This window comes from Lathyrus oleraceus, chromosome 2 (assembly GCF_024323335.1).
Source record: "Lathyrus oleraceus cultivar Zhongwan6 chromosome 2, CAAS_Psat_ZW6_1.0, whole genome shotgun sequence".
NCBI classification, from domain to species: Eukaryota; Viridiplantae; Streptophyta; class Magnoliopsida; order Fabales; family Fabaceae; genus Lathyrus; species Lathyrus oleraceus.
In genome coordinates, this window is record NC_066580.1 from 332,991,138 (window position 1) to 333,063,226 (window position 72,089).

Below are 72,089 nucleotides of genomic sequence, written 5' to 3' on the forward strand. Positions count from 1 at the left end.
TTCGGGGTTCAAGAAAAGCAAAAGAAAAAGAAGAGAACAATAATCCCGTGTGGATGTGTGGTGTTCAGACCATGGTTGTCCCTGCGTTACCATTTATTTTAGTATCCAGGTTGACGTTTTTGAGTTTGTTTCTTCGCCGATGCTGACAGGCGTTGTTAATTATTATCCCATCAGAGTGCAAATTGTTCGTCTGCTCTTGGTATTCAATCACTCTTCATCCTGATCATCCGAAAGCCGAGGCTATTTCGTATCGACAGGTTCACAGTGGATTGAATAGGGGCAGCTGTAACATCTCAAAATTTGCCCTCTTCTCTTGGGACTAGCATTAACATATTTGCATATCATTTTAGGGCATTAGGCATTGCATATTGCATATCATGTGGTTACATTGTGCAAGCCATCTTCCCAAGTCTTGATCAGAAGATGAGGAGGTTCAAAGGTGCAAGCCTAGGGTTTACTGACTGATCATTGGCCATCTGAGGATTGGGCTGTGAATTAGGGTTTTGTGATTCTCAAGGGTATTGGTCTTCATATTGTTTGAATTGATACATCATCATCATCATGGTTGGATGTCATCAGGAGATTGAAGAACATTCCTTGAGATTAGGGTTTTGACCACTGGTCAACCCTAATCAGCTGTATTGGGCCAATCAGGGCTGGATCAGGAGATGAGGTTTATGATGGATATGAGGTTCATTTTGTGATTATTTTGTGCTTATTGAGGATAGGGTTTCACCCTTGAGCCATTTCAGTTGGAGATTGGGGCTTAATTTGATCTATGCATTGCCAGATTCATCTGTCAGATGAAAAGTCAACTGTGGTCAACTGTACATGATCTGATGGATTTGGAGGTGGAAATGAGTTGAAGACACTTCATTCATGTTGGAACAAGTGTTGAATGACATCTCAAAGCTTAAAAATGAAGAAAATCAAGTCAGGACAAAAACTGCCAAAAATAGAAAGTGACTTGTAGCTGAAGTTTCCAAAAATGGAAAGTTTTTGACCTCAAAAACAGATGTCCAAGGAAGCTTCAAATGAAAAATTGTTCAACATGAAAGTTGTAGGTCTTGTTCTCACCTTTCCAAAAAGTCCAAGAACTTGAAATTCCCATGTATGGTTGGAAAGTTATGGCTCAGTGAATTTCAGAAAAGACCCGTAATCAGGAGGCCATAACTACCCCATACTTTGTCCAAATTGCAAGTTCTTTATATGCACAAACTCCATTTGACATGTACTTTGAGGGTGCATCATTGGATTTGTCCAAAAATGGCCAAGGCAAAAAGTCACTTTTCAACTGGACAGCTGAATTGGATCAGGGGCAAAATTGTCCAAATGTCAAAATAATTGGAATTTTTGAATGGGACTTTTTCCAACACCTCAGGAATGGCATTTTAAGTATGTTTGAATATTCATTTTATGGTTAATGCACATGGTTTGAGTTTTGGGTTGAAAAATGAAATGGTCAAAAATGGACAATTACTACACACATGTGATTTTGAGAAATACTCCACCAATTGGAATGAAACAAGTTTCTACGCATTACATATGTCATTTGGGGATTGCTTGAGCTGTCAAAACAGCTGGCACTAGCTGTCATTGTGTATTTACCATTTTGCCCCCACTTTGAAAATTACCATTTTTCACTAACTTTCCAAATTGTTAATTAAGTGGATTAAGCTTGGATTAAGTGCACATATATATTCATAATCATTGGTTAATCATAACAGAAAGTTGCATTTCCCAAAGTTGGATCTAGAAACTCTCCAAATTCTCAAAATTCTCTCAAGAACACAAAGCTTCAATTTCAAGTTTCTTCTTCATTCCTTCACCAAATCGTGTGGTTTTTGTTGCTTTGATCTCATATCATCATCAACATCCTCTGTTTTGATAAATTGAAGGGAGAAAAGTGGTGAAACGTGACTGTTGCTAATGCCTTCATCCATGGAGATTCAAGAATTGGCGCGATAGGAGAGAGATCAAACGCACCTGAGCTTGGCATCTAGTTTCTAGAAGCTTATTGCACACCTGTTGGAAGCTGAATCGCGCAAAGAACCATTGGAGCATCACTGCCATAACAGGTTCTCTCAAGTTTCGAATCTCATGCTTTGCTTATTTATTATGTGCTTTCTGTAGAGCATGGAATGTAGAGCACGGTGCTAGTTTCAGTTTTGTGAATGGATGATTGTAGCATGAGAAATCTAGAGTTAAAGTTTTGAATGTAAACCCTAAATGCTTCGATCCGGTCGATTTAGGAACTTTTAGGTTATGATAGTATGATATTTGTAATCCTCATGACCAGACGGTTCGAACGGATATGGCCATGTCCATTTTCGTTAACATTGAGTGTTCTTCGTTTTTTTCGTTTTCTGGAAAATTTGTGTGAAGGAGACGATGAGAAGAGGCGTTTGATCCGTTTTGTTGGTTTAAAAATTCAAAATGTTGTTTCCCGCTCCCGCCAGAAAGAATTACAAGTTTGCCATTGTGAATTTCATTTTATTTTAATTAATCATTAAGACATTAAAAAATTCATAAAAAATAGTAAAAAATTCCTAAAAATATGGAGATTTTTTCCTTGACTTTGTTGACTTGTGTAGGATTTTTTTGACCTATTGGTCAAAGTTGTGCTTGGCAAATATTTTATTTGGCATAGGCTTTTCTAATGTATGTCACATTTTGATACATTTTGGCAATTTGATCATGAAATACTCATATCATAAAATAAATGGCTGAAAATTTTTGTGGTGGTTCTTGACTCATTGAGGATTATTTATATGTAAATTTCATGAATTTTTGATACCTGGTCAGAGAGCAGCAAATTCTGGAACTTAGGTGTGACAATTTGTGTCACACCTCTTGATGTCAACTTGTTGAATTTAATTGGATAACCTATGCATGTTAGAATTGAATGAAATTTGGCATGGTGAATTGTTGATATGTTAGGATGTTGTATGAATTTTTGTAGAATTTTTCGCTGCCTTTTCTAATTGATCATGATTTTTCATTTCTGGTGATTGAAATTGCAAGCTCATGTGATACATGTTGGTAGATTGATTGGGAAATCCTCATATTGTATTGTATGGCCATGAAATTTGATATGCATGAACTAGACACGTTGTGTGACCTCCCTGTTTTGGTCTCATCCATTTCTTTTTTGTTTTCAATGAGATATGAATTTTTGAATTGGATGTATGCATTGATGGTGTGAATTGAAGCATGAAATTGTATCTGTTTTTGATGATTTTCATTAACATGGTTCCAGTTGCCCAATTGAGCTCAAATTTGACATGGTAGACCTTGATTATCCCCTGTTTAGGTGTATTTAATTTGAGAATTTTTGGATTTATTTTGATAGGGATTTGAATGCAATACTTCTGTTTGTATGCTTGGTGGTTCATTTGACCTCATATGGATTGTTTTGTGCATGAATTGAGCATGATGGATGATATAAACATGAGACCAATGATGTTTGATCTTGTTTGATGTTAATTTGATGTTGGATGGTGGATACCTTGCTATTTTAACTTTTTTCTTGCTTTTGGACCCTAGGCTTGGCCTAGTGGTCTAGTTGCTAATGTTTGCTTGGTTTTTCAGGATCAAAAGCATAATGTACATGGAGAATGATACAAGTTGATTTTAATTGATGTTATGGATGTTTGTACACTAACATAACATTGTTTTGTAGGTTGTGGAGCTTGGGGCTTGAGCCTTGAGCTTGCCTTGTGTTGTATTGTTTAAACTGTTTGATTGTTTGCTGTATAGTTTGTCTGATTGAGTACTGACTGAGTTTGATTATTTCCAGGTACTTTAGTTGCTCAGTTCCTTGTGAACTATTGCTTTGCTTTGCTTAAGCAACTTGCATTTGAGGTATAACCTTCTTACTTCATGTAGTCTGGAGACCCGGCTGTTACCGGGCCGGGCAAATTGTCTGAAGTCCTCCTTAAGAGGCAATGATTGTGTATGTTTATTTTTAAGCCCAAGCAGGGAAAGTCCTTCAAGTAAGGCAATTGGTGGAAGGTAGGGACAAGCAACCTGTCCCCCACTATTCAGTGAGTCTTCTCCTTGCTCCCATTACATGGTTGTAGCATTGAGATCAAAAACCCAAGATCTGTTGTGTCAGAGTCATCGAGTATAGAAGGGTTCCCCTATTCTGGACCCATGCTCATTTGTCAGCTCTCCCTGGTTAGGGATAAGAGCTGTGAGGTCTGATCCTCACTTCATCCCATCATCTGCTTCACCTTAGCCTCGTGATGGCAAGGTTAAGAGCAAACATAGCCTGTACAGACGATTGCTTAGGCAGTCAAACCTGATTGATTGAGCCCCTTGTTTGGCTATAGTGCGTGTTACGTGGATATCTGGTTGACATGATTGTGTGAGATGCCTGTTCTCATTTGATGTATGTTGATTGGTATGCTTGTATGCTTGTGTGTTAGCTTCTTTCCTGGTTAGGAATAGTTTGCTTATGCAAGTAGGTTAGAAACCTGAACTTAGGGCGACTTTGCATGACAACATTAGGCTCGAGTCTCAGCTCCCTAGTGTCGTGTTTTTCCCCTCTGTTTCTGGTTAGGAGAGTTTCTCCCTTTCAGGGGAACTACATCGCCCTGATCCTCGTTCCAGACGAGGTATGTAGGCAGGTGGTCGTGCGAGACCACTCCGGGCAACCTTTTTCTTTTTTGCGTGTGTTTACTTGTTATCTGACTGTGCTGTTTGGTGTTTTGGGTTCGGATGCCGACGTAAGCCCAGTGATTGGCTGTCGGGCTCCACGTTTGCCCTTTTGAGTGTGTTTTGGTTCGGATGCCGACGTAATTCCATCCAGTGGTTGTCGGGCTCCATGTTTTCCACCCTTGATCGTTTGTATGTTTTGTGTTGTTTGGCGTGCGTAAGCCGAACTACAGTGGCTCTGATTCTTGTTCCAGACAAGATATGTAGGCATAAGGTGCGATACCTTATCGAGCTCTTTTCTCTTAACCCCACCTGCGTTCCCCGTGTGTGTGTGTGATGTTTAGCAACCTATTCTTTATTTTAGAACGTGGATCCCTAGGAGTACCTAGGACGTGAGGGGTGCTAATACCTTCCCCTCGCGTAACCGAACTCAATGATACATCATCATCATCATGGTTGGATGTCATCTGAAGATTGAAGCTGATTCCTTGAGATTAGGGTTTTGACCACTGGTCAACCCTAATCAGCTGCATTGGGCCAGTCAGGGCTTAATCAGGAGATGAGGTTCATGATGGTTATGGGGTTCATTATTTGGTTATATTGAGTTTATTGAGGCTAGGGTTTCACTCTTGAGCTATTTCAGTTGAAGATTGGAGCTTAACTTGATCTATGCCTTGCCAGATTCATCTGTCAGATGAAAAAGTCAACTGTGGTCAACTGTACATGATCTGATGGATTTGGAGGTGGAAATGAGTTGGATACACTTCATTCATGTTGGAACAAGTGTTAAATGACATCTCAAAGCTTAAGAATGAAGAAAATCAAGTCAGGACAAAAACTGCCAAAAATAGAAAGTGACTTGTAACTGAAGTTTCCAAAAATGGAAAGTTTTGGACCTCAAAGCCACGTGTCCAAGGAAGCTTCAAATGAAAATTTGTTCAACATGAAAGTTGTAGATCTTGTTCTCACCTTTCCAAAAAGTCCAAGAAATTGAAAATCCCATGTATGGTTGGAAAGTTATGGCTCAGTGAAATTCAGAAATGACCTGTAATCAGGAGGCCATAATTGCCACATGCTTTGTCCAAATTGCAAGTTCTTTATATGCACAAATTCCATTTGACATGTACTTTCATGGTGCATAATTGGATTTTTCCAAAAGTGGTCAGGGCAAAAAGTCACTTTTCAACTGGACAGCTGAATTGGACCAGGGGCAAAATTGTCCAACTTTCAAAATAATTGGAATTTTGAGATGAGACTTTTTTCTACACCTCATAAATGGAATTTGGAGTGTGTTGGAATCATCATTTCTTGCATAGGCCTTGTAAATTGAGATTTGGCTTGAAAAGTGGAATGGTTAAAAATGGACAAATGCATCCACATGGTGAATTTGAGATTTACACAACCAATGAGCATGAGGAAAGTTTCTACAGCTCACATATGATAATTGGAAGGTGTATGTGCTGTCAAAACAGGTGGCATTGGCTGTTATGTGGAAATACCATTTTTACCCCTCACTTGAAATTACCATTTTTCACTTACAATGTTGATTTGGTTAATCACACACTTAAGCATGGTTTAAGGATCATATATAAACTTAATCATCTTCATAATCATAACAGAAAATTACATTTACCAAGATTGGATCTAAAACTCATCAAATTCTCTCAAAAACTCAAGAACTCATCAAGAGCAAATTGGATCGAAACTCTCTCATTTCTTCACCAAATCGTGTGATTTTTGTTGCTTCAATCCCTATTCCCCTTCCTCTAGATCTGTTTTGATAGTTTGGAAAGAAAGGAATACGAAATGGTGGCTGTCCAAAAGTGCCTCATCAATGGCGAAACTCGAATTCAAGCACTAGAAGCGATCCGGACTTGAAGCAAGCGCATCAAACATCTTCCTCATCATCCTTCTTTGACTGTTTGGAAGAAAAGCGAGCAAAGGATGTCGAATTCAGCACTGCCATAGCCGGTAACTCGAAAATTCGAATCTCATGTTTTGATCGATTGATATATGCTTTGTGTAGAGTGTTTCATATAGAGCATGGTGATACCTTTGATTTTGTGAATGGATGACTAGGTAGGAAGAAATCTGGATTTTAAGATATGAACATAAACCCTAACTTCTTCGATTCGTTTGATTTAGGAATTGTTAGGTTGCAATAGGTTGATATTTAGATTGTGCTCGATTAGACGGTTCGAACGGTTATAAGCTTGCTAATTTTCGTTGAGTTTTAGTGTTCATCGAATTTTAGAAATTCTGGAAAATCGTTGGGAAGAAGATGATGAAGCTTTGCGCAAAATACTGTTAGATCTTCATTTCTGTTTGAATTTTCAAGTTAGGTGTTTCCCGCTCCCGCCAATAATTAATTACCAAAATGCCATTATGTAATTTAATTAATTCTAATTAATTCTAAATAAATCATACACACTTTAAAAAATTCATAAAAAATAGTAGAAAAATCAGAAAATTGTGGAGATTTTTTCTATGACTTTGTTGTTGACTTTAGGATCCTTTTGACCTATTGGTCAAAGTTGTGCTTGGTAGAATTATCATTTGGCTTAGGCTTGTTTCACATGTATCCATTTTTGACACCTTGTACCATTTGATTCATGAAATTCTCATAATGTTAAATAAATTCTGGAAAAATTTTGTGATGATTGTGGACTCATTGATGTTCATTTATATGTAAATTTCATGCATTTTTGATACCTGGTCAATGAGAAGCAAATTCTGGAACTTAGGTGTGACAATTTGTGTCACACCTCATTATGTCAACTTGCTGGATTTTTTTGATTAGCTTATACTTGTTGAAATTGATTGAAATTTTGCATGATGCTTAGTTAACATGTTAGGAAGCTATGAGAATTTTTGTGGAATTTTACACTGCATTTTCAAATTGATTGCTATTTTTCATCTCTGGTGATCATTTATGCAAGCTCATGTGACATAGGTTGGTAGATTGAATGGGAAATGCTCATGTGGTACTGGATAATCATGAAATTTGACATGCTTGTAATAGACACATGATAGGACACCCCTGTTTTGGTCTCATCCATTTCTTTGTTGTTTTCATTAAGTTATGAATTTTTGAAGTGGAAGCATGTATTGATGTTGTGATTTGGAGCCTATAATTGTGTCTGTTTTTGTTGATTTTCATTGACATGGTTCCATTTGCCCAATTGAGCTCAAATTTGACATGGTAGACCTTGAGTATCCCCTGTTTAGGTGTATATAATTTGAGAATTTTTAGATTTGTTTTGATGTGGATTTGAATGCAATAGTTCTGTTTGCATGTTTGATGCTTCATTTGAACTAGTTTGCCTTATTTTGTGCATAACATGAGCATGATGAATGATATAAACATGAGACCAATGGTGTTTGCTCTTGTTTGACTTTAATTTGAGTTTGGTTGGTGAATACCTTGCTGTTTAGGAATTTTTTCTTGTTTTGGACCCTAGGCTTGGCCTAGTGGTCTAGTTGCTAATGTTTGCTTGATTTTTCAGGATCAAAGGCATAATGAACATGGAGAATGATCCAAATCAATTTTAATTGATGTTGTTGATATTTGTACACTAACATAACTTGGTTTTGTAGGTTGTGAAGCATAGGCTTGAGCTTTGGCTTGCTTTGTTTGTGCATAGCTTGTATAGTTTGTCTGATTGAACTTGCTGTTTGGTTTTGTCTGTCTGAGTACTAACTGTGTTTGATTGTTTCCAGGTACTTTAGTTGCTCAGTTCCTTGTGAACTTTTGCTTTGCTTTGCTTAAGCAACTTGCATAGAGGTATAACTTCCTAACTTCATGTAGTCTGGAGACCCGGCTGTTACCGGGCCGGGCAAATAAATGTCTGAAGTCCTCCTTAAGAGGCAATGATTGTGGTTGTTTATTTTTAAGCCCAAGCAGGTGAAAGTCCTTTAAATAAGGCAATTGGTGGAAGGTAGGGGTATGCAGCCTACCCCCCACTATTCAGTTGAGTCTTCTCCTTGCTCCCATTACATGGTTGTAGCATTGAGATCAAAAGCCCAAGATCTGTGCAGTGCACATTGAGTCAGAGTCTCCGAGTATAGAAGGGTCCCCCCATTCTGGACCCATGCTCATTTGTCAGACGCTCTCCCTGGTTAGGGATATGAGCTGTGAGGTCTGATCCTCACTTCACCTCTTCATCTGCTTCACCTTAGCCTCGTAATGGCAAGGTTAAGAGCAAATCAAAACCATGTACAGACGACTCGCTTCGGCGGTCAAACCCCTTTGATTGAGCCTCTTGTTTGGTTATAGCGTGTGCTCTGTGAATCTCTGATTGACATGCTTGTTTGAGATGCCTGTTCTCATTTGATATATGATGTATGCTTGTATGCTTTCTTCTTTCCTGGTTAGGATTAGATCGCACTGATGCAAGTAGGTAGAAACCTGAACTTAGGGTGACTTTGCATGACAACATTAGGCTCGAGTCTCAGCTCCCTAGTTGTGTGTCTTTCCCCGGTTTCTGGTTAGCAATTTAGTCCCTTTCAGGGGAACTACATCGCCCTGATCCTCGTGCCAGACGAGGTATGTAGGCAGGTGGTCGTGCGAGACCACTCCGGGCAACCTTTTTCTTTTTTGCGTGTGTTTGCATGTTATCTGACTGTGTATGTTTGGGTTCGGATGCCGACGTAAGCCCAGTGATTGGCAGTCGGGCTCCACGTTTGCCCTTCTGAGTGAGTTTTGGTTCGGATGCCGACGTAATTCCATCCAGTGGTTGTCGGGCTCCATGTTTGCCACCCTTGCTTGTTTGTTTTGTGTTGTTTGGCGTGCGTAAGCCGAACTACAGTGGCTCTGATTCTTGTTCCAGACAAGATATGTAGGCATAAGGTGCGATACCTTATCGAGCTCCGTTTCTCCTAACCCCACCTGCGTTCCTTGTGTGTGTGTGTGATGTTTAGCAACCTTTTCTTTATTCTAGGACGTGGATCCCTAGGAGTACCTAGGACGTGAGGGGTGCTAATACCTTCCCCTCGCGTAACCGACTCCCGAACCTTTTCTCTCTGGTCGCGAGACCATGTCTTTCCAGGTTTCTCTGAGCGTTTCCTTTCCCTATCTTGGGATAAATAACGTTTAGTGGCGGCTCTGTGTGTTTTTATTTTGAGTCCCGCCGGTTGATTTTTCGCAGGATGCGACACAAGCCTATGCCGCGTTGACTGCAGTGCATCATGGAACGCGCGCGCTGGTCCACTTGATTTGCCACCTCAATTAATGAGGGAGATCAAAGGGCTCACGTTTTTTTGATTTTTTGATTTTTGTTTTAATTCATTTGATTTTCATTAATTCATATTAATTTTAATATTGATCCAAAAAATATGAGAGTTTCACCAAAAAAATTTAAATAAATTCCTCTTTCATATTCTGAATTAAAATTATTTTTTGGATCATTATTAATATTTTTCATGATTTAATTGATTTTGTGATCATTTTTAATTGTTTAAAAATACTTTTAAGTCTTTAGAAATTCTAAAAAAAAATCTCCAAGGTCCTTTGACCTATGATAAATCTCATGGCCATTTCTTTGGTGTTTTGATGAGGTTTTAGGAATTTGACAAACCATATTTAATTTAAATGTATTATTTTAGTATTTTTAAATTGAATAAATGCCAAATAATTGTGTTGACCTCTTATGATGGTTTGTGTAAGTTTGACTTGTGTTGTTAGGCCTTGGTCAAGGTTGATTTGACTTTGCTAGGTTAATATCATTGGATTTAGGGGATTGATGGAATGTAAATTCCATCTCCCAAAATGAATGAATGATATTAATTTGGTAAAAGTCCTCCTTTGACCAATTTGTGTTTTGATCCATTCCCTTCCCTCTTCATCTAATTCCCCTTCTTTATGCATTCATTTCATTTGGCATATGATATCTCAAAGTCCTAAAGCTAGTTGATTGAAAAACCAACATGAGCATGGATAAGATTAGACCACCTCTTTTGCATATTCTTTTTGTGTGTGGTATGTTTCATGAGCATAGTCCATTATACCATGTCTCTAACATGCATTAACACCAAAATTCTATTGCCCGACTGTAACGGGGTATTCGTTACCATTAGAGATATTGACTAAATCTAAGGTAAACCATACAAGTCGAGTCGCCACCGCATTTCTATTTATCCAAAGGAATGGTTAGAAAGCGAACAAAAACCTAAAAGTTTTATCAAATCAAAAACTAGTAAAAATGTCAGAGATCTGGGTAAGGGGGTTGGTTATGCAATGGGAAGGTTTTAAGCACCCAAAACATCCTAGGTACTCCTAGGAAGCCCTTTTGATACTTGTTGTAAGGTTGGTATTTTGTGAAAATTTGTTTGTGCAAACATGATTGAAGAGATGAGAAGAGAATATACAAGTTTATTTACATTTTGTGTTTGGATGGATAAACCCATTGCCTACGTACCATCTTAAAAAGATTAGGATCAAAACCTCGTAGTTCGGGGTAAAAATCTCAAAATGAGTTGGTGAATTGATTGGTCCAAAAGCCTTAAGGTCTTTTGTTATCCAAGGGAGAAAAATCAACCTAAAACCACAAATCCACCATGTGAGGATAGCTTCAACATGCTAGTGAGGGGTTAACCCTATAATAAGCATGGAAGACTCATTGTCCATCACTAAGGATATAGGTGAGTGTTTTATCTACCTCAAGGATAACTCAAACCTAATAGCTAAAGGTTATGAAAATTTTTGATAAGAAAGTGGCCATTGAAACCACAAAAGTATTTGAATGAGTTATATTTACCAATGAAAAGTATGTACAAAATTTGGTCAAAGTTGACTTAAAGATTCAATTCAAAATAAGTGTTATGAAAAGAAAGTTTGAAAATCAAAAGCATAATGCTTAGGTTTCTAATGTTTGAAAAGAATGTTAAATGTTTGCACAAAAGTTTTGGCTTGGGTTAGAGTGGAAGGAAGAAGAAGAATGGCTAAAGTCCTAATCATACAAGAGATAAGGGATAAGAAACAAGACCGCAAATGAAGTTCCTCTCTTGAGATCATATTGATGATCCAAGTAGCTCCCGTCCTTTGGAATATGAAAGAAAAATAATAGTAAGCTCAAGCAACAATCAAACAAGTCTCTTAAGAGATCCTCAATGCATCTTGTATCCTTCACTTGGGATGAACATGGCAATGGTTCTTGAGCTCTCATAGAATTCCCTAGCACAAGAACACACACATCAAGAGTTCTATAAAGTAAATCAAGAATGGACAAGAGTGAGTTTAGAGGTTTGGTCCTTCTAATCCACCTTCACATTAAGATCCTTTTACTCCAATTTGCATAGGGAAAGTCCTAGAAAACTAAGTCCATTTGTCCATTTCTTTGGAATTTGGTCCACAACAATCAAAACAAAACACAAGCACAATAGTATATACACAATTATGTGCTCAAGTGAGCAAAAGGCAAATTGCATTAACATAAACATGTGCTCAAATGAGCAAAGGAAAAAGAAAATGAATAATATGTACACGAATAGTAAATTGCATAAAAGTAAAGAGCAAGAAGTAAATGTTAATGGTTAATGATTAGTGTTAGTGGTTAGTGTGCCATAAGGCAAATTTAGCGCTATGTTGAGCAATCGTAATTGGACTTATGTAGAAGTCACAACTATCTGAGGTCGGTCAATAATAATGTAGGCAACAACACAAGTTAGAAGTCTTGATTAGTGAACCAAGTTCCAACAACTTGCCATGACAAAAAGAAAATGAGAAATGATCTTGTATTGGTTTAAGTCCTGTGCATGATTTAGAAAGCAATCTATCCTCAATGCAAAGTCATTCACTTGATCATTTGATCAAGATGAATTAGATTTGAATCAAGGAAGATTAAACCTCCCTAATCAATGCTAACTTATCAACCTTTAACTCATTGATCAAAAAGAAAAGAAGAAGAAGAAGAAGAAGATGGATAATGGAAATGAAGAAAAATAAAGTGCATTAAATGAAAAGGAATGTACCAATCCATAAATGTTGACCAAAGATAGGGAAGATCAAGGTCAAACCATAAAAATCAGAAATGAGATAAAGATTGGAAGTCAAGAAATAAACAAAATATTTTTGGCATTTTTAATATTTGAAAATAAACTTGAATTAAAATATTAAAGAAAGGTCAAACTTCAAATTCACTTCAAATCAACTTTGAAAAGTCCAAGTGAATTATTCCAAGTTCAACAAGGTCAAACAAAGTTTGACAAAACATTTCAGCATTTTTAAAAGTCAGAAACTATTTTTAATCAATTAAAAAATGAATAAAAATAACCTAATTGAACTAAAATCTCAAATAAATCTCAAATCAATTAATAAATTGATGAGAATATTTTTCATAGACCCATCATCATTCAAAGAGGTTAGAAAAATATTTTTGTATTTTTTGAATATCAGAAACTATTTAAAATGAATTAAAAATGACCAGAAAAGAGAAAATTATTAAAAAATAGCAAATGATGAAATAAAAAATATTAAAAATCATTTTTAGAAACTAGAAATTAAAAGAGAAATAATGCAATTGGTCCCATATTTTTTGGACCAATAATAAAAGAGATGTGAATTTTTGAAATAAAAGGAAATAAAGAAATTAAAATCAGAAATTAGAAAATATGGAAAATCCACACGCGTTGGATCTAAGCTCATTAATTGAGCTGGATCATCAAACGGCTATGGCATGCACGCGTACCAAAGTCCTCAGTCAATGCAACCACATGGATATTAAATAAAAGTCATAACAATGGAGCGCTGGGATTAGATCTGGCAAACGCATCGTGTGGCTCACAATCAATCTGGAAATGAGATGGTGGCCAGCGCCACCGTCTTCTCCGGTGAGCTCCGGCGAAGGTCAAAAAACACAGAGGTTCAAATGCTTACTAAAATGGACGATCCAGGCACCATTCGAAAGGTGAAGTGATGTACATCACTCCTATATCACTCACTTCCAAGCTAGATTCCTATTAAGAGAGAAATTAGAGATGGAAGTTTGGTGATGTTCAACTGAACTTGCTCGATTTCAACAATTAAGCACTCAATAATGATGCCTCTATAGAAAGGACTTCAGACAATACAATATCAAGGCCAATGGATCAAAGTATAAGGAGATTCGAAGCAAAAAACAGTTGATCAAAACCTTTGGATTATGAAGATTTGAGTCCCTTTCCTTGGTTCCTTTTGCAAAACAGAACTTCAATAGATCAAATGATGAAGGTCTAGGAACTTTAGATCTGAATTTTTGAAGAAAAATGAACTTGGTTCCTTTGGTATGGTTAGGGATTCACTCTTGCAGCATTTCAGGCGCCTTCAGGTTGGAGAGTTATGAAGCATAACACATGTATTTATAGTTGGAAAGGGCTGAGTGCATGAGTTAACTCGTGTGCATGGCAAATGGATTTTTCATTGCATGGGCTTGTGTGATCATGTGGAAGGCCCAATGAAGACTGAAATGACCTGCTGAGTTCATGTGAAATGCAAATGGACGTGTATATTAAGTGTAATCAGCTCATGCATGGCAATTGAATTGAATTTCACAAAATACACTTAATTCTTCATGCCTTCGAAAATGGTGCTTCCAAACTCCAAATGCAACCTTATGAGTAATGGTTAGAAAGCTTGTTGCATAAGGAACAAATGATATGTTGATCAAAATTCCAATTGGGCCTTGGAAATTAGTGAAATTTGAGCTTAAAGTGTAGGGTGTAAAACATGCATAAGTGAAGTTTCCAAATTTGGCCAATGTTCAAGCCCTTCTGTCTCAATGATGTATGTTCCAAATGATAAAACCTTCAACATGAAAGTTGTAGATATTTTCAAGACAGTCAATTTGGACTTAAATTTTGCATCATTTAGATTTTTAGTGAAGAAGTTAGAGGCACTTGAAGTTGGACTTTTTTTCATTTCAATGCACTTGGCCCAAAGTGACCTATAATATTTTGCATTATCACATGTATTTATTTTGAGATTTTGAAATTTTGCTCAACATAAAATTTTAATTAGACACAATAAGCTTTACAATAAATTTTGTTCCACATCAAAATCATAAAAAATGAATGAGTTATGTTCTTGGGAAGTTGACCCAAAATTAGAGTTTCAGTCAAAATGACCTATAATGTCTTGGAATGGATCGTGATCTTCCAAGCTTCAAATCCAATTTTGATGAACATGAAAGTTGTTCATATTATTCTTAAGAACAGGTTTTCTCTTGGGATCATCTTTATTTGACCAACACATAAAAAGTTAGGTCTCAGTGTATTTCAACATAGTAAGATGAATTGACTGATCAACTTCTCAAGTCCACAACTCATATCTTGATGAATTGATGATTGAGGACACTCAAATAAGTTCAAATATGCATGGAATAATGAATTTAAGAACTTCCCTTGATGGTATTTGACCATGGGCTGAGGTTGCTTCATGAGCAAGGCATTGGTGATGATCAGATGAATTAGGGTTTCCTTGAGAAACAAACCTCAAATCCCTTGACTTGCTTTGATCAAAAATGATGAGTTGAGATGCTTGGGAGGCATATTTGATGGGTGAGAGCTTTGGGAACCATTACCATGCTTGCTTTCATCTCCTCCTGACCTTTTCATTTGCACAAAGGATCTCCTAGAAGCTTTTAGACTTTGTGATTGCTCAAGCTGCAAACAAGAAATGTTAGTGACATATTTTTGTGCTTTTGGTTAGTAAATAAAAATTAGAAAAGCAATGATATACAATTCAAGCATGCTTGGTGATCTCAAACCACTCACAAGAGGTCCCACCCAAAGGCAAGGGGAATCCAGATGCTTATGATTCTTGAGGCTTATGCAAATGCAATGTTATGAGGCCATGAGGGATCTTAGGGCCAAAATTAGGGTCTTACACCGACCTCAAATAGTTGTGACTTCTACATAAGTCCAATTACGATTGCTTAACGTAGCGCTAAATTTTTGACACAAAAAGGCATAGCATTCTAGTTAGTGAGATTGTAAGTCTCCCCTCTTTCATGGTATTGTGTGGAAACTTGGCCTTTTTTCCTTCCTTTGGAAGATGTCTTGGCTAAAGGATCCATGCTTGTGATAAGTGGGTTAAGTGTTCTCCAAAGAATGACTTAAAAAGAAAAAGCAAAACAATACTAACTTCTAATTCATTAACAACTAACATTTAATTTCAAGTCCTTTATTTTAATGCACTTTAATTTTTAAGCTCTATTCATTTGCCATTATTCATACCATTCTAATTGTTTATATTAATGCCTTTTCACTTTGTCCACTTGGACCATATTGTGTGATATATCTTGTTTGTGTATATTTTGTTTGTTTGTGTGGTCTTTGACCATCAATGTACATAACAAGAAATAAAAACCCTAAAAAACTACTGTGTGGAATGTTGACTTGATCTTGGACAATTGGACTTAGAATTTAGGCAACATTCCTATGCTAAAGGACTTGGCCAATGCCAACTTTTGTGAAACCAAGTGCTTGCAATCTGAAATCTTATTTGATACATCTTTGAAGATCCCTTTGAGTTCATCTGCAACATGATCATTGTGAAGCTGCTATTTTGAACCTGTGACTTGTGGAATTCATCTGTTACTTGGAAAATTTGAAGGAGATCATGGAGTGGCTAAGGCTTGGAAGGGGCTATCTTTATTTGATGCCTTGCTCTTCAAGTTAATATTGTATGCATTGATTGTTGCTTGATTCTAATATCCAAGGGGGACAGAACTAGACGGACCGACCCACCCTAGAATTCAAAACCCATCCATGCACTAAGACCTTGGTAAGGTAACTGAAAAGGAAGACGAACTAAAGGAAGATAAAAGCGAAGAGGCCGTAGAGAAAGAAGAACCATATGTGCCACCACCACCGTATAAACCTCTTATCCCATATCCTCAAAGACTTGTTAAATCTAAAAGCATAGGGAAATTTAAAAAATTTGTAGCGCTTCTAAAACAATTAAATATCACAATACTCTTTACAGAAGCCATCACTAAAATGCCCTCATATGCTAAGTTTCTTAAAGAGATCTTATATAACCAGAAGAAGATCGAGGATAACGAAACCCTTACACTTACTGTAGAGTGTATCACCATAATACAAAATAATATGCCTCATAAGCTGAAAGGCCCAGGGAGTTTCTCCATACCCTGTGTAATCAGAAAGTCTGTCATAGACAAAGCTCTATGCGACTTAGGAGCCAATATTAGCTTAATTCCCTTGTCCATATGCGAAAGGCTTAAAATGGGAGAACTAAGACCTACTAGGATATCCGTACAATTTGCGGATCATTCTGTTAAATTCCCCGTAGGTATCTTAGAGAATGTTCTGGTGCGCATAAGTCAATTCTATATTCCTATTGATTTCATAATCTTGGATATAAAGGAGGATTCCAATATCCCTATCATATTAGGAAGACCATTCTTAGCCACTGCCGGAGCTATTGTAGATGTTAAGAAAGGCAAGCTAACCTTTGAAGTTGGTGAGGAAAAATTCGAATTTACTTTGACACAATTCTTAAAGGCACCAGCTATAGACGATACATGTTGCCTACTGGATGTCATCGACAAATGTGTAAGAGAAATAGAGAATGAACAAACTTCATACTCCGAAATACTGAAGATTCCAAGGCCTCCTACTTTTGAAGATGAAAATTGGAGTAAGGAATACCAAGATGACATCCTAAGAGAATGTCTAACACTAACGGCCGATCATATGCCTTGCCCAAAGAAACCAACCTTAGAACTTAAAACGCTACCCAAAAATCTAAGGCATGAACTCCTAGACACTGAACTCGAGCGACCTGTAATAGTTAATGCAGACTTAGGGCATATAGAAACCGAAAAGCTTCTACATGTTTTAATGAAATATCCAACTACTTTAGGCTACAATATCTCAGATCTAAAAGGAATAAGCCCTCCACATGCATGCATCACATTATGCTAGAGGAAGATAGTAAGACCTCTAGAGAACATCAAAGAAGGATAAATCCTATTATTCATACTGATTTCATAATCATGGATATAAAGGAGGATTCCAATATCCCTATCATATAAGGAAGACCATTCTTAGCCACTGCCGGAGCTATTATAGATGTTAAGAAAGGCAAGCTAACCTTTGAAGTTGGTGAGGAAAAATTCGAATTTATTTTGACACAATTCTTAAAGGCACCAGCTATACACGATACATGTTGCCTACTGGATGTCATCGACGAATGTGTAAGAGAAATGGAGAATGAAGAAACTTCATACTCCAAAATGCTGAAGATTCCAAGGCCTCCTACTTTTGAAGATGAAAATTGGAGTAAGGAATACCAAGACGACATCCTAAGCGAATGTCTAACCCTAACGCCCGATCATATGCCTTTCCCAAAGAAACCAACCTTAGAACTTAAAACGTTACCCAAAAATCTAAGGCATGAACTCCTAGACACTGAACTCGAGCGACTTGTAATAGTTAATGCAGACTTAGGGCAGATAGAAACCGAAAAGCTTCTACATGTTTTAATGAAATATCCAACTACTTTAGGCTACAATATCTCAGATCTAAAAGGAACAAGCCCTTCCATATGCATGCATCGCATTATGCTAGAGGAAGACAGTAAGACCTCTAGAGAACATCAAAGAAGGATAAATCCTATTATGAGTGATGTAGTAAAGAAAGAAGTGCAAAAGCTGCTAGAAGCAGGGATCATCTATCCAATATCAGATAGTCAATAGGTCACCCCAGTATATGTCATACGGAAGAAGGGAGCGTCACAGTTGTTAATAATGAAAAAGGCGAATCTATAGCACAAAGAGTGGTAACTGGAAGTAGAATGTGCATTGATTGTAGAAAATTAAACAAATCCACTCAAAAGGATCATTTTCCTTTACCGTTTATTGACCAAATGATCGAACGATTGGCTAAGCATTCTCACTTCTGCTATTTACACGGTTATTCCGGATTTTTTCAAATTCCTATTCATCCTGACGACCAAGAGAAAACAACTTTCACATGCCCCTATGGTACGTTCGCTTATCGATGAATATTGTTCGGACTATGTAACGCTCCTACGACATTCCAAAGATGCATGATGTCAATTTTCGCTGATTCTATAGACGACATCATGGAAGTCTTCATGGACGATTTCTCTATTTGTGGGTAGAGCTTTGAAGGATGTTTATCGAATCTTGAAATGGTACTTGAAATCGTACTCGGACACATAGTGTCCGATAAGGGGATTGAAGTTGACAAGGCTAAAATAGAAGTTATAGAAAACCTTCAACCTCCGAAAACCGTAAGAGAAATACGAAGTGTAACACCCTCTATTTTAAGTAATTAACTAGACTCATCTAGTTATTTAGTTATTTATTTTATTTAAATGGTTAATCATAATATCCTATTTAATTAATTAAATAATTAGAACCATATTTTTTTAAGTGATTGATTTAGTGGTTTATTGCACTCTCTATTTTAACTAAATTATCAGTTAATGAAATCAAATATTTTAATCACCTAAGATAGTTAATTTAACAAGGATTGTAATTCTCTATTTTATTTAAATAAGTAAAATCTTATGTTTTATACATTTATTTAAATTAGTCAATCTAGTGTGACTATAATAAATAATAAATAATTTATTAGTTTAAGGAAAAATAAATAATCTAACATTTAAAAATATATGTGTTATTGTTAGTAGCATTTCATAAATTAAGTTTGAATTAATATATTCAATAAGTCTAAAATAAAAGAATATGTGTCTTATTATTTTCTAATTTAAGTTTTAAGGAATTAAGTAGTGCATGTGCTATTATATGAATTATGATAATTATGAGTGGGGAAAACAAAAGGATACATAACATGTGTATAGAAAAGTAATATGAAATATCATTTGAGTGAGAATGATCAATTCTAGATAAGTGTGTTATGAGCACTAGGAATTGAATAGTTAGAATAAACTAATATTGAATTAATTTAATAAAATGATACTATACACATTCCACTATCCTAAAACTTATAATTAATTGATTAGTTTTCTCTAGTGCTTCTTTTATTAGGAGTCACTCATATTCCTCTTATTTCCCAACTTCCACTCCTATAAATACTCACAAACTCATCTCATCTCACATGTGAAAAAAAAAATACACAAACAAAATCATCACTCTCTTTTTACTACCACTTGTCTTGGGTATTTCTACGGAAGTTCTTAATAAAAGGGATCACTAAGCACTTGATCGTTCAAAGTTAGAAAACGCACAAGATAAGGGCTTTTTCCCCCATACACTCATGCTACATAGGATAATATTGTAAAATGATAGTGAAATATTTATCTAATAAAAATAATTAAAATAAACAAAAAGAGGTATTATCATCTAACTATATATATTCATTTGATTCATGTATTAGTTGTATGTTGTTGATCTTATTTTAAATTTAATTGATTATGTTTTCAATATATTTTTATCTTGCATTTGATTAGCTACGTAATTTGTTTATGAGATATCATATGTTAATGGATACATGTATATTTTCATATATTGATAAACAATTAAAATTTAGTATGCATAGAAAATTTTCCAGTATGGTAATGTAAGAGCTATTCATTTTTCTCATGATCTAGTTAGATTTCTTCATTTGTCTTTAATAAAAATAGAACTCATTCCAAGACATCATAGCTTAATCCATGATAATATTAACCTTCTCAAAATAAAATAGAAAGGGAGAAATGATTGAACATAGAGGTACAATAGATGTAGTAAAACAATTTGTACCAAAAACAAATGTGTGAGAAAATATGGCTTAATTATTATTATTAATTTGGTTATAGAAATTTTACAATTTCTACTAAAACGAATCAATAAAAAAAAGAATTCGTATTATATGTCCCGTGATGATAGTTTTATTAATTATTTATCTATAAGAAAGATGTATATTAATTAAGTGCGAAGTTTCATTTCGATCTTGGTGGTATTGATTTGGATTGCTGCATGTTTATTTATTCTTTATTTTGTCCACCATATATTTTGGAAATAAATCATATGTAGTATATTATTAAGTTGATACCTATATAATAATGTTACCACAAAATTTATAGATATTATAAATATAACTATACTGTCACAAAATGTATAGATATTATGAATATAATTATATTGTCCTAAAACTTGTGAAGATTATATCTCTCAATTGATGACTAGTTTATAAAAATCAAAGGAAAATAAAAATAGATAATGATAAGGACTAGTTTTTTGTAGTCTCTGGTCACCTGTACTTTTGGAGAATGGCTTCTTATATTATTGAGACATACATCATATAGGATGTATAGAGGTATTATTGTGTTAAGCCTTTGTGGCAAGTTGACGCTTTCGGCCTTTGTGGCAGTAGCCTTTGTGGCAAGATTGACGCTTTCGGCCTTTGTGACAGTAGCCTTTGTGGCAAGTTTTACGCTTTTCGGTCTTTGTGGCAGGAGCATGTGTGGCAGTTTCCCATTGGAATAAGCTTTATTTATCCGGATCATTTGTGTGTGTCATGTAGTCACCAATGTCATATTGCATTTCATATGATATATAAAAAAAATCTTTTAGATGAAAGGACTAATAACTATATTTTGAATTGGTGAAGTTTTGTTATTATTTTGTGATATTTCCTTATGGTGAGTATGAATCAATATGGATAAGGAAATTGACCCTTTACAATTATGATTTTAGGTACCGAAGGAAAAAGGAATTATTGAATACGTTTCTTGAAGCCTGCACGGGGGCAAACATGGTTTTCCAAAATATTAGTATTTTATGTAATAAATTAAATGTGACGGTACACTATTTCTATCTCAAAAAACGTATTCAATAATTCCTTTTTCACTCAGTACCTAAAATCATAATGTAAAGGGTCAATTTCCTTATCAATATTGATTCATACTCACCATAAGCAAATATCACAAAATAATAACAAAACTTCACCAATTCAAAATATAGTTATTAGTCCTTTCATCTAAAATAATTTTTTATATATATATATCATATCAAATGCAATATGACCTTGGTGACTACATGACACACACAAATGATCCGGATAAATAAAGTCCATTCCAATGGGAAACTTCCACACAGGCTCCTGCCACAAAAGCCGAAAAGAGTCAAACTTGCCACAAAGCCTACTACCACAAAGGCCAAAAGCGTCAATCTTGCCACAAAGGCTACTGTCACAAAGGCCGAAAGCGTCAACTTGCCACAAAGCCTTAACATAATGACACCTCCATACATCCTATATGATGCATGTCTCAATAATATAAGAAGTCATTCTCCAAAAGTACAGGTGACCATAGACTACCAAAAACTAGTCCTTATCATTATCTATTTTTATTTTTCTTTGATTTTTATAAACTAGTCATCAATAGAGAGATATAATCTTCACAAGTTTTAGGACAATATAATTATATTCATAATATCTATACATTTTGTGACAGTATAGTTATATTTATAATATCTATAAATTTTGTGATAACATTATTATATAGGTATCAACTTAATAATATACTACATATGATTTATTTCCAAAATATGTGGTGGAAAAAATAAAGAATAAATAAACATGCAGCAATCCAAATCAATACCACCAAGATCGAAATGAAACTTCGCACTTAAATAATATACTTCATTCTTATAGATAAATAATTAATAAAACTATCATCACAGGATATATAATACGAATTCTTTTTTTTATTGATTCGTTTTAGTAGAAACTGTAACAAATTTATAAGCAAATTAATAATAATAATTAAGCCATATTTTCTCACACATTTGTTTTTGGTACAAATTGTTTTACTACATCTACTGTACCTCTATGTTCAATGATTTCTCCCTTTCTATTTCATTTTGAGAAGTTTAATATTATCATTGATTAAGGTATGATGTCTTGGAATGAATTTCATTTTTATTAAAGACAAATGAAGAAATCTAACTAGATCATGAGAAAAATGAATAGCTCTTACATTACCATACTCGAAAATTTTATATGCATACTAAATTTTAATTGTTTATCAATATATGAAAATATACATGTATCCATTAACATATGGTATCTCATAAACAAGTTACATAGCTAATCAAATGCAAGATAAAAATATATTGAAAACATAATCAATTAAATTTAAAACAAGATCAACAACATACAACTAATACATGAATCAAATGAATATATATAGTTAGATAATAATACTTGTTTTTGTTTATTTTGATTTTTTTTATTAGATAAATGTTTCACTATCATTTTACAATATTGTCCTATGTAGCATAAGTGTATGAGGAAAAAGCCCTTACCTTGTGCGCTTTCTAACTTTGAACGATCAAGTGCTTAGTGATCCCTTTTATGAAAAACAATCGTAAAAATGCCCAAGATAAGTGGTAGCAAAAAGAGAGTGATGATTTTGTTTGTGTATTTTTTTCCTTTCACATGTGAGATGAGATGAGTTTGTGAGTATTTATAGGAGTGGAAGTTGAGAAATAAGAGGAATATCTGTGGCTCCTAATAAAAGAAGCACTAGAGAAAATTAATCAATTAATTATAAGTTTTACGATAGTGGAATGTGTATAGTATCATTTTATTAAATTAATTCAATATTACTTTATTCGAATTATTCAATTCCTAGTGCTCATAACACACTTATCTAGAATTGATCATTCTCACTCAAATGATATTTCACATTACTTATCTATACACATATCATGTATCCTTTTGTTTTCCCCACTAATAATTATCATAATTCATATAAAAGCATATGCACTACTTAATTCCTTAAAACTTAAATTAGAAAATAATAAGACACATATTCTTTTATTTTAGACTTATTGAATATATTAATTCAAACTTAATTTATGAAATGCTACTAACAATAACACATATATTTTTAAATGTTAGATTATTTATTTTTCCTTAAACTAATAAATTATTTATTATCTATTATAGTCACACTAGATTGACTAATTTAAATAAATGTATAAAACATAAGATTTTACTTATTTAAATAAAATAGAGAATTATAATCCTTACTAAATTAACTATCTTAAGTGATTAAAATATTTGATTTCATTAACTGATAATTTAGTTAAAATAGAGAGTGCAATAAACCACTAAATCAATCACTTAAAAAAATATGGTTCTAACTATTTAATTAATTAAATAGGATATTATGATTAACCATTTAAATAAAATAAACAACTAAATAACTAGATGAGTCTAGTTAATTACTTAAAATAGAGGGTGTTAGAATACTTACCCCCTTAAAATAGTTTCGTCCTCGAAACTAAACAGTCGCAAAAAGATCTGGATATAACCTCACCATTTGATCCTCTCGCTCCCAAGTAGCATCACCGGTCTTCTGCTTCCAGATTATCTTGACCAATGGAATTTCCTTGTCTCTCAACAGTCTAGTTGAACTGTCACCAATAAATATTGGAGTGACCTCAAACAATAAATTATCCTTCAACTGAATGTCATCTTGTGTGATAACATGTGAAGAATCCGCCATATACTTTCTCAATTGGGACACATGAAATACACTGTGAAGGTTGGCCAAATTTGGAGGTAAAGCAATCTCGTATGCTACAGGGCCTACACGCTTAAGGATCTGGAAAGGTCTAATAAACTTAGGGCTAAGTTTATTTGACTTTAGTGCCCTATCTACACCAGTCGTAGGCGTTACCCTTAAAAACACATTATTGCCTTCCTGAAATTCCAAAGGTCTCCTCCGCTGGTCTGCATAACTCTTATGTCTGCTCTGGGATGTCTTCATTCTTTCTTGAATTAACCTGACTTTCTCAGTCGTTTGTTGGACTAATTCAGGTCCTACTAAAACGTTTTCACCATCCTTATACAAACATAATGGAGTCTGACATTTGCATCCATATAACGCATCACATGGTGTCATTCCAATGCTTGCATGATAAATGTTATTGTAAGTGAATTCAATAAGTGGTAACAAATTATCCCAGCTTCCCCGATCATCTAAGACACATGCCCTTAACATGTCTTCTAAGGTCTGAATAGTTCTCTCAGTCTGTCCATCTTTCTGAGGATGATAAGCAGAACTCAGTCTTAGTTTTGTACCCAAAGCCTCTTGTAATTATCTCCAAAAGTGGGAAGTAAACTTCGAATCTCTATCAGACACAATACTAGAAGGTACTCCGTGTAGTTTGACAATCTCTGCAATATATATCTCAGCGAGTTTGGCGACATTATAATTGGCTCGCACTGGTATAAAATGAGCTAATTTTATCAATATGTCAACAATTACCCATATAGAGTCAAACTTTCTTTGAGTCCTCGGTAACACCCCAACAAAGTCCATAGAAATGTCGTCCCACTTCCACTGTGGCACATCTAGAGATTGTAATAATCCAGCTGGCTTTTGGTGTTCTACTTTAGCTTTTTGGCATGTTAAACACGAAGCCACATACTCAGCCACATGTTTCTTCATTCCTGGCCACCAAAATCTCTGTTTCAAATCTTGATACATTTTAGTCACGCCGGGATGAATGCTCAGATTACTCTTGTGGGCTTCATCCAAAATAGTCTTTCTCAACTCTGTATTATTAGGAACACATACACGCTCATTGCATCGTAAGACATTGTCCGATCCTACTTTGAACTCTGGTGCCTTTCCAGTCTCAATCAACTTTCTCTTCTCCTAGATTTCTTCTTCAGCTCCTTGGAGGGAGTCATACCCCAAAATTTGCCCGTTAATCTTGCAAGACATTTTTCAAGGCACTCTAACTCATTTTTCAAGGCATTGATCTTAAAGGAACAAAGACCCAGCACACAGGTGGTCAAATCCAGAAAATGGCTTAAAATGGCTTGCTCGCTAGGCGAGCCAAATCATTCGCCTAGCGAACTCTTCGCTGCGCCACTCGCCTAGCGAAGCTTGCGAATACCAGAACTTTTGGGCTTCATTCTGAGCCCATCAGGTCACAAAAACTATTATAAATACCAAGACCTCATTCAGAAAAAAGGAGATCAGTCAGAGAAAAGGACAGAAGGAGACGGACAGAAACCCTAGCAAGGAAACCCTAATAGAAGCAACCGAGCAAACCCTGGAGGCTAACCAAGAGAATTCAGAGCAACCCTAAAGGAAACCCTGAAGGCAACTCATCTGCACAAAGGTTACCTCTGCCAAACTCAATCCGACACCAAGAGTGATCTGCCAATTCAACGTTGCAATTCAATTGCAAACAGGTTTGCACTACCATTACCGCTTTATGCTCTTAATTTACATGTGGCATTATGATTGAATTTATAAACACATCTTAGATTTTGCATATGGGTTTAAGTATATATGAACGTGCAAAATAATATCTTGAATGTTTAACCATGTAATTTCTGTAATGGATGCCATAGGGTTTGGAGTTCGCTGAAATCGTATTGTTCTTAAATTCAAACCCGCAGCCATTCGCTAGCACATCGCTAAGCGAACCTGTAGCGAGTGTTCGCTAAGCCCTCGCTAGGCGAGGCAGCAGCGAACGTGACAGTCGCTGACTTTTCTGTTCAGATCTTTGCTCGTCTGACATGTATTATCATAGCCATGCATTGTTTACCTGACCCTATTACTGTTGTGATTCCTTTTGTTTGGTGCAATTCTCGATTGCACCCAGATTTGGTGTTCTGACCTGTTGGCTGAATTTTGTAAGGGTTCACATACTCCCAGAAAAGGTAGCTTGCTAGGTATTCCACTTTATTTGTGGGATACCCTTTTGGAGATTCATCCTAATTACCTAATTGATTATGATATGGAGATTCATCCTAATTGCCTAATTGATTATAAAATATTGCCTTTGAATATGTGATCTTGGCCCTCTCTTTGTTGCCTTACGGTATTACGGTCATGTCCCGCGAATGTAGGGATACACTTAGCAGAGACCCTTCGATTAAATCATCATGTCCCTATAAGATAAATCATAGTCCCTCGGATGCTGCCTGCGAATATATGATTTTGTCCCTCGATGACCCGTCGCTGTAGCCTACGGTTAAATGATGGTCGTCCCTTCGAATGCTAAGGTATCCTTAAAAATGTTGCCTTCAATGGCCAATCGATGACCCTACAATGTCCCTTACATCCAAAGGACAAGACTACTTACTTCTTAATAGTAAGGACAGTTTTACCCTCATAAGGATAGGAAATACCTATAAAGACCTGGGTAGGTATAACTCTTAATTGTTGACTCACAAATTTTAAATACTTTTCACACCTCACACCTTTCAAAACATCTTTTAGAAAATCACCACTTGGTATACATTCGTACTAGAATCATTCCCGAGTTATATTTTTCTAAACCGCTTTCAAAATTAAACGAGATAAACACTTTGTATACATTCGTACAAGAATCATTACAAAGTTAAACTCTCTCTTCAAAACATTTTCTAAGCAGTTCACAAACACTTTTTTTCAGACAAGAAAAATAACATAAGTGATCAAGCAATTAAGAGCCCATGGATAACCATGGATACAAAGGGTGCTAACACCTTCCCTTTGTATAATGTACCTCCCGAACCCAAAATCTAATCAAGGTCTTTCCTGTTCTTTTCCGCCTTTCCTTATTGGATAAAAGAAAAGTCGGTGGCGACTCTTGCTAACCGCGACATTTGCTTTCCAAAGCAAAAACACAAAAGTCCAGTTCACCGTATGACAGAGGGCCACGATCTCATTCATCAATTCATTCTCAATAATGATCATTTCGCAATGCACTTTATTGGTTGAGGAATTCAAGTTCAAATCTAAATCTCAAAACTTCTCTAACAAATCCAATCCTTTCATTGCAATACTCGAGAGGTGAACCCGCTTTCTGCTCAAAGCATCATCCACTACATTTTCCTTTCCTGGGTGATATTGCAAAGTGAACTCATAATCCTTGATGAATTCCATCCACCTTCTCTGTCTGATGTTAAGCTCCTTCTGGTCAAACAAATATTTCAAACTCTTATGATCACTGATTACTTCAAAGCTACAACCGTATAGGTAATGTCTCCAGATCTTAAGTGCAAATACTATGGCCGCAAGCTCCAAATCATGTGTGGGATAATTCTTCTCGTGATTTTTTAGCTGTCTCGAAGCATAAGCCACAACTTGTTTATGTTGCATGAGAACACAACCCAATCCTTAGTAGGAAGCATCACAATAAACTTCATAAGGTTCTCCTGATTGTGGAAGTACTAAGACTGGTGACGTGGTCAGCTTCTCCTTCATTAGTTGGAAACTCTTCTCACACTGCTCTGTCCATGCAAAAATATGGTTCTTTCGAGTGAGTTGTGTCAGCGGTGCTACAATCTTTACGAATCCTTCGATGAATCTTCGGTAGTATCCTGCCAATCCAATAAAGCTTATAATTTCAGTGGTTGTTTTTGGTCGTTCCCAAGAAACTACAACTTCAACCTTGGATGGGTCGACTGCAATACCTTCTTTGGAGATTACATGGCCTAAGAACTTCACCTCCTCCAACCAGAACTCACACTTTTCCAAATTGGCGTACAATTGTTTCTCTTTCAATACTTGCAACACTAGGCCCAAATGGTTTTCATGTTCTTGCTTGCTCTTGGAGTATATAAGGATATCATCGATGAAAACCACGACAAATTTGTCTAATAATGGATGAAAGATACGATTCATATAATCCATGAAACTTGCTAGTGCATTGGTAACACCGAAGGGAATCACCAAATACTCATAATGTCTATATCGCGTTCTAGATGTTGTCTTGGGTATATCTTCTTCCTTCACCCAAATTTGATGATATCCCGACTTTAGATCAATTTTGGATAATATTATAACACCTCTGAGTTGGTCCATTAAGTCATCAATGCGTGGCAATGGATATTTATTTTTGATTGTGACTTTATTAAGCTGTCGATAGTCAACACACGATCTCGACTTTCCATCCTTCTTCTTTACCAATAGTACAGGAACTCCCCATGGTGAGACACTTGGTCGGATAAAATTCTTTGACAATAGGTCCTCCAATTGATTTTTCAGCTCTGACATCTCAGATGGAACCATTCTGTATGGGGCAATATGAATAGGTCCGGTTCCTGGAACCACATCAATAGAAAATTCAATGTCACGTACTGGAGGTAACCCTGGCACGTCTGATGGGAAAATTTCTGGGAAATCTCCTACCACCATAATCTCAGAAATTTCTACTTCTGGTCTCATGCTGATAGAATTTAAGAATACATACTTCTGGATTCCTCCCTTTAAAGAAATTTTCAATCGGTTGATATTGAGGAATCGGGAAACATCAGGGTTTGGAAAGGTTATAGACTTTCGAGCATACTCCAAAAGAACGTGATGACTAGATAACCACTCCACCCCAAGGATCACTCCCAGATGTTTGAGAGGAATGCAAATCAAGTCGACTTTAAATTTCATGCCCAAGATATTCAAGGGACATTGTAAACAAGCTTCATTCAAGATTACAGGTTCAGCAGACGGTATGGTGACTACCAACTCAAAAGGTAGTACAGTAACATGTAATTTTATAGAATTCACACAATCCACAAAGATGAAAGAATGCGTAACTCCAGAATCAAATAACACAACAAATCGTTTATTTGCAATTTCACACTCACCTTGGACTAATCATGAGGAGTTTGATGCTTCTTCTCCTCCAATGTGATAGACATGTCCCTGAGCATTAGGGCGGGGGATGTCATTATTGTTATTGGTGAATGGTATATGATCTCTTCTTGGTGCTCTACAATCCTTAGCAAAGTGTCCTGGTTGCTGACAGAGATAACAAAGTCTTGCTCTTTCTGGGCACTGAGTACTCACATGCTCCTCCTTATTGCAATGGTAGCATCGAATAGTACCTGAATTTTGCAGCTTCTGACCTCCCTTGAAATGTCCTCGAGGTTGGTCCCTACCATTCCTTTGGAGTCGGGTGTATGGTTGTTGCTGCTTTCCTCTATTATTGTGATATTGATGTCCCTGTTTGAAAAAGTCATAGTGAGAGAAAATTCTCAACAAATTTATAGAATAACTCTTTTTTTTCCATCTAGGGTCTTGACATTCCTCCTGCAACCCCTCTATGCAGACGTCCTTGTTCCATTCGTTCCACCTTCTTACATTTCTCCACTAGAGCTTGGAACTAACGAATCTCCAAGGAGTCCACAGACGCCTTAATTTCATATCTGAGTCCCAGTTCGAATCTCTCACACTTATAATTCTCATCCACATTGTCACGGAAATAGAGGAAATGTTTGGCTAGGGAGTCAAATTTGTCAGCATACTCAACTATAGTCATGCTGCCTTGGTAAAGCTTAAGGAATTGGGCCTCTTTCTCCGATCTAGCACTTGATGGGAAATACTTGTCCAAAAATTTTTGTTTGAAAGCATCCCAGTTCAATGCTTCATTATTACTCTCGATTAGCTGTTTCAAACCTCGCCACCAAGATTCAGCCTTTGCCCTAAGCAAAAAGGTTGTGTATTCCACCTTCTTAGCATCCACACAATGGAGTATTTGGAAGATCTTCTCCATCTCCTGTATCAATATATCAGCCTTATCTGGGTCATGTTCTCCATTGAATTTTGATGGATGTTGTCGTTTAAAACCAGTCAGTCCTCTCGCAGCAGCAACAACCTCCTCTCTCTGATCCCTTAGTGCCTTACGTTGAGCTTGGATTGCAGCTTGTTGAGCAGAAGTTGCTGCTTGTTAAACACTAGTTGCAGACTGTTGGGCCATAGCCGTGGCCATCACATGTATTGCCTGAATGGCGCTTACCATGTCAGGAATTGGCTGGGGATTTTGTTGACTGGTAGGAGCTCTTCGTGGAGGCATCGTAGCTTCCTACATTTGCACTTGCATTAGAAGGATTTTCAAGATCTCATTCCAATGCTTGGGTTAGAAATATCGGGGTGTCTAAGGTAATCTTCTAGGTGTAAAAGTCTATTTTACAACCTCTTCCAAAAATAAAGATTCACAACATTAATTTAACATATTAAAATTAAAATAAGTAATTCATGCATAACAATCTTCATAATCATGCGACATACAAGATCGTCTCACCCAAAACGTTTGTCCATGGATTATTACTCTGATACCAATTGTAACATCCCGAAATTTTATCCGAGATATTAGTAATATTTAGATTATTTAAAATTTTATGGATATATATATATTCTTTGAATATTTATAAAATAACTAGAGAAAATGAACTTAATTAAACTTAAGAAGTCGTTCGAATGTTCCTAGCGGAAAGATCCATGTTCGCATTTCTAAACGAGTTTAAAAATTCCAAGACTTATTGAAATAGAAATAGTGTACCGTCACATTTAATTTATTACATAAAATACTAATATTTCGGAAAACCCTGTTTGCCCCCGTGCACGCTTCAAGAAACGTATTCAATAATTCCTTTTTCCTTCAGTACCTAAAATCATAATTGTAAAGGATCAATATCCTTATCCATATTGATTCATACTCACCATAAGGAAATATCACAAAATAATAACAAAATTTCACCAATTCAAAATATAGTTATTAGTCCTTTCATCTAAAAGAATTTATATATATATATATATATATATATATATATATATATATATATATATATATATATATATATCATATGAAATGCAATATGACCTTGGTGACTACATGACACACACAAATCATCCGGATAAATAAAGCCCATTCCAATGGGAAACTGCCACACAGGCTCCTCCCACAAAGGCCGAAAAGCATCAAACTTGCCACAAAGGCTACTGCCACAAAGACCGAAAGCGTCAATCTTCCCACAAAGGCTATTGCCACAAAGGCCGAAAGCGTCAACTTGCCACAAAGGCTTAACACAATGACACCTCTATACATCTTATATGATGCATGTCTCAATAATATAAGAAGTCATTCTCCATTAGTACAGGTGACCAGAGACTACCAAAAACTAGTCCTTATCATTATCTATTTTTATTTTCCTTTGATTTTTATAAATTAGTCATCAATAGAGAGATATAATCTTCACAAGTTTTAGGACAATATAATTATATTCACAATATCTATAAATTTTCTCACAGTATAGTTATATTTATAATATTTATAAATTTTATGATAATATTCTTATATAGGTATCAACTTAATAATATACTACATATAATTTTTTTCCAAAATATGTGGTGGACAAAATATAGAATAAATAAACATTTAACAATCCAAATCAATACCACCAAGATCGAAATAAAACATCACACCTAAATAATATACTTCATTCTTATAGATAAATAATTAATAAAACTATCATCATAGGACATATAATACAAATTTTTTTTTGTTGATTCGTTTTAGTAGAAACTATAAAATTTCTATAAACAAATTACTAATAATAATTAAGCCATATTTTCTAACACATTGGTTTTTCGTACAAATTGTTTTACTACATCTACTGTACCTCTATGTTCAATCATTTCTCCCTGTCTATTTCATTTTGAGAAGGTTAATATTATCATGGATTAAGGTATGATGTCTTGGAATGAGTTCAATTTTTATTAAAGACAAATGAAGAAATCTAACTAGATCATGAGAAAAATGAATAGCTCTTACATTACCATACTGAAAATTTTTATATGCATACTAAATTTTAATTGTTTATCAATATATAAAAATATACATGTATCCATTAAGATATGATATCTCATAAACAAATTACATAGCTAATCAAATGCAAGATAATAATTGAAAACAAAATCAATTAAATTTAAAACAAGATCAACAACATACGACTAATACATGAATCAAATGAATATATATAGTTAGATAATAATACCTCTTTTTATTTATTTTGATTTTTTTTTATTAGAAATATGTTTAACTATCATTTTACAATATTGTCCTATGTAGCAGGAGTGTATGGGGAAAAAACCCTTACCTTGTGCGCTTTCTAACTTTGAACGATCAAGTGCTTAGTGCTCCCTTTTATTAAGAATTTCCGTAGAAATGCCTAAGATAAGTGGTAGTAAAAAGAGAGTGATAATTTTGATTGTGTATTTTTTCTTTTCACATGTGAGATGAGATGAGTTTGTGAGTATTTATAGAAGCGGAAGTTGGGAAATAAGAGAAATATGAGTGACTCCTAATAAAAGAAGCACTAGAGAAAACTAATCAATTAATTATAAGTTTTAGGATAGTGGAATGTGTATAGTATCATTTTATTAAATTAATTGAATATTACTTTATTCTAACTATTCAATTCCTAGTGCTCATAACACACTTATCTAGAATTGATCATTCTCACTCAAATGATATTTCACATTACTTTTCTATACACATGTTATGTATCATTTTGTTTGCCCCACTCATAATTATCATAATTCATATAATAGCATATGCACTACTTAATTCCTTAAAACTTAAATTAGAAAATAATAAGACACATATTCTTTTATTTTAGACTTATTGAATATATTAATTCAAACTTAATTTATGAAATGCTACTAACAATAACACATATATTTTTAAATGTTAGATTATTTATTTTTCCTTAAACTAATAAATTATTTATTATTTATTATAGTCACACTAGATTGACTAATTTAAATAAATGTATAAAACATAAGATTTTACTTATTTAAATAAAATAGAGAATTATAATCCTTGCTAAATTAACTATCTTAAGTGATTAAAATATTTGATTTCATTAACTGATAATTTAGTTAAAATAGAGAGTGCAATAAACCACTAAATCAATCACTTAAAAAAATATATGGTTCTAATTATTTAATTAATTAAATAGGATATTATGATTAACCATTTAAATAAAATAAATAACTAAATAACTAGATGAGCCTAGTTAATTACTTAAAATAGACTTGCGCCAAGATCTTGCAAGTCGGCCTATTTTGGCCCACTCTGTTGAAAGATGTCCACATCACGATCATAAATTGCGACCGATGCCAATGCACTGGCAACATCTCTAGACGCGACGAAATGCCACTTAAAGGCATTTTTGAAGTATAAGTCTTCGGCGTGTGGGGACTTGATTTCATAGGATCATTCCCATCTTCTTTTGGTAACAAGTACATACTCGTTACGGTCGATTACGTATCAAAATGGATCGAGACTATAGCCTCTCCAGCAAATGACACACAAGTGGAAATTAGAATCTTTAAGCATATAATCTTCCCTAGATTCGGTGTGCCGAGACTTGTCATCAGTGATGGTGGCCCCCATTTTATTTCAAAGATTTTTGAAACGCTATTACTGAAATATGGAGTCCGGCACTGTGTAGCAACACCCTATCACCCACAAACGAGTGGAAAAGTAGAAGTCTCGAATAGAGAAATCAAACAAATCTTAGAAAAAACGGTTGCCACCTCTAGGAAAGAATGGTCCTCAAAATTGCACGAAGCCCTATAGGCATATAGGACAGATTATAAGATCCCAATAGGAACCACACCATTTAAGCTAGTTTATGGAAAATCGTGTCATCTGCCGGTAGAATTAGAACATAAGACATATTGGGTCGTTAAGACCCTCAATCTCAATTATACTGCAGTAGGCGAGAAAAGAATATTAGATATCCATGAACTAGAAGAACTTAGATTATACGCATACGAGAATGCCCAGATCTATAAAGAAAGAACAAAAAAATGGAATGACAATCTTATATCAAGGAAAGAGTTTAAGGAAGGTGACAGAGTACTTTTGTGTAACTCCCGACTTAGACTCTTTCTAGGAAAACTTCGTTCTAGATGGTCCGGTCCTTTCGAAATTACCAACATCTTTCCAAATGGAGCGATAGAGATAAAGGGAAAAGCTAGCAAACCATTTACCGTAAACGGAGAGCATTTGAAACATTACCATAACATTGACAACAAAGATTTCTCCGCGAATCTAAAGCTTGCAGAGTTGCCCGCTCATTCATCGAATTAACCTTTAACCAATTTCTATCGAGCTTACGATAGTAAACAAAGCGCTTGGTGGGAGACAACCCACACTCTATTTTTAATTATTAATTCAATCATCTAAGTTTATGTTTATTATTATTTCTTATTTCTCAATTTTTTTATTTCTTATTTTTCATAAAGTAAATCGGTATTTTTCTTTTTTATTAACCATTACTAACTTAATGATATTATCTACTTAAATTTATCTAGCTACTGACCATCACAATGCAACAAGTAGATTACATGGACATCGTCTTCAGAGGCAGAGGTCAAAGGAGACGCTTTGAGGCCCTAGCTCAGAGATAAATGGCACTAACAATATACCCCGATGGGCGTACCATGACCAAGTTAGGTATTAGAGATAGTATTGTATTCCTAATAAACCAAATTGACTGGGATACTTTTGCTATCAAAAGAAAATTTAGTTCCTACCGTAGACTAACCTTAGAATTCCTAAGCTTCCTGGTTTACTTGCCAAACCATGGTATGGGGTTTAACAAAGGCCTCATCACCTCTAGGATGTTTGATATTGAGTATCGCTACACTCATAGAGAAATAGTTGAACTCCTAGGATGCCCTAATGATCCTGACACCTTTACCATCACCCAGGAAGACCGGCTTGCAGACATTGAACTAGATTACTTTTGGGGTAGCATTACAGGAAACAACCATCCCGAGCCGGATCTCATGCATTCTGAGAACATCCATAACCCTGTAATTCATTACTTTCATAAGATCCTAGCTCACACCCTATTTGGAAAGGAACAAAACATAACCTCTGTGTCCAAAGACGAGCTCTTTATAATGTATTGTGGATCACATGTCCATCCTGTTAATGCCGCTACATTTATGATAGCTAACTTAGACCGTATAGCGCAAGATAACCATGGACCAATCTTAGTAGGGGGATTAGTGACCATGATCGCAAATGCCATTGGACTGAGACAACCACTTATCATACTTAACCCTCTATGTGGAATACGACCAATGAATATTCAATTCTATTTCAACACTGGTATCATTAGAAACCTGGGCCCGGATATGTTTGAATTTCTGATTAACCACCAAGTAGTACACCTGTTTACCCTGCCAGACCATAGGACGAGTGTACATGATAGGAACAATTGGCTCTTTGATTTGGATGGACCACCAGATGTACCACCCTCTCCTCCAGAGACACCCCATATATATGACCATTATGATACCTATCTCTCTGATGCTGAATCATACGCCCCTGCTGTACCTGTTGCACCTCCTACTGATCATGATGTTGCCATCGATGTTGTCCAGACAGACATCGCCAACCTGAGAGGCGAACTGAACACTCTGCGCGTGGACTTCCACGACTTTATGGATATAGTGACAGAGAACATGTATCACATTTACCAGCACTTCTACTCGTTTGCTCCTCCTGCCAGCAGTCGCCGTAATGGCTAATGTTTATGAATATTACCGCTTTATTGACATTGATTTTTGATTTTATTTTCATGTTTGGATTTTATTATTGTTTTTACACATTGGGAATTTTTAATTATTTCATTTTTATCTATCAAACGAATTATATTATTCTTTCCTATCCACCTCATTCTTTTCTTTTTCAATTTTATGTTTTAATTTCATTTTACCATATCCTATTTAATACTTAAGCCTCACTTCTATGTGTAATACCCCAAAATTTACCCTTCATTTTTCCTGGAAGCATGGGATTATGTTTCACACTTCATTAGCATCATACTAGGTCATACTCATTGCATACTGCATTAGTGACATGGAGATCAAGTTTTGATCAATCACTCCTTAATAGAAGGAGCCCACACAAAGCAAGATTAAGAATTGGACTTCATTTTCTAAGTATACAAGTCTCAAGGGTCTCAGGGGGGTCCAAGTATCTTATTATGGTCCTCAGTTCATCAGTGAAGGATTCAAAGCTATCAGAGTGTTCATTTGGATTTAATCAGAAACTAGGGTTTCATGGCTACCTGCAACAGGAAATGTTTGGTTGGAAGTAGAGGAGCTCATCCATGTCATGATTAGAGAGGCAACTTGGCCTAGGAATATTCACAATTATCTCAGAAAGATCCATTGGCAATCAGTGCAATCAGTTCCTGATCATTTTGCCCTAAAATTAGGGTTTGGTATAAAAAATCAGTTTATTTCTGATTCCTTGGGTGAAACTCTTTTCCATGGCCCTCCATATGTCCACAAGGGTCTACATATAAAAAATCAGCTCTTTATTTGAGCTAGAAGTGCTTCAATTGATCCATGGAATCGGGAATCAGACAGTTTGGGAAAAGTCAACTGTGGGGCCAGAAAAGTCAACTCCTGACATTTTGAGAGTGAAATCTCAAAATCCATTCCTAGGGGTTCCTACATGTGAAAATTGATCAAGGTTGGATCATGGATTCATCATTTAATCAGGAATTGGAAAAGTTACTTAATTTGGAAATGGTTGACTTTCCATTTAGGGCAAGTTTTCATGATCGTTGCACTCACTTTAAGCCCATTTTGCATCAAGATAAAAGCTCCATTTGAAAATGTCTCCAACACGAAAGTTGTTCCTCTTGTTCCAAGATTTCTAGAGATATAACGTTTTCTCCATTTGGATTAGAATTGAGAAAGTTATGCTTAGTCAAAGTGAGACATTTTTTTAGGACACTTAGAAAAATTTCTAAGTCCAAAATCTTCAAAATTTGTCAAGACTTCTTGGCCAGTTTTCTTGCACTTCAAGGCATCATTTGAAAATACTTTCTTCACAACAATTGTACCTTGCCATGTCCTATTTAACATCCTTTTGTAATCATCTCATTTGGATCCATGGTTTGAGAGATACATTCATTTAAAGTGGGCACCATGACTTGATTTTCTAGGCAGATTTTGGGCCTGGCTGGCCCAATCAGATTTTCTAAGCATGCTGCACAAACCAGTCAAGTTTTTTACCTCTTTTGGCCATGCATTGGACATCCATTCACTTAAGTTTGGCCCAAAATAACAACATTTTACACCTCACTTCACACTTTTATTCGTATGGATAAATCACTTATTAAAAAGCCCATGAGAACACCTAATCCACCCTATTTAAGAAGCTGAAACCCTAACTCTAAAGGAGCATTGGAATTTCGTGGCAAGGAGGCAAAGCTTCATCAGATATCAGATTCCATTCCACTTCTATTTTTCATTAGGTAATCATCTCTTCCATGACCATGTTTTGATATATCTACGCTTGCTTACCATGTTCATCACCATTAATCCTTCCATTTTCATATTTCTTTTTCTTATTTAAAATATTTTCTTCGTCCATAAAATTACCCAAAAATATTTTTCACTTTTCTTAACATTTTACTTAGTTTTATATAATTTTTATTTTCGTATTTTTTTAATATTTTAATATTTTATTTTAATTATTTATTCTAAATGGTCCATTTTAACACACTTTTTTTTATTGATTTTATTTTTATGACTTAAAATTATTGTTAGCATTTGATTTTTGGGATGAAGGTTGACCACTGTCTCATGGTAAAACAGACCTTTTCTTGGAATTTTATTTCACATTTTCAATTTATTTTAGATTTATTTTTGACCTAGCTTGGTTGGTTGACTTTTTATTTGACTTCTATTTTATTTTAATTAATTCACGTACCAATTTTCATTATTTTTAAAATCTTTTTGGAGGATGATGATGTCCTAACCCCGCCTTATTTAGTTTAATTTTTCATAATTTTCTTGATTAATTTACTATTTATTCTTGATTTATTTCTAACCTAGTCTTATTAATTGACTTTTGGTTTGACCTATGTTTTATTTTAATTAATTCACGTTCCAATTTTCATTATTTTTAAAATCTTTTTGGGGGATGATGATGTCCTGACCCCACCTTATTTATTTTAATTTTTCATAATTTTCTTGATTAATTTGCTATTTATTTGTTATTTTTCAAGTTGACTTGAATTTTGAGTTGACTTCTTTATGATCGATGTTTGACTTAGGGATTGCTTATGGCAATTGAAGAGATCTTTTGATCCTCCCTCGTTCATCTCATATGCCATGTATTAGAGGCCTTTTACCTTGATTTTATTTGGTCCTTACCTCATTTCCTGATTAAATTATTCAGTGGACCCTTCGTGTGCATATTTTCATCTGTTTGATTCATCTGTTATCTTTTATACTTGTTTCTCTCATTCATGCTTTCTATTGCTTTATTATTTAACATGTTCATACTCCCATGCATTGTTTAAATGCTCCATTATTTGATTCTTTGGTTTGATTATATATTGTTTATTTATCCGATCTGATTGATAATTGTTGCCTACTTGTATGATGTATGAGGCATATATTCTTATTGTTTGTTTGCCATGAACAATCCCCATTCATAACAAATGTACCCTTCTCCCATAAAATGTATAATATTTATTTCTTTATTTCTTTATTCACCTGTTAATACAAGAATTAAAACGAACATCCGATAACCATTTCAAAATAAGATCAAAAGCTCGATCCAACGTCGAGTAATCATTTTCAAAACTTAACAGAACCAGCACGCATTCATCCATCCTCTTGTAAGTCGATTGCCTCAGGCACCGCCATCTACCTGTAAGTCGATTGCCTCCGGCATCGCCATCTACCCTTATCCGTAACTCCTCTCCGCGCTCCATTCGTCGACTCTTGTTCCGTTTAGGTAGCATCCATTAAGTAGAACCCTTTGTATGATAACATAGGTAGAATTCCCCTATTCTTTGCATGCTAACATTAGGTAGATGTTCCCCTTTGTAAATCCTAACACATAGGTCCATATTGCATGATAACTCTAGAGTAGAGCTTCCCCACTTTTAGACCTTTCGTGCGTCTCCGATCTTGTGGCATGTCAGTCCGTTCTATTGCAAAGAGGTAACTTCCTAAGACTCGATTCAACGAGCTGCGACACCTACTGCTAGGACGTTGAACACACTGCCCACCCTCCTTTGACACAGCTGGTGTCCTCTTTTGTAAGTCTGTGTTCAGATGACAATCCTTATCCCCTAGTTAGTCTAACTACGTTTTGCTCTGATTCTCATTCCATATGAGTACGTAGGCATAAGACGCGACGTCTTACCGAGCATACTTCTCTTTAACCCATAGGTAGCCGAGCTACGAAGACTTTTATTCTCATACTCAGATGAGATACGTAGGCAGTGGATACGACATCCTTGCGAATCATTTTCTTTTAACCTTCCTTTTGGTAAATAGTACTTTAGATATACCTACACCCTTTAGACTAGAACAACACTTATGAAAAGAGCTCCCTAGGAGTACCTAGGATGTTTTGGGTGCTTAAAACCTTCCCATTGCATAACCAACCCCCTTACCCATATCTCTGACATTTTTACTAGTTTTTGATTCGATAAAACTTTTAGGTTTTTGTTTGCTTTCTAACCATTCCTTTGGATAAATAGAAGTGCGGTGGCGACTCGACTTGTATGGTTTACCTTGGATTTAGTCAATATCTCTAATGGTAACGAATACCCCGCTACACTATGTATCTTGTTTTTCTTTCACCTAATTATATAATAACTATTAAATGTTGGTCAATTAAATTCACATGCAAAAGTCGTGGTCAGGAAAAAATGCAGGGTCAAAAAGGGAATACATGGGAACACACAACACTGCATGTAGCGCCTGTCACACACAGGTTGTGGCGCCCATTTGCACAATGTGGCACCCGCCACACCCTCATAGGGGCACCCGCCACACACACACAGTGGTGCCATCCACTCTATCAAGCCTCACGCTCACACTGCTGTTGTGTCATCAATCCCATAATTCCTTGTCCCTTGTATGCTAGACAATATATTAAACCTTCTTCAACCACTTTCAAATTCTTTGACCGAGGCATTGAACACCATTCATTGTAATTTATTACATTAATTATTTTCCAACCATCATCACCTCTATATAAACTAGCAACATAACCTCACAAAAAAACACCTCTCATAAACGTAGTTCTCCTCTTTCTTGCTACATTCTTACTACATTACACGAGTAGTGCAGATTTCAGTCATGGCACAAATGAGAGAATACGAAATATTGTTCAGAAACGGCGAACCAGGTGAATTGTAGGAAGAAATTTACACGACTCTAAGCGCAAGAGAAATAGAGCCAACAAGGTACGCTGATGAACCCTGCTTAATAGCCTTAGAAATTCTTGATAGTGTTAATCATATGCTAAATACTTTAAATTTAAATTATTTCCTATCTTTTAAATACCCGGTATATGCCCAATTAACACTAGAATTCCTTAGTTCGCTTATTTTTACTCCCGCCCCCAACATAAACTGTTCCAGTGGGACTGCTCAATTTCGCTTGTTTAATATAGAGTACGCTTTTACCTTTGCCCAACTAGCGGACCTGCTACAATTCCCCCATGGGGATGACGTAGTCAGTGAGGTCCCAAATACTGAAGGTTGGCAGCACGCCTTTCAACCATTCTTGAGGGCAATAACAGGTACGATAACCCACAGTTTTGAGGGAAACAGAGCCACTTTAATTCACAATCTGGCTATCTGTTATTTCCGCCAAATATTGGCATGCACCATTTTTGGCTGATCCAACTCTAACAAGGTGAACGAGAATAAATTCTTCTATTTGTTCGCCACTTTTGTGCCACAAAAGGTAAATACCGTCCCTTTCATGTTCTTTCACATGCAGGCCATAGTTAACGCGAGAAGAGGACCAATTGTTTTTAGAGGTTTAATAACCTCCATAGCCCGAGTCCTAGGACTCGATGATAAATTCTCCGGCCTAACACCGCTCCTGCCTCGTGCCATTGACATTGACATGACAAGGAGCATGAAACTCGTAAAACAAAGGCCAGACGGTAAATTTCACCTAATAGTTGCCAATAGTGTCTTTCAAGATTTCATCCTTCCAAACCCAATTCGCACAAATATGCGCAACCCTGAAAATTATTGTTATATTCATGATTTGGTGCCTAACCAAGTCCCCGCGCACATTCCTGAGAATGTAGTTGCTGGCGGGGACATTGATGAGGATTATATTCAGGAGCAAGCTATTCCCGCAACTGACACACACATGTCTTCTGAAAATGTTGCAGGTACATCATCCAGCCAAAGACCCAGAAGAAAAAATGTGGCACCTGCCACCACTGATGACATATATGCTGAATTACTACGGCGTAGCGAATTAGACGCTCAGCGCGACCAATAAATCCAAAACATGGAAGCTCATCAAACAGAAATGATGCAAATCCTTCGTTAGATGCAGCATGACCAACATGATTACGCTTTTAGGACTGAACAAAACATGTCTGGTTTGATTGATGAAATTGCAGTATTGACAGTACGTGTGGAAGATCTACAAGAATATGCCTCTTATGTGGGTTCGCCACCTCACCAACCTAGAAATGGTGGACGTGGACGAACACCTAGCAGAAGTCGCCAGTAGCAGGCTACCCAGGTTCTACCTTTCTTTCCCATCTTATGTTGTTGCATTAGGGATAATGCTCTGTTTAATTATGGGGGAGGAAGCTTTACAACTTTTATTTATCGCTTTCTAGGTAGATTTAAATTATTATTACTTCCTTTTTTTATTTTATTTGTTAAATGGTTAAGTGTTAATTGAGTCAAATATCATTGCATTGTCGAGTCTTTATGCGTGGTTTCCGTTGTTTACTGATTCTCCCATTTGCTTAAGGCATACCAAATTTTCCCGAAAAATCTTGACTTGGAAACACAGTACATCTTTTGAAAATCCTAAACTATAAATAAAACTTAGGTTGAATTGTAGACATTTGGAAAAACTTTACAAGATCGGTATCGTTTTAACACCTTAAATCTCCCAAGTATAAGATCGATTTGAGTACTTGTCACGACGTAGCCTCAAATTCTATCCTTTAATATTCCTTAAGTAGTTTATCTAGAAGTCATCACCATCCTAAGCATACACTACGCAAGAAGTCGATGCAAATAAGTGTATGATCTCAGGCCTAAAAGAGAAAAAGATTGACAAAATGTATGAAAAATGTTGTTCCTTCTAAGTTAGGTGACCCTCACCTGGTCATTTAACCCAACGATATAACCACCTTTAACTGTTATTTGAGCCAAAGTGCGGGAAAGGAAAGAAATAAATAATGATGAGATCATAGTCACCAACAAATTATCTTGCTATGAATGTGAAATGATAATGGGCTTAATGTGATTGCACTAGAATGAAAAAGGATAAAAAGAAGGATTAGTAAGGTAGGCTTAGGCATGATGACATGATTCGCATTGGTTTGTATAGGAGGGAGACTTATGGTTGTATGATTGCGACTATGTGTTCCAACGATACCCTTAGGGTGGAAGTTAGTACCTGTTGATGCAATTTATGACCAAAGTAGAGTTTGTAGGCTAGAATGAGTATCCAAATGCAACTGTGTTTTTCACTAGTCTTGATACTGTATGCTGTAAAATTTTACAAAACTCTTTTATTCATGTACGCAACATTTGCTTGAGGACAAGCAAAGGTTTAAGTATGAGGGAGTTTGATAACGCGAAAATGTATCGTATATTTGACTCAATATGCATTGCTTTTTACTTGATTTTCCATAGTATTACACCGTATTTTATGTTTATTTCATGTATTTATCAAATAAGAGATGTCTAGGCAAGCAAAGAGGAAAATAGCAAAAAGGAAAGAAAAAAGAGAAGAAAATGGAGCAAAACATGAATAGTGGCGCCCACCACACTAGAAGAAGGTAGCGCCCACCACACCTGGAAGTGGCGCCCGCCACAAGGGTTTATGAAGGGTGGCGCCCACCATATTACATGAATGTGGCACCCACCACACACGAAAGTGGCGCCTGTCACGTAACCAAATTAGGGTTGTGGCAGCCGCCACCAACCCATTGTTCCTTGTTCCTCTCCACAGTTTTCGCCACGTCCGGATTTTGCTCATTCAAGAAACCGCTTCCCACTAGTAGATATTCAAGGCTACTTTTAATGAGGAGTGAGGAGTATATATAGGGACACTAGTCTTCACGGACGGGTGTGCACATTTTTAGCCAGATTTTGTTGTTAGATTTTCTTAGGAAGATATTTACCTTGTAAAGTAATAGATTCTCCACATCGGAGACTATTATGATTTTTGTTTCGAGCAACTGAATTTGATTGTAATGGTGTACTCGATTGCCAAAGCGTGTCGACATTGTTTAAATTCAAGAATCAGCATTCATTCCAAGTTTTAGGTTTATATTCCAGGTTTTATTTTAATTTCCATTTTAATTACTTATGCCTTATCGTATGCTTAATTATCTGAATATCATGTTTGTTCCCGGATCCATGTCCGGCTAAACCAATCGATATCGGTATGTAAAGACCATCGAAACGACGGGATTCGTAAATAATTGGTGTTGGCTTTTATAAAATATTATTTTTTTCGGTTATAGTTTCTTGTTCTAAATTCAAAACTGTTTTTCTTACGAGAGTACAAAGTAAACAAAGGTTACGGTCAATAAGAACGAGACTTTGAGATTTTAACCGGATAGATGAAACTAGGCATTAATCCTAAACACATCAAGAGCGCTTTAGGATTAATTAGACTTTATTTATTTCCAAAAATTACTTTTAAATTCAAATAAGACAGCGAGAGTCAAGCATTCTGGTTTAAGAGTATGGTCAGCGTCAATAAAAACGAGAGTGTGAGACAAAGTCATTTAACTAAATAATGTCTACTAAAGAATATTTTGATCTTTAAGATTACATAAACTATCTATCGAATCCTCGAAGTTTAATGTGTTACATACTGATATCCCGCTATTAAATATTTTTATTAATATTTTGTTTTCTTTAGTAGTTATTTCTCTTCGTCCCTCCACTCCTAGTGAGATCCTTAGCCTTAGATTTACATAGTAACATTAGATAACGGTAAGGTTGATTATTAGTCCTTTGGGTTCGATAATCTTTAAAACTACGCGATAAGACTGTGCACTTGCAGTCACGAATCCTATAGACATATACTAAGTCTGCGCGATCAGCAATCTGGCTAACTCCTCGGGGAGCTCACAATCTTCGTCGGCATGGTAGATGGGATTGTCAAAGTCATAGGGGACCATATCAATATCGTTATCAATGGAAACCGAGGTGAATCTATACGATTCATGATTCATGCTTTTATTTTTATGAGAGTGGAGAAAAAATGATGAAAACTTAGAAAAGAAAAAAAGAAACATTGCCATTTTTTTGCAATAAATAAAAAATAATGAAAAACAAGGAACACAATTTGAATGCAAAATGATGATTTCATTAATAAACTGATTTCAAAAAAGGTGGGGCCTACAAGTTCTTCCTCATGCCTTAGGCAGAGCATGGTTCTTTTTCAAAGCAAAAACAAAAGGAAATTACTCTTCAATCATTGTAACTCCAGGCCCTTCCATTGATGTCCAATTGGTGAGTTCTTGGCCTTCAATCTTTTGATACACAAGACCTAATGTATCAACGAAACTATCCTCCCCTTCTACCATACTAATCTAACCATCAAAAGGTGCCCAACACTAGTGAAAATTTCTAGCAGTGGGATCACATGTCACTTGGTTGCATTTATCATTTGTCACTAGCAGTTCAAGCACTCTACCCCAACCTTCAGGGTGTCCAGCCTCGATCACTGTCTTTACGTCCTTCCATGAGACCATAGGAAATTCAACATTTTTTGCTTCTTTTGAGGGGGAACCATCACCATGCTTACGACTTCAAAGGGTTGAAAATGAGTCTCATGAATTTCCCCTTCGATCTTAACATAACGGAACAATACTAGGTGACTCACCATAATGACTTCCTTACCTTCCACGACAATCAGCTTGTTGTTGATTAGAAACTTACGCCTTTGATGGGGAGTCGAAGTGACTAATCCATCCGAATGAATCCAGGGTCATCCCAAGAGACATTTGTAAGTTGGATAAATGTCCATCACATAGAAGGTGATGAAGAACATATGCGGTCTAATCTTAACAGGGAGGTATACTTCTCCAACTACTGATCTGCTAAAACCGTCAAAAGCTCTCACTATCAATTAACTGGACATTATTACCAATCCCTCAATGGTCAGCTTCGATAAAGAACTCTTTGGAAGAACATTCAAAGATGAAATTGTATCCACCAGAACTCTGGATAAGATTGTGTCCACACACTCAATAGAGATGTGCAAAGCTTTATTATGGTTTCTTCCCTCAGTTGGGAGCTCATCATCACTGAAACCCAAGTTGATACTAGAGGCAATGTTAGCTACAACTCCTTCAAATTGACAGACTGGAATTTCTTAGGGAACATGATTTGTTCTCAACAACTTTACCAGCACATCCCTATGAGCTTCAGAGCACATCAACAAGGACAACATCGAGATCTTTCGGGGTGTTTCATTGATTTGATCAACCACTTTATAATCATTCCTCTAGATGATGCGCATGAATTCTTCTACTTCACTAACCGGAGTTGCTTATTGAGTAGAATCTTTCCCGTCATTGTTCTCAGCCTGCTTTCCCTTGTATGGGTTTGAAGCTCCACTAATGTCATTTGTGGGAGGTACTGGTGACAATATTCTTCTGCTTCTAGTTACTCCCCCTCTTCCAGCAATGTTGACACTTTTCTCTTTAGATCCCAAAGGTTCATCCTCCATCTTTCATCAACTGCGAAGTCATAGTTCAATGGAACTGCCTTTGTATTTTCATATGGGAAAGGAGTAGGCACAATGATTGTCAGAGGAGTAACGAAGTCAACTGATATTGTCATTGGAGTCAAGTCATATCGGATTTCCAGTGGTTGAGTTTGATCATAACGAATCTCCAAAGTTGCAACTTCCTCAATGGTAGATAGATGCTCTGCCAATACAACCCCTTGATTCATCCATTTTTGCACACCAACTCTCAAGACTTTGCAAGTGTGCAGCTTAATCAAAAAATGCTCACTAGTAGCATCACAACCGGGAGATAGATCATTCATTAGTAATTATTTCTTAACATAAAACAAAGGAGTTTCCAAATCGTCCATATTGGACACTAGCTTCCTTCCTTCAGCTTCTTCTACCATGCTCACTATAGGTTTGTTACGCGGAGGAATATGGTTATTATTCACATTTGTACTGTTCAAAGTCAAAGTGATGGCCTTAAACTCGATTAGTTCTTGAACCTTATACCTTAGTGCCTTGCTGTTTTCAACAGAATGACCTGGTGCCCCATAATGGAACTCGCGCCGAGCATTTACATCATAATCGGGAGGGGGGATTACTGGAGGAGGTCCTAGCTCTTAGTTGCACAAAAGATCCGCGTAACAAATATGGAAGCAACTGACTGTACAACATTTGGACATGGTCAAATCTTCTCTCAGGCCTTCTCTGCCTTTGTTGATGTTATTGGTAGTACCGTTGTTATTGTTGTTGTGGGAGCATATTGCTTCCAATATGGGGCTTGTTGTTAATCGACCCGTTGATCGGTAGGAATTGCGTAGGGTTTTAAATTTTGAACAAGTGACACGATGACCACTTGTTGATAAGGTGAATGGTATGTTGGAGCCCTTCCCCTTACAACTGTAGCTTCATTAGTTTCTCCTTCTTTTTCCTTTCTAAAGCCAACATAAGGTTTCTTTACTACACTAGAGGTACTGGCAGCATTTTGGATTTTTCCCATCTTAATCATATTCTCAACTCTTTCACTGGCAAGAACTAGGTCTGAAAAACCAGAGGATGTGTAAGACCCTAATTTTGACCCTAAGATCCCTTATGGCATCATATCATTGCACATTGCATTTTCCTCAAGGATCATAACATCTTGGCTCCTTAATCCTTGGGTTGGGACTTGTGTGAGTTGGTTTGAGACCACCAAGCATGCTTGAATTGTATATTAGTGCTTTTCTTACCTTTTTTTACTAACCAAAAGCACAAAAATATGCCACTAGCTTTGTTTGTTTTGTAGCTTGAGCAATCATGTGATCCAAGGCTCCTATGTGGCCCCTATGCTCATTGATGTGGCCAGATGAAGTTGAAAGCAAGCATTACAATGGTTCCCAAAGCTCTAAATCATCATATATGCTTCCCAAGTATCTTAATTTGTCAATTTGATCAAGATAAACCAAAGGGCTTGAGGATTGTTTCCCAAGGAAACCCTAATTCATCTGTCATTGACTATGCCTTGCTCATGAAGCAACCTCAACCCATGATCAAATACAATCAAGGGAAGTTCTTTCGTTCATAATTTCATGCATATTTGAGCTTATGTGAGTGTCCTCAATCATCAATTCCTTAAGATCTGAAGTTTGGACTTGAGATGTTGATCAGTCAATTCATCTGACTATTTTGAAATCCACTGAGACCTAACTTTTTATGTGTTTGTAAAATGAAGATGACCCCAAGAGAGAAAAAAATTCTTAAGAACCATATGAACAACTTTCATGTTCATCAAAAATTGATTTGAAACTTGGAATGTCATCATTAATTTAAAAACATTATAGGTCATTTTGACTTAAACCCTAATTTTAGGTCAACTTCCCAAGGACCTAACTCCTTCATTTTTTATGATTTTGAGGTGGGATCAAATGAATTGGAAAGTTTAATATGTATAATTCATTTGTTATGTTGGTCACAATTTCATAATCCTAAAAGAAGTACATGTTATAATACAAAACATTATAGGTCACTTTGGACCAAAGTCATTGAAATGTAAAAAAGTCCAACTTCAAGTGCCCATAACTTTCTCATACAAAATCCAAATGATGCAAACTTTAAGTCCAAATTGATTGTCTTGAAACGATCTACAACCTTGGTGTTGAAGGTTTTGTCATTTGGAGCTTTCATCATTGAAACATAAGGGCTTGAAGTTGGTCCATTTTGGCAAAATTCTCATGCACATGTTTTGCACATTGAACTTCATGGCCTATTTTCATAAATCTCCCAATCCCAAATGGATTTTTGTTCAAAATAACAATTGTTCCTCATGTCAAGACCTTTCCAACCATTACCCACATGGCTATGTTTCAATTTGGCAAAGTGCATTTTCGAAGATGAGAAGATTTATGTTCATTTATGCATAACATGTTGAAACTTAGTGCACACTCCATTGCAATGCCATGTACACATCCAAACCTGATCCATGTGACTTCAGCATGCTAAACCAATTGCATTTGGGCCTCCCATGCGCCTGTACAGGCCCATGCATGGAGGCCCTCATTCCACATGCACACGAATTTTCCATGACTTGCATTATCATTTGCTATAAATACATGTGCTTAGCTTCATTCATTTCCAACCTTAAGGCGCCTAACACTCTGCAGAATTGAAATCCCACCTTTCACTCAAAGGAATTTTGCATTTCTTCTTCAATTTTTCAGTTCAATTTTCAACTTCCTTGGTTGATTATTGAGCTTCAATTCCTAAGCCTAGCTAATTTGCCATCTCAAGAACACACTGCAACAAAGAATTGCAAGAGATCGTGCCTCGTAGAGCTGCACTTCAAAGGTTGTTGTTCAAACTTTTTCCATTCGAATCTCCCTGGATCTTGCTCATTTCTTGTGTTTGTTGGTTCCTCTGAAGTCCTCATGTGAGAGGCAATTAATCTATGTATTTAATTTCAGGAATTGATCAAGTTCGGTTTGAACACCATGAATTTCTAGCTCAGATTTCTACTTCCATGAGAGTCTATTGTAGAAACCGATGGCACAGGGGTGATGTACATCACCCTAGCTTTCCAATGATATGAGGATCGTCCATTTTGATTAACTTTTCAAAACCTGCAAATCTGGCCGGAATTATGAAGCTCACCGGAGAAGACGGTGGTTTCCACCATCGTCCCCACGTGGCTGAATTCTTAGCCCTTGGATGCTTTGACTCCGATCTAATTGGGTCCATCAATTGTTATGACTTTTTTAAATGCATTGTGTTTCTCTTTTGACCAAGGCCTTTGGTGCGCGCGCGCTTATCCACCATCTGATCATCCACCTCATTTAATGAACTTGATCCAACGTGCCAGGCTTTTTCTTAATTTTTGAATTTTATTTTCTTTTCTTTTATTTCCTTTTATTTCAAAAATGCATATCTTCTTCATTTTAAATCCAAAAAATATGTGACCAATTGCATTATTTCCCTTTTTAATTCTAGTTTCTGAAAATGATTATTAATATTTTTTTATGAGTTCATTTAATATTTTTTGTGAATTTTCTCTTTTCTAGTTATTTTTAATTCATTTAAAATAGTTTCCAATATTCAAAAATGCCAAAAATATTTTCTTAACATCTTTGAATGATGATGAATATATGAAAAATATTCTCATCAATTTCTTAATTGATTTGAGATTTATTTGAGATTTTAGTTCAATTATGTTATATTTTCTTTATTTTTAATTGTTTAAAATTAGTTTCTGGTTTCTAAAAATGGTGAAAAATTTTGTCAAATCTTGTGTGACCTTGTTGAACTTAGGATGATCCATTTGGACTTTTCCAAGTTGATTTGAAATGGATTTGAAGTTTGACCTTTAATTGTTTATTTTAATTCAAGTATTATTTTAATTCTCAAAAATACCAAAAATATTTTATTTGTTTCTTGACTTCTAAGCTTCATCTAGCTTCTGTTTACCATCGATTGACTTTGATTCCATTCATGTTTGATCAATGTGTGTTGGTTGTTTCATTTGAATTCCATTTATGTACATTTCCATTTCTTCTTCTTCTTCTTCTTCTTCTTCTTCTTTCTTTTTGATCAATGAGTTAATGATTGGTGGTTAGCCTTGACACATGAGGGGCTTAACCTTCTTTCATTCAAATCTAATTCATCTTGATCAAAGATCAAGTGAATGGCTTTGCATTAGAGATAGGTTGCTTCTTGGTCAAGCAAAAAACCTAAATCCATACAAGATCACTCTTCTTTTCTTTTGGCATGGCAAGTTGTAGGAGCTTGGCTTACTAGTCATGGTCTCTAACTTGTGTTTGTTGCCTATAGTTTTATTGACCGGCCTCAGATAGGTGTGACTACTACATTAGTCCACTTACGATTGCTTAACATAACGCTAAATTGCCTTATGGCACACTAACACTAACTACTAATGACTAACTTTTAATTCAAGCATTTAATTCTTGCAATTTACTTTAATGCAATTTAATATTCTCTCACATTAATTCATTTGCTTTTGCCCTTTGCTCACTTGAGCTCATGTTTATGTTAATGCAATTTGCTTTTTGCTCACTTGAGCACATTATTGTGTATATACTATTGTGCTTGTTTTGTTTTGTTTGTGTGAACCCAATGCAAATGGAAAAAAGGACTTAGATTTTAGGACCTTACCTATGCTAAATGGAGTCAAAGAGCAACTAGGCATCATGTCTTTAGAATGCTAAACAAAGAAGAAAAATTGTCAAAGAGCAACTAGGCCTCATGCCTTTAGAATGCTTAATCTTAAAGAAGACATTGAAAGGACCTAATTCTAAACTCACTTTTGTTCATTCTTTCTATTGCATTGTGGAACTTTTTGATTTGTGTGTTCTTGTGTGCTAGAGATCCTAAACTTGAGCCAAGTAGAAGAACCATTGTCATGAGCATCCAAAGTGAGAGATACAAAAGCCAATTGGAAGATTATTAGGAGCTTGATTGATTGTGTGCTTGATTGCTTGAGTTATTTGCTTATTGCTTTTTATATCCAAAGGAAGGAGCAACTTGGATCATCTTTATGATCTCAAGAAGGGAATTCCATGTGGTTTTATTTCTCTTCCTTCATCTTTGCATGTTTAGGACCTAGCCATTCTCTTCTTCTCTCCACTCTAACCCAAGCCAAACCTTTGTGCAAACATTAACATTGTTTTCAAAATTAGAAACCTAGGCATTATGCCTTTGATTTTTTTTTCAAACTCTTTTCATAACACTTATTTTGAATTGAATCCTAAGTCAACTTTGACCTTACGTTGTAAATACTTTTCATTTGTAAATACGACTCACTCAATTGTTTTTTTTATGGTTTCGATGGCCACTTCTTGCCAAAGCTTTTCATAAACATTAGCTATTAGGTTTGAGTTATCCTAGAGGTTGATATAATACTCACCTATATCCTTAGTGATGGACAATAAGTCTTCCATGCTTATTATAGGGTTAACCCCTCACTAGCATGTTGAAGCTCTCCTCACATGGTGGATTTGTGGTTTTAGGTTGAGTTTTATCCCTTTGATAACAAAAGACCTTAAGGCTTTTGAACCAATTAATTCACCAACTTATTTTGAGATTTTTACCCCAAACTACGAGGTTTTGATCCTACCTTTTTAAGATGGTACGTAGGCAATGGGTTTATCCATTCAAACACAAAATTGTAAATAACTTGTATATTGTTTTCTCATCTCCCTAATCATGTTTGCACAAATAATTTTCACAAATACCAACCTTCCTTACAACATTTGTAAAAAGGACTCCCTTAGAGTACTAACGATGTTTTGGGTGCTTAAAACCTTCCCGTTACATAACCAACCCCCTTACCCAGATCTCTGACATTTTTATTAGTTTTTGATTTGATAAAACTTCTCGGTTTTTATTCGCTTTCTAACCTTTCCTTTGGATAAATAGAAGTGCGGTGGCGACTCGAATTGTATGATTTACTTTTGATTTAGTCAATAAATCTAAAGGTAACGAATACCCCGCTACAGAAAAGTGGCGACTCTGCTGGGGACATTTGCATAATGGGTTTTGCCTACTTTTTACCTTTGTTGTATTGTATGTTTACATTTATTTTGTGACATATTTTTGTGCAAATTTGGGATTACTGTATTTCTTGTAATGTATGAATTGCTTGATATATCAATTGCTTGTGTGCTTGGTGGTCTTTTGTGAGATGAGTTCTATACCCGAACTCGAGTTCACTTATGATAGGAGAATGGCATAGTCTTGTTGACTTGTGTGGAGTTATTCCTTAGCAAGTTGACTCGCAAGCCCATTCACTTGATGGAGGTTATGTTGGAATCAATAATGTCACACGAGTAGTCGTGGCTAGGCATTACTCTTTCCAATATATGCCTTAGAAGCCAAGGACCTTAGTTTACCAAGCCCATCTTGGCCTATTTTTAGCAAAGAAGGAATACGAAGAAGTACAGTTTCAGACAACCCGACTTGAAAGAGTTAAGGAGTTTGACATCCTATGTATTAGATCCCTTGGAGTTCAAGGCTCTTCATGGGAAGCTTCTGTCTATTCTTGCTACTCAGGTGGATGAAGGTCTGATGAGTGTGTTGGTGCAGTTCTATGATCCCTTGGACCGTTGGTTCACATTTCCGGATTTTCAGATTTTGCCTACGCTTGAGGAGTATGCCTATCTTGTGGGTATACCTATTCTAGATCAGTTGTCGTTCAGTGGCTTGGAGAGAATTCCTTCTTCTCAAGAGATTGTTGATCTGTTGCATATAGATGAATCTATCGTTGGTGCTCATATGACTACCAAAGGTGGAATTCAAGGTCTCCCATCTGATTTCCTCATTGCTCAAGCTACTATGTATGGGAAGGCCATGAGTGAGGACGCCTTTGAGGCCATATTTGTACTTCTCATCTATGGGCTAGTGTTATTCCCCAACATCGACAAGTTTGTGGATGTGAACGTTATTAGGATTTTCTCTACCCATAATCTCGTTCCTACTCTGTTGGGTGACACTTATTTCTCTTTGCATATGAGGAATGCAAAGGGTGGTGGTACCATTGTGTGCTATTTGCCTCTGTTGTACAAGTGGTTTATTTCGCACTTGCCTCAGACGTTCGCCTTCAAGGAGAATAAAGGATGTCTACGGTGGTCCACGGGACTTATGTCTCTTACTAATGATGATATCTTTTGGTATAACCGCGTATATGATGGTGTGCAGATTATCGACTCTTGCGGTGAATTCACCAATGTGCCTCTTCTTGGTACATGTGGTGGGATTAACTACAACCCTGTTTTGGCACGTCGTCAGCTTGGGTTCCCCGTAAAGGATAAACCTAACAACATTCTGTTAGAAGGTGTGTTCCTTCAAGAGGGTAAAGATCCCCAAAACCTGAAGGGCATAATGGTCCGCGCTTGGCGCAAGATTCATAGGAAGAGAAGGAAAGAGCTTGGTCCGAAGAATTGTATTGCTTTGGAACCCTATGCCTCATGGGTTAGGAGGAGAGCTTCTGAGTACCGTATGCCCTATGATTACCCGAGACCTACACCTATGGTTATGGCTGGGCCTTCTACCCTCCCTAACCAAGGAGTAGAGGAGTTGAGAGATGAAGACCGTTCACGTTCTTGGGTCCGTGAGCGAGAGGAGCTACTTCAGCAGCTTAGAGATAAGGATGCCTTGATAGAGTTTCTGGAGCATCAAGTTATCGAAGATCCTGATGATGTGGTGACTTCTCTTCTTCCTCAGTCTTTCAGGTTTTGGAAGAGGAAGTATGATCGATTCGCCAAAGAGAAGGCGGATATGGAGGCAGCCTAGGAGAGAGAGGTGAAGAGGCTTCGTGCAGCTTATCTTCCGGTCTCGAGAGCTTTGGACGATTGTTTCTAGGGTTCCATAGGATGTTCATTTTCCTTTTCTCTTGTATTATATTTGGTTACCAAGACTGTACTTCTTTGGTGTAAAATGTTTTTTCCAGATATTATTGATATGATTATTCCATACATGTCTAAATGATTAATATTTTCAAATGTTTGCAAATAGAACTCTAAAGTTCCTCTGATTAAAAAATAAATCATATGCATAAGCATTGCATGCATCATGTACATAAGCAGGTATTGTTCCAGGGCTTCTTGTTCTGTGGTCTAACTCTGTGTTCTTCATTTATTTTGAAGACAAGCTGACGCACCAGTACTACACCAGAGCCAACTCATCAAAGCTAATGGATCACCTAGAGCAAGAGAACAGAGAACTCAAGGAGGAAGTGGCAAGATTGACTGCCCTGATGGAGTCTTTCTTGGCCGCCCAGAGCCAGTCATCTCCAACGCCTTCAACTCCTCCCCAGAGGGCGGTCATCTCAGAGGTTGCTTCCTCTATCGTGCCTACTGCCAGTGCCCATTTTGCGCCTACTGCTATGCCATCCGGGTTTCCCTGGGGGATGCCTGCTAACTTTGCTCTAGAGGGTTTCGCCCCAACATTTGCTTCTTTGTCGGCATCTAGCCCGGTCCTTGTTATGCCACCTCCAGTCGTGCATACTTTGCCGAGAGTAGATGACACCATTTACCACTCTGAGCCATCTGAGGGCCCAGACGTGTATGAGAAAATGGATGCTATGAATGATCAATTCCTTGAGCTTCGCAAGGAACTTAAAACTCTTAGAGGGAAGGACCTCTTTGGCAAATCTGCTGCTGAGCTCTGTCTCGTGCCTAATGTCAAGATTCCTGTCAAATTCAAAGTGCCTTACTTTGAAAAGTACAAAGGAAACACTTGTCCGCTCATCCATCTTGTGATGTATGCACGCAAGATGTCGACTCAGACCGACAACAATCAACTCCTGATCCACTACTTCCAGGACAGCCTGTCCGGTGCCGCTTTGAGATGGTACATGGGCCTGGATAGTGCAAACATCCGCTCCTTCAACGACCTTGGCGACGCCTTCGTCAAGCAATACAAGTACAACGTTGATATGGCTCCCGATAGGGACCAACTGAGGGCAATGTCCCAGAAGGAGAAAGAAACATTCAAGGAGTACGCCCATAGGTGGCGTGAATTGGCTGCACAAATTGTGCCCCTGCTCGAAGAGAAGGAGATGACGAAGATCTTTCTCAAGACTTTAAGCTAATTCTACTACGAGCAGATGATTGTTAGCGCTCCTTCTGACTTCACCGAGATGGTGAACATGGGGATGCGTTTAGAAGAAGGAGTCAGGGAAGGGCGCCTGACTAGAGAAGAAGGCTCTTCTGCCAAACGTTATGGGGCATTTGCTAAGAAGAAAGATGGTGAGGCACATGCTGTGACCTCCCATATTAAATCAAGAAGACCCTCTGAGAAGAGGAACACTGTGCGTCCGGCCAGTAACCATCACCAGGTGGCTCATATAGCACCTATTTTCAGAGAAAATCAGCAATATCAACATCATAATCAGAACCAGCAACAGCAATATCAACTGTATCAGCAACAACAACATCGTCCTCAACAGCAGGCCTACCAGCCTCGAAACAACAATCAAACCAGCACAAGCTATGATAGGAAGAGGGTCACTTTTGATCCTATTCCCATGACTTATGCCGAGCTTTATCCTCCATTAATTGAAAGGAAATTGATTACTCCACGTGACCCACCTGCTATACCTACCAACCCTCAGTGGTGGTATAAGCCCGAGCTTCACTCTGTTTATCATTCCGGTTCTCCCGGACATGATGTGGAGAACTGTTACCCTCTCAAGACCAAGGTTCAAGACCTTTTTAGAAGCGGTATCTTGTTTTTCGAGGACGTAGGTCCTAACGTCAAGAAGAACCCATTGCCCAAGCATGGGAAATCTGCTGTTAATATGGTTCAGGGTTGCTCTAGTAAATACAAGGTCAGATATGTCAGCCATATCAGACAATCACTGATCGAGATGCATAGAGTGTTATGTGGATACAATCATTACGAGCATGACCATGACAGCTGCCGTGTATGCACTGTCAATGAGAGGGGGTGTCGTCAAGTCAAGAAAGACATCCAAGAAATGCTGGATTAGGGTGTGATAGAGATACTTCAAAATTGTGACGAGGATGAAGTTAATGTGATATCCCCTATCTTCAGGATACCTAAGCTTGTTGTTGTCCGTTACGATGGTAGCAAGCAGAAGGCTTCTCCTACTCTCATAATCAAGCCAGTTGGCCCTGTTCCATACTCTTCCAACAAGGTTGTTCCCTATCGTTATAATGTTGTTGCATTAGAAGATGGGAAGAAGGTGCCCCTACCCTCGACTTCTATTGTGAATATTGCTGATGTTAGTGGATTGACCCGTAGTGGTCGTGTTTTCTCAATGCCGCCGAAACCCCAGGCTGACACCAGAAGAGCTGATGCTGCTGATAGTGCTACCCGTCCTTTGGGGAATTCTTCCAATTGTCTGAATCCGGCACTTGCTGTTGACAGACCTGCCACTGTTGTTAGAACTCTTGTCCCTGCTGGCCAGAATGGCATGATTAGAGAGGACTGTGATGAGATGCTGAGGCTCATCAAAAGGAGTGAGTACAATGTTGTAGATCAGCTGCTACAAACGCCTTCAAAGATATTTGTGTTATCTTTGTTAATGAACTCTGAGCCACACCGAGAAGCTTTGCAGAAGGTGTTGGACGTGGCGTATGTAGATCATGATGTCACTATAGAGCAATTTGATAGCATTGTTGCAAACATTACTGCTTGTAACAATTTGAGCTTCTGTGATGCTGATCTCCCCAAGGAGGGAAGCGACCACAATTTGGCACTACACATCTCTATGAATTACAAGGATGATGCCTTGTCTAATGTGCTGGTAGACACTGGATCATCGCTGAATATGTTGCCAAAATCCACTCTGGCGAAACTTTCTTACCAGGGGCCTCCCATGAGGCAGAGTGGAGTGGTCGTCAAAGCTTTTGATGGATCCCGCAAGACAGTGATTGGCGAGGTTGAGCTCCCAGTCAAAATAGGACCTAGTGATTTCCATATCACTTTTCAGGTCATGGATATCCACCCATCATATAGTTGTTTGTTGGGCAGACTATGGATTCACGAGGCAGGCGCCATGACATCCATCCTACACCAAAAGTTAAAGTTCGTGAAGAACAAAAAGTTGGTGGTGGTAGGGGGAGTGAAGGCTCTCTTAGTTAGCCATCTATCTTCCTTTTCTTATATTGATGCTGAGGATGAGGTTGGGACGCAGTTCCAAGCCTTGTCTATTGCTGAGCCTTCTAAGAAAGGAACTTCTTCATTTATGTCCTACAATGATGCGAAGTTGGCCATTGAGCATGGTGCAACTACTGGTTTAGGACAAATGATTAAGCTGGAAGACAATAAATCCTGGGATGGCATAGGGTACTCTTCAGGCACTTTCAACAAGCACGGTCTGTTTCAGAGTGGTGGTTTCATCCACACGGTTGAAGACCAAGAGGTTGCTGCTATTGTGGAAGATGATGCAGAGGAAGATTCTGGAAACTTTGTCATCCCTGGAGGAGTCTGCAATAATTGGGTCGCTGTTGATGTTCCAACAGTTGTCCATAAGTCCACGTAATGTTCATTTTTGTTTAAAAACCCTTCTCCCATGCCAAAAGGAGAAGTGATGACATTGTTGGCACATAAATACAATGATATTCATTCAATAAATTCATGTCAAATATTTGTTTTTCCAAATTATTTTCACTATTTTCTTTTGCATGAAATTGGTGATCACATAAAACCCGAAAAATAAAATCAATCTTTTCATCTGCATAATGATTTGTCTTGCTTGAATTCTAAAATCTCTTTTATATCCAAAATCATTATGCAGGTTGATCAAACCCATTGAACATAATGATCCAACACCATCTCCCAACTTTGAGTTCCCTGTATTTGAGGCCGAAGAAGATGATGTTGAAGAGATTCCTGACGAGATTACTCGTCTACTTGAGCACGAAGAGAAGATCATTCAGCCGCATCTTGAGAATCTGGAAACAGTCAACTTGGGGTCTGAGGATTGTGTTCGTGAGGTGAAGATTGGGGCACTCCTTGAGGAATCTGTGAAGAAGGGGTTGATTGAGTTGCTACGAGAATATGTCGATGTCTTTGCCTGGTCATATGAAGACATGCCTGGTTTGGATACTGATATCGTGCAACATTTCCTGCCTTTGAAGCCTGAGTGTGTGCCTGTGAAGCAGAAGCTCAGAAGAACTCATCCTGATATGGCAGTGAAGATTAAAGAAGAAGTTCAGAAGCAAATTGATGCAGGGTTTCTGGTGACTTCTACATATCCTCAATGGGTGGCCAACATTGTGCCCGTGCCTAAGAAAGATCGAAAAGTACGAATGTGTGTGGACTATAGAGACTTGAATAAAGCTAGTCCGAAAGATGATTTCCCTCTACCACATATTGATATGTTGGTAGACAATACAGCTAAATTCAATGTCTTCTCATTTATGGACGGATTTGTCTGATATAATCAGATCAAAATGGCACCCGAGGATATGGAGAAGACAACATTCATCACACCTTGGGGAACATTCTGTTATCGAGTGATGCCCTTCGGTTTGAAGAACGCCGGAGCCATGTATTAACAAGCTATGACTACCCTATTTCATGATGTGATGCACAAGGAGATCGAGGTATATGTTGATGATATGATTGCAAAGTCAAGAACAGAAGTTGAAGATGTTGAGCACTTGTTGAAGCTTTTTCAGCGTTTGAGGAAGTATAAACTCCGCCTGAATCCGAACAAGTGTACATTTGGAGTCCGTTCTGGCAAGTTATTGGGCTTTATTGTCAGTGAAAGAGGTATTGAAGTTGATCCTGCCAAGGTCAAAGCAATACAGGAGATGCCAGCGCCCAAAACTGAGAAGCAAGTCCGAGGTTTTCTTGGCCGCTTGAATTATATTTCCAGATTTATATCCCACGTGACTGCCACATGTGCGCCGATATTCAAGCTCCTCTGGAAAGATCAGCGTCATGATTGGACCGAGGATTGCCATAAGGCTTTTGACAGTATTAAAGAGTATTTGTCCGAGCCTCCGATTCTGTCTCCGCTTGTGGAAGGGAGACCATTGATTATGTATTTGACTGTTCTTGAAGACTCTATGGGTTGTGTCCTAGGTCAGCAAGATGAATCTGGGAAGAAAGAGTATGCCATATACTATCTGAGTAAGAAGTTCACTGATTGTGAGTCTCGATACTCAATGCTTGAGAAAACATGTTGTGCTTTGGCTTGGGCTGCTATGCGCTTACGCTAGTATATGTTGAATCATACGACTTGGTTGATATCCAAAATGGATCCAATTAAGTATATCTTTGAGAAGCCTGCTTTAACCGGGAGGATTGCTCGTTGGCAGATGCTGTTGTCTGAGTATGATATTGAGTATCGAGCTCAGAAAGCTATTAAAGGTAGTATCTTGGTTGACCACTTGGCACATCAACCAATTGAGGGTTATCAGCCAGTTCAGTAGGACTTCCTTGATGAGGAGATTCTGTATTTGAAAATGAAAGATTGCGATGAGCCTACGCTCAATGAAGGGCCAGAACCTGGTTCCCGATGGAGCATGGTGTTTGATGGCGCTGTAAATCAATATTGAAATGGTATTGGGGCAGTGATTATTACTCCTCAGGGCATACATTTTCCTTTTACAGCAAGGCTAACTTTCAAATGCACGAATAATATGGCGGAGTATGAGGCATGTATTATGGGTTTAGAAGAGTGTATTGATCTTAGGATCAAGCATCTTGATATTTACGGTGATTCGGCCCTTGTTGTTAATTAGATTAAGGGTGAATGGGAAACGAATCAGCCAAGCCTCATCCCATACAGAGATTATGCGAGGAGGATTTCAACTTTCTTTACTGAGGTTGACTTCCATCATATTCCTCGAGATGAGAATCGGATGGCAGATGCTCTTGCTACACTTGCTTCTATGATTGTGGTGAGATTCTGGAATGAAGTCCCCAATATCACTGTGATGCGCTTGGATAGACCGACTCATGTATTTGCAGTAGAAGAAGTGAAAGATGATAAGTCATGGTATTATGATATCAAGTGTTTTCTTCAGAGTCAGATTTACCCACCTGGGGCATCTGTTAAAAATAAGAAGACTTTGAGGAGACTATCTGGAAGTTTCTACCTCAATGGCAATGTGCTTTATAAGAGGAATTTTGACATGGTTTTGCTCAGATGCGTGGATAGACACGAAGCAGACCTGTTGATGACTGAAGACCATGAGGGTTCATTTGGTACTCATTCCAATGGACATGCCATGGAGAAGAAGATGTTGAGAGCAGGCTACTATTGGCTGACAATGGAGTCTGACTGCTGCAAGTACGTGAAGAAATGCCATAAGTGTCAGATTTATGCAGATAAGATTCATATTCCCCCGACACTTCTGAATGTGATTTCATCACCATGGTCTTTCTCTATGTGGGGAATTGACATGATTGGTATGATAGAGCCTAAGGCGTCGAACAGTCATAGATTTATTCTCGTAGCAATTGATTACTTCACCAAGTGGCTTGAAACGGCGTCATATGCAAATGTGACCAGGCAGGTGGTTGTGAAGTTTATCAAGAATCAACTCATATGCCATTATGGTGTGCCATATAAGATCATTACTAACAATGGATCTAACTTGAACAACAAGATGATGAAAGAGTGTGTGGCGAGTTCAATATTGCACATCATAATTCTTCTCCTTATAGACCCAAGATGAATGGGGTTGTTGAAGCTGCTAATAAGAACATTAAGAAGATTATCCAGAAGATGGTTGTTACGTATAAAGACTGGCATGAGATGCTGCCATTTGCTTTGCATGGTTATCGTACATCTGTCCGCACTTCAACAAGGGCAACCCCTTTCTCCCTTGTATATGGCATGGAGGTTGTGCTCCTAGTAGAGGTGGAGATCCCATCAATGAAATTCTTGATGGAAGCCAAGTTGACTGAGGCTGAATGGGTTCAGAGTCGTTATGACCAACTGAATTTGATTGAAGAGAAGAGATTAACTGCCATGTGCCATGGTCAGTTATATCAACAAAGGATGAAGAAAGCCTTTGATAAGAAGGTCAAGCCTCGTGTGTTTCGAGAAGGTGACCTCATGCTCAAGAAAGTTTTGTCTTTCGCGCCCGATTCCAGGGGCAAGTGGACTCCAAACTATGAAGGTCCATATGTTGTTAAGAGAGCCTTTTCAAGCGGTGCTTTGATACTTACAACTATGGATGGGGAGGATTTCACTTGTCCTGTGAATTCATATGCGGTCAAGAAATACTTCGCCAAAAATAAAAACATAATAGCTCGCTAAGTTGAAAATCCAAAAGGGCGGCTTAGGCAAAAATGAGCGTCTCGGTGGATTGAAAACCCGAAAGGGCGATCCAGGAAAAAGTTAGAGACATGAGAAAATGAATATATATATCCCGCTAGATTGAGTACCTCACCCTGGGGCAATCTAGGCAAAAATTAGGGATTTGGCAAGTAACTGCATCCTGACAAGACTTTGTTCTACAAACTGTCTTCTGTCAAAGATTCTCGCTCAGTCATCGTCAACTGAAGCTTCAAATACATTGGATTCAGAATTGGTGGAGAAATGGTCATTATTTTCAATGTAGCCTTTTTCCAATATATATCACCAATTTCAAATTTGTAAAGATCCATGGAGTCTTGCCATTTGCAGACTACCATTCCATCAAATAAATTTGAGCCTTTATCCAATTCTTTGCACTCTTATTTGTTTCTGTTCAACAAATATTTGTATGTTTTAATTGATAAATATCATTGTTTTAAATAAATAAAATTTTCATAAAATTGTTTTTAAACAAAGTGAACATTCACAAAAGACTGAAAAGGATAATTGGGACATCTTCAGTGCTCTCCCAAGGATAGCATGATCTCCAAAAGGATTTGTTCATATTCCTAGCATATACGTTATCCTTTTCGTCATCTTTCAGGTTGTCTCATCAGTGAGCACCGGGAAAGCGATGCACCACCCAGATCCCCCGAGAATCTGGAGTTTGGTCTTAATCTTCTAGCCCCCCAGTGAGGCTGGATCTAGCATCTGTGTTATCAATTATATGGTTGTCATCCCTTGTGTGGATTAACCTAAAATCCCTTATAGATTGATAAATTGATATGTTATCTTTTCAAGGAAGTTGGTATTCCCTCATTCAATTGGAATTCCCCAGCAGAGTGAGCAGGAATTCTCTTCATGAGCAGTTGGTTTGCAGCTTATCCCCTGTGGATTCGCCTACATTAATCTCCAGCAGGTTTGCCTCCTATTCATCCTCAGCAGGGTTGTTCATCTTAGACTCCCCCAGTTTGGTTTTCAGCAGTTGTTTCCCTAGTGGAATTGCTTGATCAAGGTCTGATTGTTGTTGCTTCCTCCTTCTTGGATATTTTTCCTCCTAGTGGAGCGGGTGATGAAAATGTTTATTTTCCTATCCCTAGCGGAGCAGTGTTTCCCTTTTCCTCGGCAGAATTTTGTTTCTCCAGCAGTTGGAGGAAATTTGATGGTTATTGGAACTTTTGTTTGGTGGTTATTCCACACAGAGTTTCATCTCTCTCCTTGATAATTTCCCTAGTAGAGTGTCTTCTACGACAGATCTCATACGTGCTTAGCTTCCCCAGCTAAGGCTTTACCTGATTTCTAGTTTGGCATTGGAACTTCGAGGAAGATGTGTTGATTCCTTCCCCAGCGGAGTGACTGGTCCTCTTTCTCCTTAGCAGAGATATTTCCTGCCGTGATTAGAAGTGAATATGTTGTTTGATGTGCTTCTGTTTGGTGGTTGTTCCCCAGAGATTTCCATATCATCCCCTGATAAGATTCCCAGTAGATTTCTTCTCTGACTGATCTTATCCTTATCTCTACGTATTGTTGGAAGATCCCCAACTTTGGTGATTGTGATCCCTTGCGCTTTCCCAACAGCGGTCTCTGATCCCCGGTAATCCTGTTTGATCCCCTACAGAGATCGGTGTTTCTTGGTATCTGTTGCCCTCACCAGATTGTATGTTCTCTAGTGGGCCTGGCTTTCTCTTTTGAGATGTAGTACCGGATGTCCTGTCCATTGTTCCTTGGACCTGTTTGTGTTGGATATGTCTGTTTGTCAGCATTAATCATACATAAACCACGCATATACATGCATAATTGTAACATTCGGATATTCATGTTGCATTCTTTGCCATATATATTTGTTTTTTATCTCCTGCTATTTGGTGATATATATTTCCCCAAGCAGATGTTTGTGTCTGATCTCTCCATATAGAGTCAGCCCCATAGGCAGAAAGCGTTTATCCTTTCTTCCATATTCCCCGCCGAGTTATATCCTCGTGGATGATTATTATTTCAGTTTCCTCCCAAAACATGTATTGGGATGGAATTACTCCCCTGAGTTATATCCTTATTGGGTTGAGTCTTGATTCATTGTGTCTTTCTAGTTTGTTCCTAGATTGACTACTCTTGTTATTTGCCCTGCATTTCCCCGTAGTCTAGATAATGATTGCTCGATAATCAGTAATTGTCCATCTTTTCCCCAGCGGAGTTGTTGTGGCCTTCTACCCAGTAACCGGTAGTTATAAGTCCTATCTTCGTGGTTTACTACCCAGTAACTGGTAGTTGTAAACCCCATTTTATCCCCCTTACAGAGTTAACCTTTGATTGTTGTTCATCCTAACCGGTGACAGTTACTCTCTTCTGTGGTTTTCTACCCAGTAACCGGTAGATGTAATCCCCTATTTGTTGGTTATCTTTATCCAATATTCGATGTTGATATTCCTTCACCTTTTTTAGTATACCACCCAGTAACCGGTGATATATCTCTTGGATAATTGCTCTGATTAAGCAATTTATATCCAGCGAGTCATCTTTCATTTACCCTTGTTTGGTAATGATTGTCTCTCCCCTTGATTGGTCATCATTTTATACCTAGTAGTCGGTATCCCGATGTCCTTTATTTTCGGTCGATTTATCCTTTATTAACCCAATAACCGGTTGTGGATAATCTTCCATGCGAGTATGTTATCTACGTTCTGACGGTAATAGATAATATATCTCATGCACTCTTCAGTCGAAGTCTTTTTCTTCCCCAGTTGAGTAAGATTTGTGTTTCCTTATGGAATCGAATGTCCATCCTGTAATTGAGTCTGCTTTTTCAACCATCCTTTCGGATGATGAGTGTCTTGGAAATATTCCCCAATTCACCCCTAGTTGGTCACCTATTATATGCCCAGTAACCGGTATCTCTGGTGTTCCTTCCTTCTGCTCCCTATTATGACTTTTGTCCCCTGTGGAGTCAGATTTTCCTGAGTTGAAATATACCTTTTTAGGTCTTCCTCAGATGTTTTGGATGATTGATGTCTCTCACCCTTATACTGGTCTTAGATATTCTTTCTTCCTGAGCGTGTTATTCTCTCACCCTTGTACCGGTCATTCGATCACATGTCTCTTTGAGCTTATTACCCAGTAATCGATAATACCTCATTTGTTTCTTCCTCAGCTGAGTCCTTTGTGGATGTTCCCAGCCTGAGTCCCTTAGTAGATTTTCCCCATCTATGTCCGGATCTTTATCCGAAGTATCCTTTATGGATAGGTTTGCTGTATTGGCATATTCCCCAATACATGCATTTTTGCGTCAGCTCGAGTCTTTCCATTGATTTATTTTCATGGAATCTCTTCGTGTCTCTCAGCAAGTTTTAAGTCGTGACCTGCTCACGCATTTTATCCCCTTTACTCCCCAGTAAAGTCCCCAAAGTCTCTGTCCCATTTATGAGTGTATTACTCATATGGATTTTCAATTTCTCCTGACTTCTTTTATTCTTTGTGGACATATATCCCCACAGAGTACTAATTTTTGCATACATACATTTGCATCATCAGGTCTCTTAGGGACCAAAATTCGTCTCTTTGTTATTATTTAAGCCCATTCTACCTCGTCGAGACGAAGATTTTAATCTTCACTTCTCCGGCTAGAATGACCTTAAATAGGGGCATCTGCAAGACCCTAATTTTGACCCTAAGATCCCTCATGGCATCATATCATTGCACATTGCATTTGCCTCAAGGATCATAGCATCTTGGCTCCTTTTCCCTTAGGTTGGGACTTGTGTGAGTTGGTTTGAGACCACCAAGAATGCTTGAATTGTATATTAGTGCTTTTCTTATTTTGTTTACTAACCAAAAGCACAAAAATATGTCACTAACTTTGTTTGTTTTGTAGCTTGAGCAATCATGTGATCCAAGGCTCCTAGGTGGCCCCTATGCTCATTGATGTGGCCAGATGAAGTTGAAAGCAAGATGACAATGGTTCCCAAATCTCTCAATCATCATATATGCTTCCCAAGTATCTCAATTTGTCAATTTTATCAAGATAAACCAAAGGGCTTGAGGATTGTTTCCCAAGGAAACCCTAATTCATCCGTCCATTGACTGTGCCTTGCTCATGAAGCAACCTCAATCCATGATCAAATACAATCAAGGGAAGTTATTTAATTCATAATTTCATGCATATTTGAGCTTATGTGAGTGTCCTCAATCATCGATTCCTTAAGATTTGAAGTTTGGACTTGAGAAGTTGATCAGTCAATTCATCTGACTATTTTGAAATCCACTGAGACCTAACTTTTGATGTGTTTGTCAAATGAATCTGACCCGCAGAGCAAGAATGTTCTTAAGAACCATATGAACAACTTTCATGTTCATCAAAAATTGATTTGAAACTTGTAAAGTTATCATTCATTTCAAAACATTATAGGTCATTTTGACTTAAACCCTAATTTTAGGTCAACTTCCCAAGGACCTAACTCCTTCATTTTTTATGATTTTGAGGTGGGATCAAATGAATTGGAAATTTTAAGATGTCTAATTAATTTGTTATGTTGGACACAATTTCATAATCCTAAAATAAGTACATGCTATAATACAAAACATTATAGGTCACTTTGGACCAAAGTCATTGAAATGTGAAAAAGTCCAACTTCAAGTGCCCATAACTTTCTCATAAAAAATCCAAATGATGCAAAATTGAAGTCCAAATTGATTGCCGTGAAACGATCTATAATTTGATGTTGACGATTTTGTCATTTGAAGCTTGAACCATTGAAACATAAGGGCTTGAAGTTGGTCCATTTTGGCAAAATTCTCATGCACATGTTTTGCGCATTGAACTTCATGGCCTGTTTTCATAAATCTCCCAATCCCAAATGGATTTTTGTTCAACATAACAATTGTTCCTCATGTCAATACCTTTCCAACCATTACCCATATGGCTATGTTTCAATTTGGCAAAATGCATTTTTGAAGAGGAGAAGATTTATGTTCATTTATGCATAACATGTTGAAACTTAGTGCACACTCCATTGCAATGCCATGTACACGTCCAAACCTGATCCATGTGACTTCAGCATGCTAAACCAATTGCATTTGGGCCTCTCATGCGCCTGTACAGGCCCATGCATGGAAGCCCTCATTCCACATGCACAGGAATTTTCCATGACTTGCATCATCATTTGCTATAAATACATGTGCTTAGCTTCATTCATTTCCAACCTTAAGGCGCCTAACACTCTGCAGAATTGAAATCCCACCTTTCACTCAAAGGAATTTTGCATTTCTTCTTCAATTTTTCAGTTCAATTTTCAACTTCCTTGGTTGATTATTGAGCTTCAATTCCTAAGCCTAGCTACTTTGCCATCTCAAGAACACACTGCAACAAAGAATTGGAAGAGATCTTGCCTCGTAGAGCTGCACTTCAAAGGTTGTTGTTCAAACTTTTTCCATTCGAATCTCCCTGGATCTTGCTCATTTCTTGTGTTTGTTGGTTCCTCTGAAGTCCTCATGTGAGAGGCAATTGATTTGTGTATTTAATTTCATGAATTGATCAAGTTCAGTTTGAACACCATGAATTTCTAGCTCAGATTTCTCCTTCCATGAGAGTCTAGAGTAGAAACCAATGGCATAGGGGTAACGTATATCACCCCAGCTTTCCAGTGATATGAGGATCGTCCATTTTGGTTAACTTTTCAAAACCTGCAAATTTGGCTGGAATTATGATGCTCACCGGAGAAGACGGTGGTTTCAACCACCATCCCCACGTGGCTGAATTCTTAGCCCTTAGATGCTTTGACTCCGATCTAATCTGGTCCATCAATTGTTATGACTTTTTTAAATGCATTGTGTTTCTCTTTTGACCAAGGCCTTTGGTGCGCGCGCGCTTATCCACCATTTGATCATCCACCTCACTTAATGAACTTGATCCCACGTGCCAGGCTTTTTCTTAATTTTTGAAGTTCATTTTATTTTCTTTTATTTCCTTTTATTTCAAAAATTCATATCTTCTTCATTTTAAACCCAAAAAATATGGGACCAATTGCATTATTTCCCTTTTTAATTCTAGTTTCTGAAAATGATTTTTAATATTTTTTATGAGTTCATTTAATATTTTTTGGGAATTTTCTCTTTTCTGGTTATTTTTAATTCATTTAAAATAGTTTCCAATATATAAAAATGCCAAAAATATTTTCTTAACATCTTTGAATGATGATGAATCTATGAAAAATATTCTCATCAATTTCTTAATTGATTTGATATTTATTTGAAATTTTAGTTCAATTATGTTATATTTTCTTCATTTTTAATTGTTTAAAATTAGTTTCTGGTTTCTAAAAATGGTGAAAAAAATTGTCAAACCTTGTTTAACCTTGTTGAGCTTAGGATGATCCATTTGGACTTTTCCAAGTTGATTTGAAATGGATTTGAAGTTTGACCTTTAATTGTTTATTTTAATTCAAGTATTATTTTAATTCTCAGAAATACCAAAAACATTTTAGTTGTTTCTTGACTTCTAAGCTTCATCTTGCTTCTATTAACCATTGATTGACTTTTATTCCATTCATGTTTGATCAATGTGTGTTGGTTGTTTCATTTGAATTCCATTTATGTACATTTTCATTTCTTCTTCTTCTTCTTTTTTCTTTTTGATCAATGAGTTAATGATTGGTGGTTAGCCTTGACACATGAGGGGCTTAACCTTCTTTCATTCAAATCTAATTCATCTTGATCAAAGATCAAGTGAATGGCTTTGCATTAGAGATAGGTTGCTTCTTGGTCAAGCAAAAAACCTAAATCCATACAAGATCATTCTTCTTTTCTTTTGGCATGGCAAGTTGTAGGAGCTTGGCTTACTAGTCATGGTCTCTAACTTGTGTTTGTTGCCTATAGTTTTATTGACCGGCCTCAGATAGGTGTGACTACTACATTAGTCCACTTACGATTGCTTAACATAGCGCTAAATTGCCTTATGGCACACTAACACTAACTACTAATGACTAACTTTTAATTCAAGCATTTAATTCTTGCAATTTACTTTAATGCAATTTAATATTCTCGCACATTAATTCATTTGCTTTTGCCCTTTGCTCACTTGAGCTCATGTTTATGTTAATGCAAAATGCCTTTTGCTCACTTGAGCACATTATTGTGTATATACTATTGTGCTTGTTTTGTTTTGTTTGTGTGAACCCAATGCAAATGGAAAAAAGGACTTAGATTTTAGGACCTTACCTATGCTAAATGGAGTCAAAGAGCAACTAGGCCTCATGCCTTTAGAATGATAAACAAAGAAGAAAAATTGTCAAAGAGCAACTAGGCCTCATGCCTTTAGAATGCTTAATCTTAAAGAAGACATTGAAAGGACCTAATTCTAAACTCACTCTTGTTCATTCTTTCTATTGCATTGTGGAACTTTTTGATTGTGTGTTCTTGTGTGCTAGGGATCCTAAAATTGAGCCAAGTAGAAGAACCATTGTCATGAGCATCCAAAGTGAGAGATACAAAAGCCAATTAGAAGATTCCTAGGAGCTTGATTGATTGTGTGCTTGATTGCTTGAGTTATTTGCTTATTGCTTGCTATATCCAAAGGAAGGAGCGACTTGGATCATCTTTATGATCTCAAGAAGGGAACTCCATGTGGTTTTATTTCTCTTCCTTCATCTTTGCATGTTTCGGACCTAGACATTCTCTTCTTCTCTCCACTCTAACCCAAGCCAAACCTTTGTGCAAATATTAACATTGTTTTCAAAATTAGAAACCTAGGCACTATGCCTTTGATTTTTGAATTGAATCCTAAGTCAACTTTGACCTTACTTTGTAAATACTTTTCATTGGTAAATACAACTCACTCAATTGTTTTTTTTATGGTTTCAATGGCCACTTCTTGCCAAAGCTTTTCATAAACCTTAGCTATTAGGTTTGAGTTATCCTAGAGGTTGATATAATACTCACCTATATCCTTAGTGATGGACAATAAGTCTTCCATGCTTATTATAGGGTTAACCCTTCACTAGCATGTTGAAGCTCTCCTCACATGGTGGATTTGTGGTTTTAGGTTGAGTTTTCTCCCTTTGATAACAACAGACCTTAAGGCTTTTGAACCAATTAATTCACCAACTTATTTTGAGATTTTTACCCCAAACTACGAGGTTTTAATCCTACCTTTTTAAGATGGTACGTAGGAAATGGGTTTATCCATTCAAACACAAAATTGTAAATAACTTGTATATTCTTTTCTCATCTCCCCAATCATGTTTGAACAAATGATTTTCACAAATACCAACCTACCTTACAACATTTGTAGAAAGTGCTCCCTTAGAGTACTAAGGATGTTTTGGGTGCTTAAAACGTTCCCATTGCATAACCAACCCCCTTACCCAGATATCTGACATTTTTATTAGTTTTTTATTTGATAAAACTTCTCGGTTTTTATTCGCTTTCTAACCTTTCCTTTGGATAAATAGAAGTGCGGTGGCGACTCGAATTGTATGATTTACTTTTGATTTAGTCAATAAATCTAAAGGTAACGAATACCCCGCTATAGGATGTACTTCATTACCATCCTATCTAAGTACGGTCCTTGAAGATTTCCCATAAACATATTCACGAGTTCCTTCTCCAACAAAGGAGGTTGCACTCTTGCAGCTAACTCCCTCCAACATTGAGCATACTTCTTAAGAGTTTCGTTAGATTTATGAGTGATATTTTGGAGTTGAGTACGGTTCGGAGCCATGTCCGCATTATACTGATAATGCTTAAGGAAAGCTTCAGCCATGTCCCTCCATGTATGGATGTGTGTAGCTTCTAATTGCATGTACCACTTGAGTGAAGCTCCATTCAGACTGTCCTGAAAGAAATGCATGATAATTCTCTTATCTTCAGAATATGCGGCCATCTTTCGACAATAGGACCGAATGTGAGTTCTTGGGTCGCTTGCCTCTTTGTACTTCTCAAAGTCTTGGACTTTGAATTTTGTGGGTATCCTTACTCTGGGCACCAATCAGATCTCTGCAACATCCAATCCAAGAGCATCAGAACCTTCAATTGCTTTCAAATTTTCTTCAATGGCGCGCACCTTTGTTTCCATCACCGCAGTCGGTGGGCCGAAAGCATCATACACTGAACCAACTCTAGGACGGAAGAAATTGTCATGTTGGTCATCCATTTCAATGACAAGAGGATTAACAAATGGTGGGGAAACACTTTTGGGTGTCATCGCTGGGATCTAAAATGTAGGATTGACTGGTGGTGGCACATGAGGATTTGCAGCAGCAGCGGTCATTTGTTGAATTTCATCCTGAACCCTAGCCATGGCTTCTTTGCCTCTGGCTACAGCCCGAATCATTTCCATGATTTTTCCCATCTGGGCTCGGACCATGGACATTTCCTCTCTTAGAGCATCCTGATTTTGCTCCAGTAGATCCATTAGTGCTCGTTGGTTATTGCGAGTGTTGTATGAGTGTCGAGAAGTCAGCTTTGTTATAGCAAATTGTATTCAAAAAGGCCAATGATGAGTTTTTGGTTTTGATTTAGGAAACACATAATTATGCATGGATGCATTTTTTGTTTTTATTCTTTATTATGCAAAGCTCTTAGTTTTCGTGTTATTTATTGCGAGGAACATTTAAACATTTTGGCATTGCAATCAGAAAATAAAATTACACACAAGGTGGAACATAAAATTTGTATTCATTCATTCTTCTCGGAAATAAACAAGTACAAGGAAATTGAATAAACATACTTCTTGAATTGTAAATAACTCCAAATTACAAATCAACCCTAAAAGTGACTCCTTGAGTCCTACGGAGTGCCTCAATATCGGTGACGAGTTCTTCCACGGTCTTCTTGCAAAACTTCACGAAGTTAAAGACTTTTTGGGGGGTATTTTTAGGGCACATGATTAGATATGCCTCTTTTAGCTTCTCGGGGAAGTCTTAGAGGGCAAAGTTTCTCAGCATAACCATATTTGCATATTTGTTTTTCCAATCGATGTAGAGAGTTTTCATATTCTTGATGATACCATCCATTTGAGCCATAGCAACTTCTCCCCTTAGGCATTTGTATTCCGAATACTTCCAGTTGTTCTTAAACTCTTGGTAACCTTAATCATAAACCCCATTCTTCGGGTTCTTGATTTGTTCACAAGCTCTTCCTAGCTGGAATTTGCTCATTCAGATACCCTGGGTATATCTTCTTATTTTCTATCTTTTCACGGGATAGATGATCTTTGCATTCCTTGATGATGTTCCTTTGTTCCAAGATTTGAGTCTTATAGTCTTATCTGGCTGCTTTCTTCATTACGTTAGATAACTCAACGATCTTCTCTAGGTCTTTTACAATGCGCCAAGCTTGGTTTAACTCACCATTGCAACCACTAAGCTCATAATTAGCTCCTAAGAGAGCACCACAAACCCATTCTCTATTCCCTTTCTCATCCTTGACATTTTTCTTGATGCTTTCAAAATGGGCTTTTACCTCCTTTCTCTCATCCTCTAAGTCTTCATTATTTTTCTTCTCCTTATTGAGTTGGAGCCACAACTGAGAATTTTCTACTTCAAGCTCTTTGATCTAGGCAACGGGCTTCTCAACATCTTCGGGTAGGATGGGCTCCTGTTCAGGAAGTAGATGGAATATGGAAGGATCAAAAGGGTATGGGAGTTAATC